A 72089-nucleotide genomic window follows, 5' to 3' on the forward strand; every position below is an offset into this window, starting at 1 on the left:
GCTGAGGATGGCCGAAGTAGAGCCACTTGGGGAACTCCAAGTGGCTCCCGCGGTGCCCACTGGGCCGAGTTCACCCAGAGAGGACTGAGATCTGAGAGAAACAGCCACACCAACACCAGGTCAGTGGAGATGGAAGGGGACGAGGTGTGCCGGAGCTGAGTTTCCCCTGCAACCAGTGGCAAGACGGCAGGCCGCCCCCCTGCAGCCAGGATGGTCTCGGTGGAGCAGAGACCCACTCGCAGCCCGTGGAGAACCCACATTGTAGAAGAGATGCCTGGGCCTGAGGATGGTCATGAAGCATGGGTACGACAAGGTAGAGATGCGTTTAGAGTCCGTGGGATGTCCCATGCCAGAGAGAGTGGCAACAACTCCCTAAGAATCCGAGACTGTTGTAAAGCCCACACTGGAACAATCTGTTGGGGAAGGATTGCATCCTGCAGGTAAGACTCACGCTGGAGAAGTTTGTGGATTTTCCTCGTGAGTAGGGGATCCACTGGAGCAAGGGACAATGGTGTAAGGACTCCTCCTCCTTTAAGAAAGGAGCGGCCGCAACAACATGGAATGAACTGACCTGCACTCCCCCATTCCCTGTCTACCAGAAAGTAGAGCCGGGAAGAAAAGGAAAGGGGGATGGGGAGGTGTTGTTTTATAAGATCTGGCCTTGTTGTCTTTTTAGCCTCTTAAGTAACTGGTTTTGCTTGTCTTTATTCTTTTAAGTAACTGTTAATAAATTGTTTTAAGAAATTTCTTTAAGAAAACTGAGTCTGTTTTGCCCGGGACCATGGTCGGTTGGTGCTCCCTCTGTTCTTGTCTCGACCATCAGTTCTTTATTATATTTTTTATCTCTCCACTTTACTGGAGTGAGAGAGTGTCTGTGTTGAGTTTAGTTGCTGGATCGGCCTAACCCATAACACGGGGTCTCGTCCCGGTGATGACACAGGGGCCAGAGCGTGTGCCAGCCTGGCATCCCTGGTCACTGCCTCACGGGGACTCGTCCTGGTGATGTCACAGACACCCGAGCACATCCCAGCCTGGCACCCCTGGTCACCGCTGTGCGGGAACTCGTCCCAGTCATGTCACGGGCGCCAGAGCGCGTCCCAGACTGGCGCCCCTTGTCACCACACCACTGGTACTCATCCCGCTGATGTCACAGATGCCAGAGTGCATCCCAGCCTAGCGCACCTTGTCTCTGCCCCACGGCGACTAGTTCTGGTGATGTCACAGGTGTCAGAGTGCGCCCCATCCTGGCACCTCTAATACGCTCCCCGTGGGGACTCATCCTTGTGATGTCACAGGCACCAGAGCACATCACAGACTGAAACACCTGATCACTGCCCTGCGGGTGCTTGTCCCAGTCATGTCACAGTCGCCAGAGTGCATTCCAGCCTGGCGCACCTGGTCACTGCCCCATGGGGAGTTGTCCTGGTTATGTCCCAGGCGCCAGAGTGCACCCCATCCTGGCACCCCAGATACCTGCCCCGCAGGGACTCATTCTGATGATGTCACAGAAGCCAGAGCGCATCACAGACTAGCACCTCTGGTGACCGTCCCACGGGGACTCCTCCCGGTGATGTCATAGGCACCAGAGCGTGTCCCAGACTGGCACCCTCCTTGGTCACCACACCAGAGAGACTCATCCTGGTGATGTCACAGACTCAACTACGCATCCCAACCTGGCATCCCTGGTCACCGTTCCACGGAGACATGTCCTAGTGATGTCACTGGTGCCAGAGCACGTCACAGCCTGGCGCCCCTGGTCATCATACCACAGGGAATCGTCCTGGTGATGTCACAGGTGCCAGAGCGCATACCAGCCTTGTGCTCCTGGTCAGCGCTCTGCAGGGACTCATCCCCATGATATCACAGGCGCCAGAGCACATCACAGCCTTGTGCCCCTGGTCAGCACCATAAGGGGACTTGTCCCGGTGATATCAAAGGTGCCAGAGTGCTTCCCAGCCTGGCACCCCTCGTCACCCCCCTGCAGAGACTAGTCCCAGTGATGTCACAGGTGCCAGAGCGTGTCAAATCCTGACGCCCCTGCAGGTGGTGAAGATGGAGCGGGAGGAGGTATGCCGAAGTTGAGTTCCCCTTGCAACCAGTGGCGAGACGGCAGGCGGCCCCCCTGCAGCCAGGAATGGACTCGGTGTAGCAGGGACCCGCTCAAAGCCAGTGGAGAAGCCCACGTTGGGGAAGATATGCCTGAGCCTGAGAGAGGTTGTGGAGCATAGGATGCACGACAAGCAACTGTTAATAATGGAGCACGGGATGCACGGCGAGGTAGTGAGGCATCTAGAGTCCATGGGACGACCCACGCCGAAGCGAGTGGCCACAACTCCCTAAGAATCCGAGACTGCAGTAAAGCCCGCACTGGAGCAATACGATGGGGAAGGTCAGTGCCCTACGGGGACTCGTCCCGGTGATGTCACAAGCACCAGAGCGCGTCACAGACTGGCACCCCAGGTCACTGTCCCACATGGACTCATCTCGGCTATGTCACAGGTGCCGGAGGGCATCACAGACTGGAACATCTGATCACCGCCCCATGGGAACTCATCCTGGTGATGACACAGGTGCCAGAGTGCGCCCCATCCTGGCATCCCTGATCGGTGCACTGTGGGGACTTGTCCTGGTGATGTCACAGTTGCCGGAGCACATACCAGCCTGTTGCCCTTGGTCTCTGCCCCGTGGGGACACGTCCCAGTGATGTTTCAGGTGCCAGAGTGCATCACAGCCTGGCACCCCTGGTCACTGCCCTGCGGGAACTAGTGCCGGTGATGTCACAGGTGCCAGAGCCATATCATGGTCTGTCACCTGTGGTCACCGTCTCATGGGCACTCGTCTCTGAGATGTCACAGGCTCTAGAACACATCCCAGCCTGGCGATCTTGGTCACCACCCCACGGGGAATCATCCCAGTGATGTCACAGGTGCCAGAGCGCATCCCAGCCTGGCACCCCTGTTCACTGCCCCACGGAGACTCGTCCCGGTGATGTCACAGATGCCAGAGCGCATCCCAGCCTGACACCACAATGCATCAACATTGATCTTAGAATCATGTCATGTTTATAAGGTTCCCTTGGATGCACTTGGGCCATCGGGACAGGGACTGAGTGCATTGCTGGTGGGAAGATCTAGTGTCACCACTCAAGGGATCTTTGTACACACGGGAGTTATTGATGCTGACTCTACAGGCCAGATTTGTGCCATGGTTTCCACACCCACCCCCCCTTGTCACTATTCCTGAAAAGACTCGAATTGCTCAACTTGTGCCTTTCAAGTCGTGTGTTCCCAGCACAGACCAACGAAGTCACGGAGATGGTGGCATTGTGTCTACAGGACTTCCGCAGGACTTCTGGACCGCAGACATCTCCAGCCAAAAGCCGCAGATGACGTCTACCCCTAATCCTGCCAAACGCCCAGCTGTCCAAGATTCAGCTCCAAGGTTTGATCAACACGGGCGCTGACGTGACAATCATCTCCTTCTCTGCGTGGCCTCCTACGTGGCCTTTAGCCCCTGTGGGGTCAGCCATTGAAGGGTTGGGAGGAACCACACAGAGCTCTTTAAGAGAACGACCTGTGGTGGTGAAAAATGCAGAGGGGCAAACAGCTACAGTTCGGCCCTATGTCACTGCAGCTTCACTTAACCTCTGGGGCGGAATGTATTGGCGGCTTGGGCGTTACAGATTGGGACAAATTTTTGATGGGGGTCACTGTGCTAAAGGGCACACAGTATCCTACGCTGCCTTTGCAGTGGCTAGTAAGCAAATCCATCTGGCAAACCCAGTGGTCCCTACCAAAAGAGAAACTAGTCGCCCTTCATCAGTTGGTTCAGGAACAATTACAACAGGGACACCTTGAGCCTTCTACTAGTCCCTGGAACACTCCTGTTTTTGTAATTAAGAAAAAATCAGGGAAATGGAGATTGTTGCAGGATCTCCGAAAAATCAATGCAGTGATGGAAAGTATGGGGGCATTGCAGCCTGGTATGCCCTCACCCACCATGATTCCAGCAGGGTGGGAAATCCTGATCATTGATTTGAAGGATTGTTTCACTATTTCTTTACATCCTGATGACAAGACAAAATTTGCTTTTACTGAGCCTGCAGTTAACAATGTCGAACCTGCGAAGAGGTATCAATGGAAGGTTCTACCTCAGGGCATGAAGAACAGTCCGACTATCTGCCAATGGTATGTCACTCAAGCTTTGTCCGGAGTCTGCGAGCAGTTTCCTGAGGCGTACTGCTACCATTACATGGATGATATCCTGGTGGCAGCATCTACCCAGGACAATCTGCTGAGGATACAGCCTCGGCTGCTCACTGCTCTGCATTCTTATGGATTGCACGTGGCTCCAGAGAAAGTTCAACAGCACCCTCTTTGGAAATATTTAGGAGTCAAAATTCTGGATCAAACGATACAGCACCAAGAGGTACAATTTTCAGGTTCTATTAAGACCTTGAATGATGCTCAGAAATTGCTGGGTATCATCAGTTGGTTACGTCCTTATCTAGTGATGTGCAGAAACAGACTCCACAACTTGGAAAGTTGTAAAGTAGGTATGTTTATGGCAGCACTGGGTGCACGGGGGATCGCGCCACCACAAACGTGCACACCCGCCATAGCAGTTTTTCTTGTATTTATACAGACATACTCATCACCCCCCCGCCAAAAGGGCAATCTCTTCCAAGAGATCATTTCCATAGCCCCCGCCTCAGGATCCGCCTCAGGCTCCTCCTTGACACGCCTCCTGGTGGTCGTGGGCAGGGGTCTTTGGGATGAAGGCCGTAGGTCTTCCTCGCTGTGTGTTTTCACTTCTTCCCTAAAATTCCTGTTTTGGCTGGACTTGCAGAGCGAAACCGTTTCCCAGCCTGGCCTGGCCTTGAGTGGACACCTGGTTGTCTCCTACTTGTTATTGTTTGAAGAAAAATGTTAGTTCTTGACAGTCCTCCTCTTGATATGGGGATAGGTATAGGAGTAGGCATAAGACTATATTAGCTATTATTTCTATGGATAGGTATAAGAATAGGCATAAGACTCTGGGAAATACATAGCTCTGTGAAATAGCTCTGTGAATTGCTAGAAGTTATCAAATACTAATCCCTGCTTTGAAACACTAACTACCCGAAAAGAAGGCCGGTAAGAGAGACAAAATAAATGATGGCAAGGTTGTAACTCATGACCCATAGGGAGAAAAACAGACAAAGAGGAGAGATAAGGACTAACGAGAACTAACATTTGCCTTCAAACAATAACAAGTAGGAGACAACCAGGTGTCCACTCAAGGCCAGGGAAACGGTTTGGCTCTACAGGCCCAGCCAAAACAAGAGTTTTAGAGAAGAAGTGAAAACACACAGCGAGGAAGACCTACGGCCTTCATCCCAAAGACCCCTGCCCACGACCACCAGGAGGCGTGTCAAGGAGGAGCCTGAGGCGGATCCTGAGGCGGGGGCTATGGAAATGATCTCCAGGGAGAGACTGCCCTTTTTGGGGGAGGGGGTGATGAGTATGTCTGTATAAATACAAGAAAAACTGCTATGGCGGGTGTGCACTTTTGTGGTGGAGCGATCCCCTGTGCACCCAGCGCTGCAATAAACACACCTACTGGGCAACTTTCCAAGTTGTGGAGTCTGTTTCAGCACTTCAGTTTTGCTCGACTGTGGAACCGACTGCGGAGCGGACGCCCCTAGGCGCGCCCCGAGAACTTTCCTCAGAGGAGCCTCCTCTCCTCAGTCGATTACCCAGAGGCAGACAAGGACTTCCTGAGCCGCGGACAAACGGTATGTTCGGGTAAGAATGGCCGGAGACGTCTGGCGTACGGGGCTGCTGGTGAATCACGCGGAGACGTCCGGCGTGCAGCATTGTCCACGGGCAGGGTGCCCTGCGGTAAGGAGGGCCCTGGGGAGTTTGCTGCCTTAGAGGATCAGAGACTGGTGAGCTGGAATGTGTGCCAGCAAGAACCAGAGACTGAAACCAGAGACTGGTGAGCTGGAATGTGTGCCAGCAAGAACCAGAGACTGAGACCAGGGACTGGTGAGCTGGAATCTGTGCCAGCAAGAACCAGGGACTGGCAGGCCACTAGCGATCTTGCGAGCAGATCGAGCAAACTCAGAGGCTGTCGCTACTTCCCTGAAGGGCGAGGCGCCGTTTTGGCATTTCACTTAGGCGCCCGAACACTGAGTCTGACACAGAGGGGTGGGAAAGTAGCGCAACCTCACAGTCATATGGCTTATGGAATATTAGCAGCTGCAGGAGGAGTAATAGCTGGATTGGTAATTGTCTGTTATCTGCTCTGTTATATGTTCTCTTGTGTGGAGGAATTCCTTTCCGAGACTGGCCATAATATTCTCTCGGGTATGGACAATCCCTGTTTGGGCCCCAGAGCACAAGGTTACCAACTAGATTACTTTTGTCCTTCAAGTTATCTCAATGGCCTTAAAAGGAAATGTAGACTGATAGCCTGCCAAGATGCACGCCTCCTGGATGCCTCTCCGATGACCGCAATGAGGAGACTGAAGGGATGAGCTTATTACCTGTGTTCTGCTAGCGCTGCCCTATCACTATAGCCCACGAGAGTGTGTTTACGCTAAGCAAGCCAATTGTAGAATGTAGTCGTGTCACATCACATTCCGCTATATAACCTGTGTGTTGTTTGTAATAAACGGAGCATGATTTTCTAACCACATTGCTGTATGGTCATGACTCTGGGCCGTCCACAGTAGGGCACTGCAACAAGTGGCGCCCGAACAGGGACCCTGAAATCGCTTAAATGCGGAAAAAGTCGCTTAAATGCGGAAAGATTGCTTAAATGCGGATAAACTCGCTTAACTGCGGAAGTCTCCATAGCTTCGTGAATACGGTATTGGGAGCCTGTGGACGTGCAGCAGGGAAGGGCACGGGACGAAGAGAATCGCCGGAGCCTGGAAAGTTTCGCAGCGGCCGAGCGAACCCCTGCAAGGTAAGACCGCGATGGAAACGGAGGCGGCAATCAAGCTGTTAACCAGTATACTCTCTAAGAGAGGAGAAACGGTTAGCCCTAAGGAGATAGAAAGCCTCATTAAGTGGGCGAAAGCAAATGGACATTGTAAAACCTCTCCGCTACTCTTTAATGTTGATGAATGGCGTGAAGTGGGGGAACATCTCTGGGAGACCACCTTAGCGGGAGGAAAAGAGGAAAAAACAGCAAAAGAAGTGGGACAGACGTGGCGTGTCGTAATTAACACCTTACGGGAGATCAAAGCTGAGCGAAAAGTTGCTGCTGCGGCCATAGAAGCCCTGCAGCCGGGTAACACCTCTGGCGAGCTGCACGAGCCGCCGCCGCCACCCTCCCGTATTGCGCAGTTCTTTGGGGTCGGACATTTACGCCCAACAAAAGGCATGCGAGCTCCCACCTGTTCTACTATCACTGAGGTGTGGAAACAAGCTGAGGGGCTGGGAGAAACTGTGTCAGAACAAAAAACTGAGTCTAAAGAGCCTACGGGGCCCCCAGCCTGCTCAGGGACAGCAGAGGAAGTGCCCGCCGCCCCTCCAGCACCAACTGGGCACAAAGCGGAAGTGCCAGCCCAAGGGAACTCGGGGGGTGGTGACTGTACGGCTTTGTCATCGCTGTCGTCGGGCCAAGGAAGAGCGTCCTGCCACCCAAAACTTAACCCTGCTTTGCCCTCCTCTGGCGTGTCGGTTCTTTTGCAGCTGATGGTCCTCGGCGGGAGGGGTCGGCAGCAGTTACGGAGCGCAAGCGGCCGGAGCCGCGACAACGACAACAACGACAGCAACAGCAACAACAAGCGGGGCGGCCGGCACAGGGCGGCTGGGTCGTCGTCCCCACCCCGCTCCCCCGCTCTCCCGCCCAGCTGAGGCTCCCCCCCCCCCCCCACCCCCGCCGCAGGCCGAGCCTGGAGGGCGGCCGCGTCGCCGCTGCCCGTGGCCCAGGTTTTACCACGAGACAGCACATCTTAACTTAGATCGTCTCGATCGGCATCGCGGGAAATAACTAATCCTCCTTTGTTCCAGCAATTTGAACAGTTAATATCAGTGTTGCAAAACCGTAAACATGCATATTCCATGGTACATCTGCGAGCGCACACCACGCTTCCAAGGCCTATAGCAGAAGGGAACAGGCGAGCTGAGCCTCTCACGAGTGCAGCTCTGGTACCAAACTCGTTAATGCAGGCAAAATCTTGCATGACTGCCACCATCAGAATGCTAATGCTATTAGGTGACAATTTGGTTTAACACGACAACAAGCCCGCTCAATCGTACAATTGTGTACTAGCTGTTAAAATATGATCATGCCACCAATGAATGGTGTTAATCCTCGTGGTTTACGCTTGCAGGAACTTTGGCATACACTTCTTATCAGACATATGTATTTTTGTCATCATGAGGTATTGAGCATGTTACTGGTATTCCGTACAATCCTACTGAGCAACCGATCATAGAACATGCACATGGTACTTTGGAGAATATGCCTCTAAAACAAAAAAGGGGAATGACAGGGAAATCTCCCAATGAAACAATAGCTAAAGTGTTATAGCTGTTAAATTTCTTAAATCGAGAGCTAAACATTTTGGGATGAATAAAATGTCACACATGTCAAAATCAGGCACAGGCAGGGTTACAGCAAGTGGCTTTCCAACAACTGACTAAATTGGCTATGAGAGCATTAAGACGTGTCCCTGATTTTTTGGGACAGGGGAGGCTTCCTTTGCTTCCATTCGGCAGGGAGCACAGGAACCTTATGAACATTTCCTTGATCGGCTGCAAGCAGCAGTTCAGAGACAAACAGAAAATCCAGCTGCTGCAGATGTCTTGCTATTCCAGTTAGTAATTGAAGATATCCTCTTAAGCACGTGCCAAGCCCATGTATACAGCAGTGTTGGTGACAATATTGGGGCAGCTGTAGCTATTGGCAGTGTTATAACAGGATGTTTTAAATGGCTGAAAAATCCTGAAGCGGAAGGTGACCATCTAAAGAGTGCTTTCCAGCATCTATGCTCTCCATCCTTTTCTACCTTTTTACAATTTCGTTTTATTTCGTTTTGCATCATGATGAACTGTCACCAGAGTTCTCTGCTCTGTAGTGACAGAGCATTCTGTGTATCACTGGTGGTTCGCAGCATCATGAGGCATTTCGAAGGTTTACGTTTTTGCATTTCACAGAGATCTTAAACTAAGACAATCACTTATCTTGAATAGCACACCCTACTCCTCGCAATCTATTTGCACATCCATTGTCCCATATTGACATGAATCAACTGAATACTTTTTGCACAGGCAAGCTCTTGATCCTATCAGAAATCGGGCAAAAACAATTGCAGATTTAATAAAGGGTGTCAGAATGTGGGCTCAAAAATTAGGCGATGAACAGCTCAAATTAGGACATATAATTCCCTCCACTACCCTATGGATTACTCCAATATTTGCTAACCCAAAGAAATCAGGAAAATGGAGATTTACGTTAAAAGTTTTAAGAGTAATTAATGCAATCAATTCACCAATGGGTGCATTACAACCGGGTGTATCAAATCCTACTATGATTTCAGAATGTTAGCATTTGATGGTGATTGATTTAAAGACTGGGTTTTTCTACCTTTTTACTCTTTTATTTATTTACACCCTAACGATTGTCCTAGATTTGCCTTTTCAGTTCCAGTACTTAACGATGAACAACCCACGCAACAATATCATTGGATTGTACTGCCTCAAGGAATGATGATTAGTCCTACAGTTTGTCAATTGCTGGTTGATGATACTTCCCATCAGGTCAGACAGTAGATCAAGCTCAGCAGATTGTACACGCCTGCTGTTGCGGCCGAAGACGGGGAAGCAAGACGCATCAATATGATGAGTAAAAAGGCTTCAGCTTTATTCTGTGATACTGCTCTTTTTATAGCATAGCTCGATTCTGTGCACGCTTTCATGCGCTGTACTTAGCAAGCTAATTGGTCTAGCACTACTGTTCACGCGACAAGCACGAGTATGATACACACTGTGATTGGATACAGATTTCTATATTTGTTACAATATTTTAATATTTTTGCAGTTAGTATGTTTTGCTCAGAATCTTGTTTTTCATAGTTTCATCCTTCTTGTTTTTTTCCCAGGGACAGTGTGTTTTTCACAGCTTCAACCTACCTTCTTATCTCAAGGACAGTGTTCTTTTTATATTCGCTGATACACATTCCTTACTGTTAACACTTGGGCTGCAACATCTCCCCCTCTTTTTTCAAAAACGGCGTGCGCTATAGCTGACAAGCGTTGGGTCATACATTGCATTAAGTATGGTCCAAAAAGCAAGAGAAAGCCTAACAACAAAAGAGGCCCCAAGCACGTTTTGATGAGATCTCTCACCCAACCATCTATTCCCCAGGAAGTCAACCATCCATCGATGCCATCTACCTCTTTCAAGGCATGTAGTTTGTCCTTTAGTTGTTTAAGTTTTCTATGCACTGACTCTCCTGGACCTGTTAAATTCATACAACACATTCCTTCGATCTCTTCATAACCATGCCCATGGGCTAAAAGCAAATAGTCAATCGCTGCTCTGTTTTGCAATACTGCATGATTGACACTTTCTACATCTTTCGTTAATTCATCTAGAATGCTGGATGTTAAGTTTATCTCGTCACGAGCCCAGCAACCTAGTTGTTTTGCTAAGGTAAGCGTTTTTGCTGCTGCTAACCCTGGGAAAAGTGTGGAGGCAGCTACTCGTCCAAATTCACTCCAAAACATGGGATTGCCTACACTGCTACAGTCTAGATCATGTAGGCTTCTTTTTCTCCTGGTGTGATTTTTCACTCCATTTTCTTAATAGGGATATATTGGGATGGAATAAGGCTAGCTGGCCTAAATAACAAGGACCTCCTTCTGGTTGTTTTGGAATGCCATTCCATGCCCTGTCTCTACAAATTAAGAAAATTCCTTCGGGCAACCTTCGAGGTTCAGTAATGTTGCTGCCATTGCAGCTCGAGTATAGAAAGCGAATTACCGATACGCTGTCAAGATTAGAATCTAAGGTTGCCCATAGTTTCCTGTTTTTATTCAAGTTGTTTGGGTCTAATGGCAAAAATGAAAACCATCCTCCTATTTTCCCAGCGGTAGTGTTTGCATGCATGCTACCAAGCAGGTCTAGTTCTTCTGGATCAGACTGGAGGGAAGCATTAAGTGCATGAATAAGCCGGCATTGTACTGCTCCGTCATACTGTTGAGGGGTTGCTCTATAGATCGTTGTGGTATTGAAGTTGCTATATGTTAGGTTGGTGGCGTTTACCAGCCCTCTAAAGGCTGCCACTTTCCATGTTGGTACTCCTATGAGACAGGTACGGAATGGGTTTCCAATACCACCCAGGGCTAGGCAGATTGATGACTGGTTTGTTTTGTTAGCAATGGTTACCCATATGTTGTCTCTCGGGCTGATGGAGTTGATTCCGTAGGTCATTTGGCACCACACTAAGATTCCTGTTACTATAGGTATTGTCTTACCAATAAACTCCTCCATCCTTGTCATGATGTCTACACTGCCTCTGATATCTGGTACCCATCACTTGTGTCTTTTGTGCTACTTCTACAACAGTCAGTAGTTTTTGTAACCTAAAGGCTGCGTATGCTAATATAGCTTCTTCTGCACTTTCAAACAACGCAGTTAACCTTTGTCGTGAAGCGTTCTCTATTTTAAGCCAAGCAGCGAGCGCCTGGTATGGGTTAATATCTAAAGCGCGTCTACAATCTGCACAGCCTTGCACTGCGTCACGTTGCGATTCATGACATATGCGACTACAACCTCCACACTCTATAGTTATAACCTGTAAATTTCTACATCTACACCTACAGTGCGTTAGCGGGTATAATTTTGCAGCTTTGCGCGTGCGTATCAGACTACGGATAAAGGCAAAATCTATCTCATCTGGATCAGAGTCGTCTAATATGTTCTTTGGAAGATTTAGCACTTCTTCTATTCTTCTGCAGAGAGGTCCGAGTCTTGGGAACTCCTGGATTGCCTCCGCCTTCGCCTTTCAGTTCGCGCGTTGGGGGACATCTCCCCCTCTTTTTTCAAAATGGCAGCGAGTCGCTTTACATCTTGATGGCACCGTTCAACAATAGCCTGACCCGTACTGTTGTACGGAACACCTTTTCTATGTTCAATTCCCCAATCCGCTACAAATGCAGCACATGTTGTTCCTGTGTATGCAGGAGCATTGTCTGTTTTGATGACTTGTGGTAAGCCAAGGGCAGCAAATGCTGAAAGCCAATGTTGTTTTACACATCGGTGACGTGGATATGGCGCAGTGGACCAAAGGTGGGAAACTCAGTTACATCAGTTTGCCACACTCCTCTTGGTTGCAATCCTCGAGGGTTGGTGCCTTGCAGCGACGATGGCACGGGCTTGTGCTCGCGACAGTGCAAACTCTTTCTGAAGAGGTCGAGCAGATTGGTGAAAACATTTGTGTGATCGATCAGTGACAGCGTTGCCCCTTTTTCTTTTCTCGCACGAATAAAACTCTGTGTAGGAGACTGGCAATTTCAGTTACTAGCATATTGTTTTGGTACAGCCTTGCAAAAGCAGTTTCTAGTATACTACTTCCCTTTCCGAGGGCCTTACTATTTCCACTATACCCAAGATTTCGCTGAGCAGGAGGGTGTCAATCGGCAGGGTCGTTGTGGAGAAGGGAGGCAGGCACGGCACCTTCAGGGCGTCCCCTGTTTATCTACACAGTGTGCTCTGCAGCCTCCCTCAGCTCCGCTCTGAGCCATCTCCTTTCACCCTTAGCAGAGTCTACGACAAAGGTACTGACACGGCGTTGCCGCACGCGTGGCCAGTGCGCGCAACAAGGCTGCCCAGTATGTGCTCTGCCGGCTAACAGCGGTTTTTGCGAATCGCAACATGTTGTTCAATAACAATCCTCCTAGCTTCTCTTTTCAAAGTTACGTGCTTACAACTAAGTCCAGTTAGTAATTCTTTGTCATTAATTTGGTACCAGTTAATTCTTTTCCTTCCAGTAGCTACGGGTGGAATCCATACACTTTCCGATCGGAGAAAAGACACAAAGCATATATACAAGCAACTTTCATACACATAATATACCTAACAATGAGAAACATAAGAACAGTTGATATATTAACATGAAATCTTCTATTACAAGTCTGTCCATTTGAACCATTCTCTTCATTCGGTGTTTCTGTGATCTCTGCTTGCTCTGCTAATTCTTGGATCTCCCCTTCTCTATTTGTAGTTTCAAAAGTCCTGGTTGGCTTTACGTTTCTTGCTGGTAACCAGTATGGACCTGTGGGAAGAACACAAACATACCCTCTTCCCCATGTAAGCAGAGGCGCAGGGCCATCCCATGAGTTGAGTCCAGCTTCTTATAACATGCTGTTGATTTTTCTGCAAAAATGGCACTGGGTTTAAAATTGTGATCCACAGCCATAGTATGTTGCCTAGAAGCAGACAAATTAAGAAAATTTAAAACATATGTGGCTTTGTCCAAGGATTCTTGCAGGGAAATATACGGAAGACTGCCCCTTTTTGTTTATCAAACATTTGTTTTAACGTTAAATGAGTTTGTTCAATAACAGCTTGTCCCATAGGTGAATGAGGGATACTGGTAGTGTGAGTCACTCTCCAATCCTGTAAAAGGCACCATACTGGATCACTGTTTGTCCCAATTTTCTTTGGTACTCCCATGGTTTTCTTCAGTGTGAGCAGTAGCAATAACAAGGGCAGAAAACATATCAACAGTTACATGCACATATTTAGATCGATTAGACAATTGAATATAAGTAATATCAGTTTGCCATAATTCATTGGCACATAAACCTGTTGGATTTACTCCTGCTGGAGTATTTGAAGGCACAATACATTGACGGTCAGGGTAGGCACGTACAATTTGCTAAGCTTGATTTACTGTCTGACCTGACAGAGAGCATCATCTACTACCAATTGACAAACTGTAGGCCTATTCATCATTCCTTGAAGCAGTACAATCCAATGATATTGTTGCGTGGGTCGTTCATTGTTAAGCACTGGAACTGAAAAGGCAAATCTAGGACAATCATTAGGGTGTAAATAAATAAAAAAGTAAAAAGGTGAAATAACCCAATCTTTTAAATCAATCGCCATCAAATGCTAACATTCTGGAATCATAGTAGGATTTGGTACACCCAGTTGTAATGCACACATTGGTGAAATGATTGTATTAATAGCTCTTAAATCTTCTAACATAAATCTCCATTTTCCTGATTTCTTTGGGGTAACAAATATTGGAGGGAATTATATGTCCTAATTTGAGCTGTTCATTGACTAATTTTTGAGTTCAGTTCAGTCGCTCACCTTTTAGTGGCCACTGATCAACTCAGACCGGCTTGCCAGCTTGAGTCAGGGCTGGACATCAGTGACGTGCTAAAAATTTGAGGTTAGCCTCACATTCCACTGATTCAACAAATCCCGACCTCATAATGTACATGGGACATCAAAAACATATGGTTTCAAAACAGCTTGTTTGTTACCTGGGCCTACTACTAACAAGGTCTGTGCACTCTGCTGTGGGATCCGTGTTCCACTTACTCCGATCACAGCTGCCAGGGCTTGTATCAGAGGCCGAGAGGGCGGCCAGTCAGGATTTTTCATTATAGATACATCAGCCCCTGTGTCAACTAGGCCAGAAAAGCCTTCCCATTAATGATTACTGTTAAAGGAGGCTGTGCAGCTGTGACTATCTGTGTCCAAAATTCTTTTGTGATAGCAGAGTGACCTTTATTGTTGTTATACAGGCAGCTTTTATAGATTATTACTCTGGCCATGATGTGTCCACGCGCCCCTTACCTAGCTGTGATTGGGTACAAACAATAGTGCACGCACCTATTTTAACTTTATTATTGGCTATGCCTAAAAGGAGCTATTTTTTACTTGCTAAACTAAACATCATTTTCTCACACACTCGATATCAACTTCCAAACTCCCATGTCAGCTTCTCACACTCCCTGCACCAGCTGTTCACACTCCCTTTTCTTTCTCATCCTCTTTATCGGTGTTTTCCAACGTCAGAAAAGAGCACAGGCTTAAATCATCAAGGTCAAACCTCAACTGTAGCTGTGTGTATGATGCCACAACAACTCCCCCCTTTTTTGTTTTTCTGTGATCATTACTTGATTAACCGTACTCTGTACCATCTGCTGGGAGCGTGACAATAGGCAGGGGGTGATTATTGCTATGCATAAAAGAACTACTAGCAATATAATGTCTGCTTTATTAAAGATTTTAACCATCCTGTCAATTAAGAGCATTGATAAAGCAGAAGCTGTAGCATTAATTTGTTTTGCAAGCCAACAACCCAACTTATTCAGTGTAGTTAACACCTGTGCCACTCCAACTCCTGGTGCAAATATTGAAGCTGCAATGATTTTAGCTGGTTCCCAAAATTCTGCTTTATAGTGTTTCGAGCCCACATTGTGACACGCCTTTACTAAATCTGCAATCGTTTTTGCCCGATTTCTGATAAGATCAAGAGCTTATTGACAGTCTGTGTTAGCATTTTCAATGGCTAGCTGGAATACCAACACATCTGCAGTAGCCGGATTTTCTGTTTATCTCTGAACTGCCATTTGTAGCTGATCAAAGAAATGCTCATAAGGTTCCTGTGCTCCCTGCCGAATGGAAGCAAAGGAAGCCTCCCCTGTCCCAAAAATCAGGGACACGTTTTAATGCTCTCATAGCCAATTCAGTCAGCTGTTGGAAAGCTACTTGCTGTAACCCTGCCTGTGCCTAATTTTGACATGAGTGACATTTTATTCATCCCAAAATATTTAGCTCTCGATTTAAGAGATTTAACACCCATAACACTTTAGCTATTGTTTCATTGGGAGATTTCCCCATCATTCCTCTTTCTTGTTTCAAGAGCATATTCTCCAAAGTACCATGTGCGTGTTCTATGATCGGTTGCCCAGTAGGATTGTAAGAAATACCAGCAACATGCTCAATACTTTATGATGACAAAAATACATATGTCTGATAAGAAGTGTATGCCAAAGTTCCTGCGAGCGTAAACCACGAAGATTAACACCATTCACTGGTGGCATGATCATATTTTAACAGCTAGTACAGAATTGTACGATTGAGCGGGCTTATTGTTGTGTTAAACCAAATTGTCACTTAATAGCATCAGTATCCTGATGGTAGAAGTCCTGCAAGATTTTGCCTGTATTAACGAGTTTGGTACCAGAGCTGCACTCGTGAGAGGCTCAGCTCACCTGTTCCCTTCTGCTATAGGCCCTGGAAGCGTGGTGTGCGCTCGCAGATGTACAATGGAATGTGCATGTTTACGGTTTTGCGACACTGATATTAACTGTTGAAATTGCTGGAACAAAAGAGGATTAGTTATTTCCCGCGATGCCGATCGAGACGATCCAAGTTACGATGTGCTCTCTCTCGGTACAACCTGGGCCACAGGCAGCGGCCGGGCGGGGGGGGGGGGTCAGCCCTCCCTCGCCTCAGCCGGGCGGGGTGGCGATGACGACCCAGCAGCCCTGTGCCGCCCCCCCCCCTTGTTGTTGTTGCTCTTGTTGTTGTTGCCGCAGCTCCGGCCGCTCGCGCTCCGTAACCGCCGCCGCCCCCTCCCGCCAAGGGGACCATCAGCCGCGAACGAACCGGCGCAGCGGGGCCCGCCGCGCGTCTCCATCCTTTCCAGCCGCGGTTCGTTCCCGCACACGAGCGGCAGCGCCGAGGCAAACGCCGCCCGCGGCCCCGGCAGCAGCAGCAGCGGCGTTCCCGGGGCGCCGCCGGGCGCGGTGGGCGGCGCGGCGCGGGGGTGCTGGTGTACCAACTTCGTTGGAAGAGGGGGAAAGAAATAAGTCTGTCTTTCGTTCGGGGTCCTGGATCAAAAGCATTCGATGATGACTTTTCCAGGCCAGCAGCATCCCCACAGGTGGCTGCACGCCAAAGTTTAACGTCTATAGTGTCCCAAGTCCTTGTCAGGTATATATTTGAAGAGCTTGCCTCCGGTACATGGGCTGATACCCAAACCAGGAGTACTGGGAGTTTTATCAAGTTAGAACTGTTCGTAGTGCTGGTTTCTCTAGCACTTTGTCCCAGTCGCTTACCTCCTCCTGTTGAGGCAGTTGTTGCTTTTTTGTGTTTTTTTGTGGGTTTTTTTTTTTTTTTTTTTTTTGCTTTTTTTTGTTTTTTTTTGTTTTTTTGTCGCTTACTTCTTTTGCATACCCCCCTGCAATCAGGGGCCAATATCTTTTTCCAAGTTTTAGTCCACGCTCCTCTAAGAAGCTTTTCAACAATGACAATGCAACGTCCCGTTCCATCATCTCGTTCCCAGGCTGTCATTGCAGCATTCCCATCCCGAACCAGACCTCGGTCTGCCTGACTCACCGGTCAGTCCGTAGCGCTACGATTCCGCCTCTCTCAGACGATCCGCCTCTCGGGCTATCCGCCTCTCTCGGGCTATCCGCCTCTCTCGGGCTATCCACCTCTCTCGGGCGCCGGGATGGCCGTCCTCTCTCTCGTCCGCGTTGTGGTCGTTGAAAACCCTCTTGATCACGTCGGGGTCACCAGATGTTGCGGCCGAAGACGGGGAAGCAAGACGCATCAATATGATGAGTAAAAAGGCTTCAGCTTTATTCTGTGATACTGCTCTTTTTATAGCATAGCTCGGTTCTGTGCACGCTTTCATGCGCTGTACTTAGCAAGCTAATTGGTCTAGCACTACTGTTCACGCGACAAGCACGAGTATGATACACACTGTGATTGGATACAGATTTCTATATTTGTTACAATATTTTAATATTTTTGCAGTTAGTATGTTTTGCTCAGAATCTTGTTTTTCATAGTTTCATCCTTCTTGTTTTTTTCCCAGGGACAGTGTGTTTTTCACAGCTTCAACCTACCTTCTTATCTCAAGGACAGTGTTCTTTTTATATTCGCTGATACACATTCCTTACTGTTAACACTTGGGCTGCAACAGCCTGCCCTGACCGTCAGCGTATTGTGCCTTCAAATAATCCAGCAGGAGTAAATCCAAAAGGTTTATGTGTCAATGAATTATGGCAAACTGATATTACTTATATTCAATCGTTTCTTCGATCTAAATATGTACATATACCTGTTGATATATTTTCTGCCTTTGTTCTTGCTACTGCTCACACTGGAGAAAACCATGGGAGTACCAAAGAAAATCGGGACAGACAGTGATCCAGTATGGTACCTTTTTACAGGATCAGGGAGTGACTCACACTACCGGTATCCCTCATTTGCCTACGGGACAAGCTGTTATTGAACGAACTCATTTAATGTTAAAACAAATGCTTGATAAACAAAAAAGGGGGAGTCTTCCGTATATTTCCCAGCAAAAATCCTTGGACAAAGCCACATATGTTTTAAATTTTCTTAATTTGTCTGCTTCTAGGCAACATACTACAGCTGTGGATCACAATTTTAAACCCAGTGCCATTTTTACAGAAAAATCAACAGCATGTTATAAGAAACTGGGCTCAACTCATGGGATGGCCCTGTGTCTCTGCTTGCATGGGGAAGAGGGTATGCTCGTGTTCTCTTTCCCACAGGTCCGTACTGGTTACCAGCAAGAAACGTAAAGCCAGCCAGGACTTTTGAAACTACAAATAGAGAAAGGAAGATCCAAGAATTAGCAGAGCAAGCAGAGATCACAGAAACACCGAATGAGGAGAATGGTTCAAATGGACAGACTCGTAATAGAAGATTTCATGTTAATATATCAACTGTTCTTATGTTTCTCATTGTTAGGTATAGTATGTGTGTGAAAGTTGCTTGTATATATGCTTTGTGTGTTTTCTCCGATCGGAAGGTGTATGGATTCCACCCGTAGCTACTGGAAGGAAAAGAATTAACTGGTACCAAATTAATGACAAAGAATTACTGACTGGACCTAATTGTGAGCACGTAACTTTGAAAAGAGAAGCTAGGAGGATTGTTATTGAACAACATGTTGCGATTCGCAAAAACCGCTGTTAGCCGGCAGAGCACATACTGGGCAGCCTTGTTGCACGCACTGGCCACGCGTGCGGCAACGCCGTGTCAGTACCTTTGTCATAGACTCTGTTGAGGGTGAAAAGAGATGGCTCAGAGCGGAGCTGAGGGAGGCTGCAGAGCATACTTTGTGGATAAACAGGGGACGCCCTGAAGGTGCTGTGCCTGCCTCTCTTCTCTGCGATGACCCTGCTGATTGTTACCCTCCTGCTGAGCAGAATCTTGGGCATAGTCGAGATGGTAAGACTCCCAGAAAGGGAAACAATATGCTAGTAACTGCTTCTGCAAGGCTGTACCGAAACAATATGCTAGTAACTGCTTCTGCAAGGCTGTACCGAAACAAAACGCTAGTAACTGCTTCTGTAGGGCTATAGTAGAGCTTAGGGTATTCCTTCGCATATAAGGGGAGATCTATGTACTATAGGAACTTTAGGAATGTATTTACCTCATACCACCATGATCCTAAGTCATAGACACACCTGGAATAGGCAAAGCACGCACGCTTATGATAGCTAGTGCAATTCCAGAGCAGAATTTGGGAAACCAGCTAAAATCATTGCAGCTTCAATATTTGCACCAGGAGTTGAAGTGGCACAAACGTTAACTACACTGAATAAGTTGGGTCACTTGGGCTAACAAAACCAACGTATCACAATTCTGTTTATCTATGCAAAGTGCCTCTGACCCATTTCGCACGTGCCTTATTGGTGTGCCAATACTTTTGGCCAAATAATAGCACTAACATTACAGAGTTTCAAAGATTCGTCAATGCCTCTGCCCTCTCATACCAACAACCCAGTGGCATGAGACGGATCTGCAGTGGGTGGGATTGGCCTTTCGATGTGGGATCGGAAGTCCAAGCCGCCTTGATTAGATCACTCAATGTGACCATCCCCGCAGGACTGCAAGAACTTGATCTTTTAGGTAGCTTGTTACCAGGGACATGGAAAAATGTTTCTGGTTTATGGAACCAGTTAATGAGTCATGACGCCATATGTAAAATCATTCGCCCTCCCATGCAACTTGTAACTGGCTCTGGAGTGGTTTGGTTCCAAACGCTGAAGCAAGCCTATTAGACTAAATTAGGACGCAGTTTCTTCTTCCAAGATAAACCGCGTTTCAATGTGTCCGGCACATCAATGTGGGAAAATGTAAAAACTGGAGCGCTCATTGGGAAAGTATTTACACATGATACGCTCCTGCCCCCCGGAATTTTTCTGATCTGTGAAGATCGTGCCTGGCCCGGAATTCCACAAGGACCTATCGGTGGTCCTGGCTATTTGGGTCGCCTAACTCTCTTTGCCCCTAGCATTCATGATTTTCAAGCTGAACGAACAACCCAAACAAGTCGGGGTAAGAGGAGCCTAAAAGAATTTGACGGCACTTGTAATGACAACGTGCAGCTGCTGAATCCAGCTGAAATAGCAGCACTATCTGTCTTCCTTCTAGGAGCCTCTGACGGCAATGCTAATAGTCAGTTGGCTAAGCTTGCTTGTTGGGCATTGAAACAATTTAATCTTACCTCTGATATTCTCACCTCTCTATTGCTTGATGTAGATGATATCCAGCATGCTGTATTGCAAAATTGCACTGCTATTGATTTTTTATTGTTAGCTCAAGGCCATGGTTGTACTGACTTTGAAGGCATGTGCTGTATGGACCTACCTGACCACTCTCAAAGCATTCATAAGCAACTTGCAAACCTTCAAAGTAACATGCATCATATCACGACACGAGATGACTGGTTCTCAAACTGGTTTGGTAGTTGGAACATACCAGGTTGGATAAAAGGATTAATCATACAAGGCATAACGATATTAGTTGCATTGCTGTTTATGATTCTCTTAGCAGGGTGTGTCCTGAAGTGCGCCTCTCGGGTCCTCCTTAAAGCAATGCCAGGACTATGGATTGTCCAAAAACAGAAAGGGGGAAGTGTGGAGGAATTCCTTTCCGAGACTGGCCATAATATTCTCTCGGGTATGGACAATCCCTGTTTGGGCCCCAGAGCACAAGGTTACCAACTAGATTACTTTTGTCCTTCAAGTTATCTCAATGGCCTTAAAAGGAAATGTAGACTGATAGCCTGCCAAGATGCACGCCTCCTGGATGCCTTTCCGATGACCGCAATGAGGAGACTGAAGGGATGAGCTTATTACCTGTGTTCTGCTAGCGCTGCCCTATCACTATAGCCCACGAGAGTGTGTTTACGCTAAGCAAGCCAATTGTAGAATGTAGTCGTGTCACATCACATTCCGCTATATAACCTGTGTGTTGTTTGTAATAAACGGAGCATGATTTTCTAACCATATTGCTGTATGGTCATGACTCTGGGCCGTCCACAGTAGGGCACTGCAACACTCTTGTTCCTGTTGTTCCGTGTTTTGTGTAAGTAACAAGAGAAGACATTTCGTTCCAGCCGCACCTGGCCCTATACCCTGAAAAGGGTGAGAGGTGTCAGAAAGCAATGGGGACAATTTGAAATCTCTATATACTGTTATCTATTGCAAAATCTGGTACCGTGTATTTCGTAAAGTTTATACCATCTAACATCAGCGCATGTAATAAGGCCTTTTAATGTTTGCATAAGTTTGCTGGGCTAGCCCTGAAATGTGTGATTAATCACTGAGTGAGTGTTTAAGCGAGTGAGATGCAGCCTGGCTGCGGAGCAAGTGTGGCGTTCTGATCCATGGTCCCGTGTTCTCTGCGAGGAGAGAGGCCGGAGACGAGTGAAGCGTGTGATACCGTAAAAGCGTACGTGTGAGTGGGCGAGACGTGCAATTGTGCACAAAGCCAGTGCAGTTCTCCCATGAGGGAAACAGCCAGAGACGGACAAAGCGAGTGACAAGCTAAAAATTGTATTATTATTCACACGAGCATCAGACAGAATATTAAGGTGCAGTTAAAAGGGAGGAATGGAGTAAAGGGAAAGTAAGTGAAATGGGGGGAGGAAAAAGTAAACCTTATGAAAAATCCCCTTTGGGGTATATATTAACACACTGGAAAGATATAGTGGGACAAGGAGGCATGGAGAATACGAAGAAACTAATCAAATATTGTAACCAATGGTGGCTGCTTTATAAGCTAGAAAATGAAGCTAAATGGCCCAGTGAGGGTGGAACACTAAATTATGACACGCTTTTACAATTAATGTGTTGTTCCTAAGAAAGGAAGAAAAATGGGATAAAGTTAAATATGCAGATATGCTCTTTGTTCTCCGAAATAACCCTGAATGACAGAGAGATTGCGGACTAATGCCTCCACGAGATCCTATTGTCCTCGCATTAGAAAAAGAAAACAAGAGGGAGAACAAAATTAAATTAAAAAGCTGCTGGTCAGCCTGCAGCGTTGGACAAAGGTGTACTAGAAAAAGTAAAACCCGCCAGGGCACAGAACAAGATCTAACTGATATTTTCAAGCCTCCCCCTCAGTCTCAGGAGCAAAATGAAGATTCAAACGAGACCCCTACTCCTCCAGACAGCCCGGTATCTTCCCGCACTAAGAAAAAATGGCCAGCGGCCGCAGAGCAGCCAACAGCAACAATTCTGCAGGCACCCCTTGGGGAAGTAGTAGGACCGGATAGTGGGACAATAAGAATTAAGATACCATTTTCCTATAATGATTTAAGGGAATGGAAGACAGCTGCTCAGGAATATTGCAGCGATCCAGTAAGCACCACCCAAAATCTTAGATTCATAAAGCAGCACAACCCTAATTGGAATGATATGCAATTATTGCTTGAATGTTAACTGAGACAAAGAAACAATTAGTCAGAAAAACTGCCGAGGATCTTGCAAAAGATCACTATGAGGCTAGGTGAGGAACAAAAGGAAATGGAATTTTTACTAGATACAGTGGCAACATACTCCGTTTTAAATCCTTAATGCCTTTAGGAAATTATTACATTGTAGTAAAAGGAGCAAATGGCCAGAGTGAAAAGGATTACTTTTTGAATTTTTAAAATATAAACTGGGTAAGCAAGCGGGCATTCATAAATTCTTGTATATGCCAAACTCCCCAAAAGCCCTGTTGGGAAGAGATCTATTATAAGAATTGGGAGCCACGATAAAATTCAAGAAAGGTGAAATTACTCTGGAGGTAAATGATCATCAGTATGTACAAATAATGAGCTTGCTTTTAGTTAATATTCCCACAGAAGGAAAAATCAACACGGAAATCACTGACAGGGTGTATCCAGGAGTTTGGGCAACTGATGTACCAGGATGTGCCACAAATGTCCAGCCAGTGGTAATAAATTTGAAAAGCGAACACAGAGTGGTAAGAATTAAACAATACCCACCAAAAAGAAGATAGGGAAGCGATTCGTCCAATCATAGAAACAAAATAGCAGAGGATCAATACCCTGTGGTTGCTAATCCATATAGCTTGTTAACCACTCTGACTCCTGATTTGACTTGGTTTACAGTTTTAGATTTAAAAGATGCCTTCTTTTGCCTCCCTCTCCATGAAGCCAGTCAGAAAATCTTTAGTTTTGAATGGGAAAATCCCAAGAGTGGTCGAAAGACCCAGCTCACCTGGACGGTGTTGCCACAAGGTTTTAAGAACAGCCCTACGATTTTCAGAAACCAGCCAGCAAAAGACCTAGAGTCACGGGAACCATCACAAGAAGAAAGAAAAGTATTACAATAAGTAGACGACCTCCTTACCGCAACCAAGACCAGAGAATCCTGTGTCATCTGGACTGTAATTTTACTAAATTTTCTTGGGCTCCAGGGGTACCAGGTTTCTCAGAGAAAGGCACAAATAACATTGCAACAAGTTACATATCTTGGGTATGAAATCAGTGCTGGTCATCGTTTTCTGGGTCAAGCCCGGAAAGAAGCCATATGCCAGACCCCCTAACCACAGACTGTGAAAGAGCTATGAACTTTCTTAGGAATGATGGGGTGGTGTCGGCTCTGGATATACAACTATGGCTTGCTTGTTAAACCGCTGTATTCTTTAGTAACATCCAGCCAAAATTACCTCCAATGGTATACGGAGCATTCCACCAGCTGAAAAAGGCCCTGATGTCAGTGCCAGCATTGGGACTTCCTGATGTAAGTAAACCATTTTTCTCAGAGAATAGCATTAGGGGTACTGGCATGGGACCTGGGACCATGCAGACGAGCTGTGACGTACTTTTCCAAACAACTGGATGTTGCCGCAAAAGGATGGCCCAGTTGCCTGAGGGCAGTGGCAGCAGTCATCCTGAATATTCAAGAGGTCCAGAAGTTTACCTTAGGCCAGAAAATGACTATTTTCGTGTCCCACACGGTGTCCACAGTCTTTGACGCAAAAGGGGACATTGGCTCTCCCGCAGAGGTTCCTGAGGTATCGAGCCATCATGACCGAACAGGACGATGTTGAAATTATAACTACTAACATTGTTAACCCAGCTTGATTTCTCAGTGGGAACACTGGAGAACGAGTGAATCGTGACTTTCTCGAAACAATTGAGGCGACGCACTCCAGCCACGCTGACTCCAAAGATGCCCCCATGAAGGGGTAGAACACTGGTTCACAGACGGAAGCAGTTATGTTATGAGTGGAATGCGACATTCGGGATACACCGTCACCACTTCTGAAAAGGTAATAGAATCGGGACCATTACCAACTGACACCTCGGCACAGAAAGCTGAAATCTTAACCCTGACTCGAGCTCTAGAAAGAGCTGAAGGAAAAGCTATCAAGCATGCAGAGAGACTTTAAAACTTTTAATGCAGTACAACTTCCTGAAAAAGTGGCAATTATATACATCGGCACACCAGAAGGTGAGCACAGAATTGGAAAGAGGGAATGAACTGGTGGATAGAGAGGCAAAACAGGCTGCTAGAAAAGAGATACAGGTAGAAGGGGCACTAATCCCCAATGGATGTATATCTTTAGAAGGTAAGCCAGAGTATACAAAAGATGACCATAAACTCATTACAGATCTAGAAGGATCATATAATGAGGATGGGTGGGCCATGGCACCACACGAAAAACTTATAGTTCCTTCTTATATGGTTTGGCCATTAGCCCGAGAAGAACACAAGAAAGGCCATTGTGGGGTGGAAGCATTATACAAATATCTTGTCAAAAGTATAGTGGCTCGAAATCTGTATACCGCTGTCAGACAAGTAACTCAGCAATGTGATCTCTGCCTCCAGACTAGTCCAAAGACCATTGCACAGCCAGAAATGGGCCAAATTGGGAAAGGGAATGCTCCAGGACAACATTGGCAAATTGATTTCTCGGAACTTCCTAGAAAAGGGGGGTATCAATATTTGCTTGTACTAACTGATACCTTTTCAGGCTGGCCAGAAGCCTTTCCGTGTAGAACAGCTAAAGCTCAAGAAATAACGAAAGCATTACTCCAAGAAATAATACCCAGGTTTGGAGTCCCAGCAGTAATATCCTGAGACAGAGGAACCACACTTCATCTCTAAGGTAGTGCAACAAATCAGTCACCATCTAGGAACAGATTGGCAATTACATACTCCATATCGGCCACAACTGAGTGGCCAAGCAGACAAAATGAATCATTTGATTAAACAACAAATTGTTAAATTGGGACAGGAAACTAATTTGGCTTGGCCCCAATCTCTGCCTCTGGCAATTTTATGAGTACGAACCAAACCCAGAGCAAAAGAAGGGCTGAGCCCATTTGAGATTTTATATGGGCGGCCTTATGGAGTACAAAAGGGAGTGTCTTCACAAATTAGTGAAGAAATTATGACTTCCTATATGGTGGCATTAAGCAAACAACTCAGAAAAACTGAAAAACATGTATTTGGAACTCGGAGCAGAGGTCTAGATGGACCTGTACATAATATACCACCTGGAGATTTGTATATGTCAAGTCTCTTTCAGGAAGAACTTTGGAACCACAGTGAGAAGGACCATTCCAAGTATTCCTCACCTCCTACACAGCAATCAAGATCAAGGAGTAGAATGCCTGAATTCATCACACCAGAGTAAAAAGTCCATAGATCTCCATGGAAGGTCACGCAAGTCCAACCAGGGAAATTACTTTTCTCACAGTCATAATTATAATTCAGGGGTGGGAAAGCACTTATAGCCAGAATGATACTGAGTGGCCTTGGTAGGTATATTGGATCCATGGGGAAATACTCTGCTCAAGAAGGTTTAAATCTATCTACCGTGATTATGTATGGAAATCAAGAATATTTAAAACAAGAATGGAGTAAGGATACAAAGGGAATTCACTAACTTGTAGGTTGGAAAAATGTAGGGAAAAAATCAAAGGGAAAAAAATGTAAGTAAAAAAATCAAAGTAGGATGCCAAATTATTAATTGTCCCACCCATAAAAAGGCATCCCAAATTACTAAAATTACTATCTCAATTACTCCCACAAATAATGTGCTTCTAAAGAATTAGATTGTTGGCATAGTTTCACACTAGTGCAAAACCACTGAAGTGGCTTGTCTCTGAGCCAATAGTGCTATTGGACTTTCATTTAAATTTAAAATAAACACTGGGCCAGTTACAACAATGCCCGCTGCGATAGTTACACATCGTAAAGAGATATGTCTACCACACGACCGATGCCAATACCTAAGCTAGAACCCAAAATTTATGAAATTGGTCCATGTGTAATAAGAAACACAGGACAGCAGCAAGTGTTATTCAACCCAGAATGGTCTTTCAAAAGGGTTGAGTTATCAATGCAGATTAATGTATCAGAAATCCAACCATTGTGTTCTCCTTTCTTACACACCTCTTATGAAGGATGGACTACTTGGCTAAGAAAGAGGAAAGGTATTTCTCAAAGACAAAAACCAAGAGACCTGACGAGGCTATTAGGAACAGGGTTGGGAGTTCTGAGTACCATAGACTCAGAAGTAATAATGAACAAGCTGGCCGCTGTCACTAGAGATCTGTCAAAACTGCAATGGCCCTTACAATCCTCGCTATTGACTTTAGGATCTTACCAGATTGGGAACAAACATAAGAGACCACAATATAATTGTAGATGTGATCGACAGGCTACAAGCCAATATCTCACTAGCTCTGAGTTGTGTTCAGGCCCAACTATGGATGCAATCAGATACTATGGTATCGCCTCTATTATAAGAGAAGGAGAAGAAGGGATATTTCCCACTGAAAACCAACAGGTAGTCTGAGATGGTGCCACAAGCAAAGAAAGAGAGCTTCAATCCTGGTGGAATATGGTAAATTTTACTGGTAACCCCACCACGCACACAGTTACAGCCTTTGGACTAACCATTTGTAATGTTCTAATAACTGTGATCCATCTAATTATAGCTTTAGGGATATACCATGACAGAACCCTGCTTTATCCTTTCGAACATAGAACATGGGCCCAAAAGGGTAAGAGACAGATGACAAACAGTAGCTCTAAAATCCTGCATTGTGCAAGAACAAGGATTTCTAAGTGAAAGTAATACCGTATGAGCACAAGATATCTGTCTTGATACTGATCAAAAGGTGTGTCATTTTGAAATTCGCCCTGATGTTGGCTCAAAGACAATCATAATATATGCAGGGAAAGGTTGTACATGTCTACGAACAAAATGTAGCTCCATATTTGTAGAAGAAACGGAAGTAGGCACTAAAAATCATTCAAACTTCTGCATCTGTAATTTCAATTGAATCACGGGATGTGACTTCCACTATTCTGCTCCCGTTACATCCCATCATATTTTAAAATCAGACTATACATTGATCTACGAGTTAATACCCACAGCTATAGGAACAAATCTAACTTCGATAAAGAAATTGCTACAGCATCCTGGTTTAATGCAAATACTGGGCAAATTAGAAAGACCGGACAGAAAAATCTGGTGACAGTTCATTATGATGCAAACAAGATAAAGAAAATTGTAAAAAGAGAGTAGAGAAGGATGGAGAACATAAATGGTGGGAAGCACTTTTTGGATGGTCAGGATTTTTCAATCATCTAATACATCCTGTTATAATACTGTTAATAGCTACAGCTGCCTTGATGCTGTTACTAACACTTCTGTACATATGGATTTGGTATGTGTTTCGAAGGGTATCTTCAATGCACAAATCGTTATATCAATCGGGAAACTTAAGCAAGTAAAAGAATTTACTTGATTTAATAGAAAAGGGGGTACTGATACGGGGATAGGTATAGGAGTAGGCATAAGACTACATAAGACTATATTAGCTATTATTTCTACGGATAGGTATAAGAATAGGCATAAGACTCTGGGAAATACATAGCTCTGTGAATTGCTAGAAGTTATTAAATACTAATCCCTGCTTTGAAACACTAACTACCCGAAAAGAAGGCCGGTAAGAGAGACAAAATAAATGATGGCAAGGTTGTAACTCGTGACCCATAGGGAGAAAAACAGACAAAGAGGAGAGATAAGGACTAACGAGAACTAGCGTTTGCCTTCAAACAATAACAAGTAGGAGACAACCAGGTGTCCACTCAAGGCCAGGGAAATGGTTTGGCTCTACAGGCCCAGCCAAAACAAGAGTTTTAGAGAAGGAGTGAAAACACACAGCGAGGAAGACCTACGGCCTTCATCCCAAAGACCCCTGCCCACGACCACCAGGAGGCATGTCAAGGAGGAGCCTGAGGCGGGGGCTATGGAAATGAGCTCCAGGGAGAGACTGCCCTTTTGGGGGGAGGGGGTGATGAGTATGTCTGTATAAATACAAGAAAAACTGCTACGGCGGGTGTGCACGTCTGTGGTGGAGCGATCCCCTGTGCACCCAGCGCTGCAATAAACACACCTACTGGGCAACTTTCCAAGTTGTGGAGTCTGTTTCCGCACTTCACTCTTTGTCTGTTTTTCTCCCTACAGGTCATGAGTTACGACCTTGCCATCATTTATTTTGTCTCTCTTACCAGCCTTCTTTTCGGGTAGTTAGTGTTTCAAAGCAGGGATTACAATTTGATAACTTCTAACATCTCACAGAGCTATTTCACAGAGCTATGTATTTCCCAGAGTCTTATGCCGTCTTATGCCTATTCTTATACCTATCCATAGAAATAATAGCTAATATAGTCTTATGTAGTCTTATGCCTACTCCTATATCTATCCCCGGTATCACTAGGGCTAACCACGGCGCAACTTTCCCCGCTTTTTATATTTTAAATTGGGACCCTGAGTTGAATTCACCTCAGAAATCGACTCCTGAAGCGCGACGAGTGCTGGAGGAGGCTCAACAGGCTGTTTCTGCTCGTCAGGTTTATTGAGTGGATCCCTCCTCCATTGATATCACTGTTTTCATTACCACTCCAGTTTTTCACCCTACAGGTATCATTGGCCAGTGGCCTGACCCTTTGCATATTCTGGAATGGGTCTTTTTGCAACATCAGCCAAAAAAGACAGCACCCACATTGTTTTAATTGATCGCTTGTCTGATAATCAAATGCCGCCAACGCAGTTTGCAATTAATGGTAGCGGATCCTGCAACAATTGTTCTTCCAGGACAGCAGGAACACTTTGAGTGGAGCCTTACTAACAGTGCTACTCTGCAAAGCACGCTGCAAAACTTTTCGGGACAGATTGCTAATCATCTGCCCAGCCACAAATTACTGCAATAGGCATTATCGACAAGCTTTACCTTGCTGCCAAAAAATAGTCGGGTGCCAGGGCAAGGACCCACTGAGGTGCGGAAACAGACTCCACAACTTGGAAAGTTGTAAAGTAGGTATGTTTATTGCAGCGCTGGGTGCATGGGGGATCGCTCCACCACAAACGTGCACACCCGCCGTAGCAGTTTTCTTGTATTTATACAGACACACTCATCACCCCCTCCCCGAAAAGGGCAGTCTCTCCCTGGAGATCATTTCCATAGCCCCCGCCTCAGGATCCGCCTCAGGCTCCTCCTTGACATGCCTCCTGGTGGTCGTGGGCAGGGGTCTTTGGGATGAAGGCCGTAGGTCTTCCTCGCTGTGTGTTTTCACTTCTTCCCTAAAACTCTATAACTCTTGTTTTGGCTGGGCCTGTAGAGCCAAACCGTTTCCCTGGCCTTGAGTGGACATCTGGTTGTCTCCTACTTGTTATTGCTTGAAGACAAATGTTAGTTCTCGTTAGTCCTTATCTCTCCTCTTTGTCTGTTTTTCTCCCTATGGGTCATGAGTTACAACCTTGCCATCATTTATTTTGTCTGGGTATATGGATTAGCAACCACAGTGTATTGATCCTCTGCTATTTTGTTTCTATGATTTCTTTTACCACTGGCTGGACATTTGTGGCACATCCTGGTACATCAGTTGCCCAAACTTCTGGATACACCCGGTCAGTGATTTCCGTGTCGATTTTTCCTTCTGTGGGAATATTAACTAAAAGCAAGCTCATTATTTGTACATACTGATGATCATTTATCTCCAGAGTAATTTCACCTTTCTTGAATTTTATCGTGGCTCCCAATTGTTCTAATAGATCTCTTCCCAACAGGGCTTTTGGGGAGTTTGGCATATACAAGAATTTATGAATGCCCACTTGCTTACCCAGTTTATATTTTAAAAATTCAAAAAGTAAGCCTTTTCACTCTGGCCAGTTGCTCCTTTACTACAATGTAATAATTTCCTAAAGGCATTAAGGCTTGATTTAAAACGGAGTATGTTGCCACTGTATCTAGTAAAAATTCTATTTCCTTTTGTTCCTCCCCTAGCCTCATAGTGATCTTTTGCAAGATCCTCGGCAGTTTTTATGACTAATTGTTTCTTTGTCTCAGTTAACATTCTAGCAATAATTGCATATCATTCCAATCAGGGTTGCGCTGCTTTATTATGAATCTAAGATTTTGGGTGGTGCTTACTGTATCGCTGCGATATTCCTGAGCAGCTGTCTTCCATTCCCTTAAATCATTATAGGAAAATGGTACCTTAATTCTTATTGTCCCACTATCCGGTCCTACTACTTCCCGGAGGGGTGCCTGCAGAATTGTTGCTGTTGGCTGCTCTGCGGCCGCCAGCCGTTTTTTCTTAGTGCGGGAGGATATCGGGCTGTCTGGAGGAGTAGGGGTCTCGTTTGAGTCCTCATTTTGCTCCTGAGACTGAGGGGGAGGCTTGAAAATATCAGTTAGATCTTGTTCTGTGCCCTGGCGGGTTTTACTTTTTCTAGTACACCTTTGTCCAATGCTGCAGACTGAGCAGCAGCTTTTTAATTTATTTTTGTTCTCCCTCTTGTTTTCCTTTTCTAATGCAAGGACTATGGGATCCCGTGGAGGCATTAGTCTGCAATCTCTCTGTCATTCAGGGTTATTTCGGAGAACAAAGAGCATATCTGCGTATTTAACTTTATCCCATTTTTCTTCCCTTCTTAGGAACAACACATTAATTGTAAAAGCGTGTCATAGTTTAGTGTTCCACCCTCACTGGGCCATTTAGCTTCATTTTCTAGCTTATAAAGCAGCCACCATTGGTTACAATATTTGATTAGTTTCTTCGTATTCTCCATGCCTCCTTGTCCCACTATATCTTTCCAGTGTGTTAATATACATCCCAAAGGGGATTTTTCATAAGGTTTACTTTTTCCTCCCCCCATTTCACTTACTTTCCCTTTACTCCATTTCTCCCTTTTAACTGCACCTTAATATTCTGTCTGATGCTCATGTGAATAATAATAATACAATTTTTAGTTTGTCACTCGCTTTGTCTGTCTCTGGCTGTTTCCCTCGTGGGAGAACTGAACCACGGATTCAGACTCTGCACTCGCTTTGTGCACAACTACACGTCTCACCCACTCACACGTACGCTTTTACGGTATCACACGCTTCACTCGTCTCCGGCCACTCTCCTCACGGAGAACACGGGACCATGGATCAGAATGGCACACTTGCTCCGCAGCCAGGCTGCGTCTCACTCGCTTAAACACTCACTCAGTGATTAATCACAAAATCACACATTTCAGGGCTAGCCTGGCAAACTTGTACAAACATTAAAAGGCCTTATTACATGCGCTGATGTTAGACGATATAAACTTTGAATGGTATAAACTTTACGAAATACACAGTACCAGATTTTGCAATAGATAACAGTATATAGAGATTTCAAATCGTCCCCATTGCTTTCTGACACCTCTCACCCTTTTCAGGGTATAGGGCCAGGTGCGGCTGGAACGAAATGTCTTCTCTTGTTACTTACACAAAACACAGAACAACAGGAACAAGAGAACGTATAACAGAGCAGATAACAGACAATTACCGATCCAGCTATTACCCCTTCTGCAGCTGCTAATATTCCATAAGCCATATGACTGTGAGGTTGCGCTACTTACCCACCCCTCTGTGTCAGACTCAGTGTTCGGGCGCCCAAGTGAAATGCCAAAACGGCGCCTCGCCATTCAGGGAAGTAGCGAAAACCTCTGAGTTTGCTCGATCTGCTCGCAAGATCGCTAGCGGCCTGCCAGTCCCTGGTTCTTGCTGGCCCAGTCTCCGGATCTGGATTCCAGCTCACCAGTCCCTGGTCTCAGTCTCTGGTTCTTGCTGGCACAGATTCCAGCTCACCAGTCTCTGGTTTCAGTCTCTGGATCTTGCTGGCACAGATTCCAGCTCACCAGTCTCTGATCCTCTAAGGCAGCAAACTCCCCAGGGCCCTCCTTACCGCAGGGCACCCTGCCCTGCCCGGGGACAATGCTGCACGCCGGACGTCTCCGCGCGATTTACCAGCAGCCCCATACGCCGGACGTCTCCGGCCATTCTTACCCAAACATACCGTTTGTCCGCGGCTCAGGAAGTCCTTGTCTGCCTCTGCGTAATCGGCTGAGGAGAGGAGGCTCCTCCGAGGAAAGTTCTCGGGGCGCGCCTAGGGGCGTCCGCTCTGCAGTCGGTTCCACAGTCGAGCAGAGAGTCTCCTGCCTGGCTCGCCAAAACTGAGGTGCGGAAACAGACTCCACAACTTGGAAAGTTGTAAAGTAGGTATGTTTATTGCAGCGCTGGGTGCATGGGGGATCGCTCCACCACAAACGTGCACACCCGCCGTTGCAGTTTTCTTGTATTTATACAGACACACTCATCACCCCCTCCCCGAAAAGGGCAGTCTCTCCCTGGAGATCATTTCCATAGCCCCTGCCTCAAGATTCGCCTCAGGCTCCTCCTTGACATGCCTCCTGGTGGTCGTGGGCAGGGGTCTTTGGGATGAAGGCCGTAGGTCTTCCTCGCTGTGTGTTTTCACTTCTTCCCTAAAACTCTATAACTCTTGTTTTGGCTGGGCCTGTAGAGCCAAACCGTTTCCCTGGCCTTGAGTGGACATCTGGTTGTCTCCTACTTGTTATTGCTTGAAGACAAATGTTAGTTCTCGTTAGTCCTTATCTCTCCTCTTTGTCTGTTTTTCTCCCTATGGGTCATGAGTTACAACCTTGCCATCATTTATTTTGTCTCTCTTACAGGCCTTCTTTTCGAGTAGTTAGTGTTTCAAAGCAGGGATTAGTATTTGATAACTTCTAGCAATTCACAGAGCTATTTCACAGAGCTCTGTATTTCCCAGAGTCTTATGCCTATTCTTATCCCTATCCATAGAAATAATAGCTAATATAGTCTTATGTAGTCTTATGCCTACTCCTATACCTAACCCCGTATCACCACTTTCTTCAATGAAGGGTCTGGGAAAACCGGGAAAGCTATTGTTACCTGGAAGGAGGAATCTGAGTGGCAGGTGCTGGAAGGCCACGAGTCAGGCTCAGCCCAGTTGGGTGAACTGAGGGCTGTTGCCATGGCTTTTCAGCGCTTCTCTCAGTACCTTTGAATTTGGTCACTGATTCTGCTTACGTAGCGGACATAACCCAATGCTTAGATTGTTCACTTCTGAAGGAAGTGAATAATGCGGCTCTGTTTTCACTATTGAAAACTTTGTGGTGTGCAATTCAAGCTCAAGTTCACCCATATTACATTTTGCATATTCAAAGCCACACCAATTTGCCAGGTTTCATAACAGAAGGCAATGCCAGGGCTGACATGCTAGCTAACCCCGCATGGGTAGCGCCCCAGCCTGACAAAATTGCACAAGGCAAGGCATTGCATAGTTTCTTCCATCAAAGTGCGCACACCCTGCAGAAGCAGTTCCACTTAACGCCCACTGAGGCTCGGGACAGTGTCAGCGCTTGTGCTGGCTGCCACGCACTCGCTGCACCTCTGTCATTGGGAGTAAACCCCAGAGGCCTAAAGGCCCTGCAGCTTTGGCAGACGGATGTAACGCATGTTCCTGAGTTTGGCAGTTTTAAGTATGTGCACGTGTCTATTGACACTTTCTCCTCAGCTATGTGGGCAACTGCTCATCCTGGGGAAAAAGGTCGTGATGACATTGCCCATTGGAAACTCGCCTTCGCCACCTTGGGCGTGCCTTTTTCTGTGAAAACCAATAATGGCCCGGCATACATCTCGCAGAAGACGCAGCAGTTTTTACAGCTTTGGGGTGTAAGTCATGCTTTGGGTATTCCGCATTCTCCTACTGGCCAAGCCATTGTTGAACGCGCTCATGGCACTTTGAAGCATGTTTTAGAGAAACAAAAAGGGGGAATGCATGAAGAAACCCCACAGAGTCGACTAGAAAAAGCGTTATATACAATTAACCATCTTACAGTGCCATCAAATTCAAATAATCCCGTTATTCTGAATCATTTTCTTTCGTTGCAGTCTTCAGGCGAGACGCACCTGCCCCGAGCGAAAGTCTGGGTATGGGACCTACTCATTAAGAAGTGGGAAGGCCTGTGTGAGCTTATTGCTTGGGGTCGTGGGTATGCTTGCGTTTCCACAGATACTGGGGTACGATGGCTGCCTGCAAGGTGCATTCACCCTGACCTGCGGCACCAGAAGCAGAACAGACAACCTCCAAGGCAATCTTCAAATGATGGCCAGAATGCGGATCATCAATCGAATGATCCTTCTGATGATGACCAAGACATTGACCATCAGCCTAGTCCTTCTACAAGCAGAGACTGAACTTTAAGTGTCTTATGTTATGGAGTCAGAATCTAGAGCCCTTAAGGCTATCCAGAATTGGTAACTGATGTAGAGCCCTAAGGCTATTACGAGTTAGTGACTGGGTTTGCTAGATTTATCTCCTATGGCATTGCTGGAGAATCTCTCTGCCCACTTTAAATTAGTCTCTGATTTGGATTCAGTTTGGTAACAGCCATTACCAAACGGATCCCTTATGCTTTGTTTGTTCTCCTTGCTGCAAGGTATCCCGCAGAGGATTACAAACGCTACCTTTTTGGTCTTAAACAAAAAGGGGGAATTGTGGATACTAAAAAGCTAGAAGCAGAGAAATTTTCCAGGTGCTGCAGTGTCCTGGGAAAGTTCCTTTTCCCACACAGACTGGCTGAGAAACAGTTTGAGGTTTTTTGTAAACTAAGACCTTATCTTGCACCTGTAGCTCGTTATGCAGCCTTGTTTATGGCACACTGGGAAAGTTGTTTTGAAATGGGTGTCGTAGCATTCAGCCAGTCACTCTGGGAGGTGGGTGGTCAAGCAATCAATAGTCTTGGCTCTTCTTTGGCCCTTCTTACGAATCATGTTATATATACAGATTTGTAATTAATGGGCATTTTGGCATTTTCTCCTGGACCTGAATTCTGTGTCGTTCTTCTCTCCGTCCCCGACACAACTTGGCCCTTTTTTTTTCCTTTTTTTACTAGTTTATTGAAATTAGAAAAAAGACTTATAAAACTTAAGAGGAACATTTGAGAGAACTTTACACAAAGCAACAAATTGCTAACAAAAAGATCACACTCCCACAAACTCGCCAAGGCAAGTGCCATGTGCTCACAAAGGTGGAAGCAACAACTGGATGGCTGGAAATCTACACCATGCCCCGTGCCACTGCCCAGAACACTATCCTGGGCCTTGAGAAACAAGTCCTGTGGTGACATGGAACCCAGAAAGAATTGAGTCAGACAATGGGACTCACTTCCACAATAATCTCATAGACACTTGGGCCAAAGAACGTGGCATCGAGTGGGTGTGTCACATCCCCCATCCAACACCAGCCTCTGGGAAAGTTGAGTGGGACATCAGGCTGCTAAAAACCACACTAAAAGCAATGGGTGGTGGAACCGTCAAACACCGGGATGCTCATTTAGCAAAGACTACTAGATGTTTTGCCAGTCGACCCGGCCCTGCCCAGTCGAAACTCCCACATGTTGTAGAGGGGGATAAGGTCCCCGTAGTGCGTGTAAAGAACATGTTGGGGAAGGTGGTCTGGGTTAGTCCTGCCTCGGGCAACGGCAAGTCCATTCGTGGGATTGCTTGTGCCCAAAGACCTGGGTACACGTGGTGGGTGATTGTGGAAGAATGGTTAACTGAGAGAGGTCACGCAGACATCGGCCACCTAGCTAGACAAGACCTTGGGAAACAAAGCACTCAGCTAGTTTAATTGCCGAAGTGATAAGAACGTCCTGTTTTCCAGATGCCTACAAACAAACAGGATGCTTGCGGACAGATAAGGCACAGCAGAAGGGAGGAAGAAGGTAACCGCAGATAGGAGCCAGGGGAGAGATTGATTTTAAATATATCAACCAATCATGAGCTTTCCTTTTGCAATATGCATGAGCTAATTAAAGCGATTATAAAGGTAGTATTGTTTGGCAATAAAGACGAAGCCTGCTGATCACTCATATTGAGCGTCCTGGTCTTCCCTCCGTCGCTACAAATGGCGCCCGAACAGGGACCCTAGAATGGCAATCACGGAACAGGAACACTAAAATGAGACTTTAACTACGAGCCACGGTACGACGGAGTCCGGGAACCGGTCCTGCTACAGCAGCTCAGGAGGCGAAAGAGGCGACAGCAAAAGCCCCGCGCCCGGGAGGAACTAAAGAGGGTCCCGCCGGCCACGCACCGCCGAGGTCTTGCAAAGGCTGCAACAGCGCTGACGTCAGGTATGGATAGACAAGCGGTGTACGATTTGCTTAAATGCTTTTTAGAAAAGCGAAGCACACAGGGTATAGATTATAAGAAGGAATTGCCAAGTCTATTAGCATATGGAGTCGCGAGAGGCTATTTCTTAAATCCAGATACAGTTTTCGACCAATTAGAGTGGCGCAATTTCGGTGATAAATTGTTTGAGGAAGTTATAAAAGATAACAAAACAGCGAAAAAACTTATGAAACCTTGGCACGCGGTTTTTAATGCTCTCTTACAACATCGGGCAGAGCAAAAAGCTGCCGCAGCAGCCTCGGCGAGGCTGAATGATCCCACTGGGTCTGGTTCTGCCATTGCTTCCCCAGGAGAAAATATTGGTAATCAGGCGAGTGAATGCCCTTTACCCCCCTCAGTGCGGTCGTTAGTAATCCCCAAGGGTTCCACGGAGACCTGGAGTCAACCTCCACCGTCTCTTGACTCTGATCCATCAGCCCCCCCATCGGGGGAGAAAGGGAAATCTGAGGAGGGACAGGACAAACACCCGCCAAGCAAAGACAGCGCCAACCCCTCTCCGGATGGAGAGAAAATAGCTAATGAACGGCAGCAACTGTGGCAGCAGATCGCAGAGAATGCCCTTCTTGACGGCGAGCGAGAAGTTGCCACAGGCATTGTTCAAGAAGCCTTTCCCGCGCTGTATTCACCACCGGATGCCCAGGGCAACATTAACGTAGCTCTCACTAATCTAGATTGGAAATTATTGACTCAATTGCCGGCCACGGTGAATGAATCAGGCATAAAAGGGGAACCCACTCGACAAATGTTAGATTATATTTGGGGAACCAATGTTTTACTCCCAAGCGATATTCGTAGCATAATGAAGCTGATTCTGACTCAACACCAGCAACTCCTGTTTAATGCCCATTGGCAGGCTGCCTGTCAGGAGTCAGTGGCAGTAGTTAGACAACCAGGAGACCCGTTACATGGAGTTACTCTCCACGAACTGCTGGGTCTGGGACTTTATTTCCGAGCCGAAGCTCAGGCATTGCTGGGGCCAGATAAAGCAAAAGAATCAATGCGACTGGCCAGGCTCGCTCTTGATCGTATTAGGGAGCCGGGAGGAATTCCCTCTTATATGGGTATTAAACAAGGAAGGGAAGAACCTTTCGGAACCTTTATCGATCGTGTCGCAAATGCAATACAAGCAGCAGGAGTGCCCGATTATCTTAAGGGTACTATATTGAAACAGTGTGCCATACAGAATTGTAATCCAACCACACGTAACATCTTAGCCACATTACCAGGGACATGGACCATTGAAGAGGGATTAGAAAGAATGGCTCAGGTACCAGTAGGGCCACAAGCTATGTTAGCTGAGGCAATTAAAGAGCTCGGAGTCAGCTTACGCGAACAAGCGAAGGCTACTCAGAGCCAAGTTCTTGCAGCCCTTGCTCCTTTGCAAACCTCAGCGCAGCGATTAAACAACCGCGCCCCCTCCCGTCTTCGATGCTTCCGTTGCGGAGTTGCCGGACACATGAGGAAAGATTGCGGAATTAACCCTGTATGGTACAGGAATTGTCGATCGGATACTCACAATGATGCTGCTTGTCGTCACTCCAACTCGGGAAACGGACGATCCAGCGGGAGGTACCGCCCCGCGACGACACAAAAAGCGGCCGCCTATCCAGCAACCTGCAATCCTTTTCTCTCCGACCCGCAACCAGCGGCAGCCTCGGACTGGACCTTGCAACAGCAATAGACTGCACATTGATGGACTCTAAACCGGTCAAGATTGCTACCGGCACCCAGGGACCTATCTATATCCACGGACAACCCACCGGAGCGTTACTTATAGGGCGATCTTCTGCCACCATGAAGGGACTTAATGTATTAGTGGGACTTATTGACAAAGACTTTCATGGAGAAATTCAAATCATGGCTCAAACTCTGTTTCCACCGCTCTATGTCCCGAAAGGCTCGAGAGTGGCGCAGTTAATTCCTTTACCACAACTTGCTGAGACTCTGACACCGCTGCAAGAACAACCTCGAGGACAAAGTGGGTTCGGATCAACGGGCCAAGCAGCCCTGCTGACTGTGGATCTGCAACAGCGACCACGGCAATCAGTTACAGTGCACTATGACAATCGGACCTTGTCACTCATGGCACTGTTAGACACCGGCGCTGACGTCTCAATCATCAACTCCTGCAAATGGCCATCTGAATGGCCCACCTATGCCTCTGATACCACAGTGGCGGGTGTCGGGGGTTTGACTCTCGCTCGTAGATCACCCCTCCTACAATGGAAAATAGGGGACAAAATCATCGCCTGCTGCGTCTCAATTATACCCCTCCCAGAGGGAGTCCACGCACTAGTGGGCCGGGACATTCTGGCACAAATGGGGATGGTCCTGACCTCGGATTTTTAGGAGTGGCCATTGTTTGGACTTTCCCGATCCCACTCCGATGGAAAACAGGACTACCAGCGTGGATAGAACAATGGCCACTGAAAAGGGAAAGTCTAGAGCAAGCCCACAAATTGGTGCAAGAACAATTTGATCAAGGACACCTTCGGCTGTCAACAAGTCCTTGGAACACCCCCATATTTGTTATAAAAAAGAAGTCTGGAAAGTATCGGCTGCTCCATGACCTACGAGCAGTTAACAAACAAATGCATGACATGGGAGCGCTACAACCAGGCCTACCTAATCCTGCAATGATACCTGAAAAATGGCACCTGCTCATTGTGGACTTAAAGGACTGCTTCTTCACCATTGCCCTTCATGAGGACGACAGACAGAGATTTGCTTTCACCTTACCAACAATTAATCGCGAAGGGCCAGATCAACGTTTTGAATGGACAGTCCTTCCTCAAGGAATGCGTAACTCACCCAAGCTTTGCCAGCTCTACGTGGATGCAGCTCTCCAACCTTTGCGAAAGTCATGGTCTCAAACGTTGATCTATCATTATATGGACGACATATTGTTAGCTCAATCAACTCCCTTTCTACCCCAACAGAAACAAGAGCTGACCGAACAACTTGGGAAGATGGGCTTAATAATAGCTCCAGAAAAACTACAAGAAAGCAGCCCATGGAAGTACTTAGGCTGGGAAATCACTGATACTACGATTCAACCGCAGAAGCTGTCAATACACATGGACATTCAAACACTTAATGATGCCCAACGGTTACTGGGCGACCTGCAATGGCTAAGACCAGTAGTTGGTATTCCTAATGAGTTGCTAAACCAGCTACGTCCACTGTTAAAAGGAACTGATCCTGCGACACCTGTTCAACTCACTGCACAGCAAAAAATGGTCCTACAACAGATAGCAACTCTGATTACCACCCGCGCTACCCACCGACGCCTTGAAGACCTGCCTATTGATTTAACCATTCTCTGTGGGGACCAATATTTAATGGCAGCCTTAACCCAGCAAAAAATAAAAACGGGGGAGAAAGGAGGGACCACCGTGGTGTTGGAGTGGGTCGCTCCTCCGTTGCAGCCAAGGCGTACGATACAAGAGAAGGTAGCTACGCTAGCGGAATTAATCAAAAGAGGCCGGCGCCGTATCTTGCAAGTGGAAGGCGCCCCACCAAAAACGATCTGGGTACCCATAAAGCAGACAGACTTAGAGTGGTATCTGCAGAACTCTGAAGATCTTCAAACAGCCCTACTTTGTGACGGAGCTGAAATAGTGACAAAACCACTGCCGTCACCCATCCTCTCATGGATGGAAAATGTGGGTTGGATAACTAAGCCGAAACGGTCTAAACATCCTATTGCCAATGCCCTCACAGCCTTCACTGACGCTGGTCGTCGGTCTCGGACGGCTGCGATCACTTGGAAAGAAAATCAAGAATGGAAACATCAAATTTTGCAAGCTCAACCAGAGGACTCTTTACAAACCTTGGAGCTTTTCGCAGTGGTATGGGCATTTATCAGTAGGAGGGACACACCATTGAATATCGTCTCAGACTCTCTTTATGTCGTCGGCGTAGCCCTCCGCATAGAAGATGCCGCGCTGCGAGAATCGAAAAATCGACGCCTAACGGAACTGCTAGTCAGCATGCAGCTAGCGATCGCACACAGAACTGCTCCTTATGCCGTTATACATATACGGAGTCACCAGTGGGAAGAGGGCCTCGGGGAAGGCAACACTAGAGCGGATCGCCTCGTAACAAACGTTATTGAGGCTCCTCTGTCCCCGCATTCTCGGGCTCGAGAAGCACACTCTATTTTCCACCAAAATGCAAAGGGCCTAGCCCGAGCCTATAAATTATCTATAGAAGCAGCTCGAGCCATTGTTAAAGCTTGTCCTACCTGTAGCTATCACAATTCCGGCCTAGGACTCGGATGCGGAGTTAACCCCAAAGGTTTGAAATCTAATGAAATTTGGCAGATGGATGTTACCCATGTTTCTGAATTAGGCCGGCTAAAGTATTTGCACGTGACAGTAGACACATACAGTCACATGATTTGGGCTACTCCGCAGCCGGGAGAAAAGGTGCGGGATGTCAAGCGACACCTAACCAGCTGCTTTGCAGTGTTGGGGGTACCAGAAGTAGTTAAGACGGATAATGGTCCCGCGTATAGCAGTAAGTCTTTGAAAGACTTTATGCAAATGTGGAACATTACCCATACTACCGGCATCCCCCACTCCCCTACAGGGCAAGCAATTGTAGAAAAAGCAAATGGGACGATCAAGCGGTATCTGACAAAGTTCAAGGATGTTGCAGATGTTAGAGAACGGGTACAGAAGGCACTCTTTGTCTTAAATCATTTATGCATATTTGGGGAAAGTAATGACCCCCCTGTGGTCAAACACTATTCTGAAGACAAACCACCCAAACCGTTAGACATGAAGGTCTTTTATAAAGACGCACTCACAGGTCAATGGTTAGGCCCCGTAAAAGTGATATATCTAGGACGTGGTTATGTATGTTTCTACCACTACAGGTAACATCTGGGTTCCGAGTCGCTGGGTAAAGCCTGCGGTGGGAGCTGCTGGAAGCCTCGGAAGTCAACAGTCTGGGACCCCCGTAGATGACCTTACCCCTTGAGACGCCAAAAGCACAAATCAAATGCCACGTCTGCGCCACCTGTGACCCTTGGGTTCTGTGCGTATGCTACACCTGTGAACGGAAGTGGTGGTGTTGGCTGTTTCGAGCCCAACGTTGGTGTGAACAGTGTTTAGTAGAGGAAGAAAGAGCAAGTAGAATTTTGTTGGTTACAGGACACGAATTACCAGATACCCGCAATTATTGGGTTAGTTGCCATAATTGGTACCACATAGTACGTAACCAAGCTCGGGAATTGCTACTCTTGCAAAAAGAGTGTAGCAGAGAGTGCTTGGTGCCCGCCTCTTGGTCAGTTGAGAAAGAGGAGTGGGAACAGACAAAGTTAAAGTGTGCGAAACGGTTTAAGTGGAAACGAAAGAAATGGCGTCATTAGTAAGCCAATTATATCTTATTTGCCTAATAACATGCAACATTTATACGCTTCAAAATAGTATCTTTGATCCAAGAGAAAATCTCTGGGTCACCTTAGCCCGCTCACTTAATACGACTAGTTTTTGCGCAAGCTTAGCAAGCCCCTCTTCTCCTTTTGTAACTTGCCTGATAGGTGTACCACTGAATGGGAGCCTTGAGCCCTTTAACCATTCCATGTCGGAACTAAGAAAACAATATAATATAAAAAATTCCACGAAGTTTAGTTCTTTCAACCAGAATCTTAAAAGCATATTTGAAAAGTATGATGATTGGGTTTGGAGACTCCCGGTAGGCCCAGAACCCCAAGAGATTGATCTGGTAGACTCGCTCAATGCTGGCTTCTGCATATATATTGGGAGAGGTGCAGATTCAAACAATAAAACTGCACCAACCATTCTGTCTCCTATTGGTAGTGAGACACAATGGCAAACCACCTGGTGCCAAACAGTGGTTCTTAACAAAACCCACCCTGCCTTTGGCACATTCTCACCCCGACGCCTTCCACAAGGGTATTTTTTAATATGTGGCAATCGCGCCTGGTCAGGCATCCCCACATACCCGCGAGGGGGACCGTGCACATTTGGGCAACTCAGTCTGGGAGCTCCACTGCGGCACCCTAACGCAACACACAGGTACCGCTATAAGAGGGCCGTCACTGAAACTTTATCTTCCGACTGTAATGATGGAGTCGAATTGTGGAATGCATGGGAAACCATATTTGCCTCGATTTTCGCCCCAGGTATAGCTGCCGCCAGAGCACATAATAATATAAACAAATTGACGTGCTGGGTAGTTAAGCAAGCAAATGCGACCAGCAGAGTCCTTTCACTCCTTGCTCAAGATCTCTCTGAAGTGCAACATGCAGTGCTGCAAAACAGAGCTGCAGTAGATTTCTTATTACTAGCCCATGGGCATGGGTGTCAGGACTTTGATGGTATGTGTTGCATGGATCTGAACGATCATTCTAAATCTATTCACAAAGAAATTCAGGACCTCGTACAACACTTCCAAAAAATCAAACAGGACACCGGACTTTTTGGATTAGACGCGTTAGGAAATTGGATGGGGTTAAGCGGATGGATCAAAGGCCTTTTACAAACAGGAATAATGATCCTTGTTATAATAATAATAGTACTCCTTTGTGTAAGTTGCACCCTTTCTTGTATTAAGGCTCTCTTTCTAAAAACAACCCCTCGAGCATATGTTGTGCGAAATAAAAACGGGGGAATTGTGGAAGAATGGTTAACTGAGAGAGGTCACGCAGACATCGGCCACCTAGCTAGACAAGACCTTGGGAAACAAAGCACTCAGCTAGTTTAATTGCCGAAGTGATAAGAACGTCCTGTTTTCCAGATGCCTACAAACAAACAGGATGCTTGCGGACAGATAAGGCACAGCAGAAGGGAGGAAGAAGGTAACCGCAGATAGGAGCCAGGGGAGAGATTGATTTTAAATATATCAACCAATCATGAGCTTTCCTTTTGCAATATGCATGAGCTAATTAAAGCGATTATAAAGGTAGTATTGTTTGGCAATAAAGACGAAGCCTGTCGATCACTCATATTGAGCGTCCTGGTCTTCCCTCCGTCGCAACAGGTGATGCAGAAGGATGGGGAAGTCCGATGTTTACCCCAGGTGGATTTGATTTTGGGATAGCCAACGAATTAAATTGTATTACGCTAGTGTCATGCGCCGGTCATAGACCAGCGCGTGGGGGTTTTTTGGTTCACGTTCCCAGGAACAGAATTAAGACTCAAACAAAGTCAAGCACCAAACAACTTTATTGGAAAGAGAGAGAAGAAAACGTAGAGAAGGGAAAAGCTGGACGAGAGCTGCCACCATGAAGTTGCAGCGCGTAACACGAAGAGCTAACAATAAATTTAAACACTGGAACAGAGACTTAAAACAATTTAACAATTCAACACTTTTAACATTTAATAAACATTGACTAGCAACTACGTGTGCTGGCTCTGATGCATCCGAAGCAGGCTGCGGGGATGGCCTGCATGGACGACGACAACAACAAAAATAGTCCCGAGGAAATAACCACATAATTAAAATAACAACAATTAAAATAAGGTCACGCAATAAATTGGGAAAAACACATGTACATATTTCAGCGTTTTCTCACGATTTTGAAGATAACACAACACTGCCTTCACGATCCACGCAGCCTGCTGCCCTGGTCTGTTGGAGCCTGGTTCAGCGTGCACAGCCAAAAATTGATCTCCACGCCCCTGTCCAGAGCGCACGAGTGGTTTGGAGCTAGAACGGGCTTCAGCAACTGACATCCAGCATCTTTCCCGGGATTGACATCCCCGACCCACAGACATGGATCATGCCGGACACACCAGCCACGAGCTCCAGATGCAGCATACAACAACCTGACACCGCACACCACCTCTCCTGACCTAAAAGACCGTTGGGACAAATGGGCCCCAAAATCGTGGACTAAATGAACTCAACGGACGCGTTAGAGGGACGGCCCATAAATTAAGGGGATTAATTGGAACATGTATGTTCTGAGCATGATGCAGATGGTATAGAATAAGGGGTGGATAATGTCCTGGGCTGGGAAAGAGTTAACTTTTTTCCATGGGAAGCTGAAAGGGACACCGTGCAGGCAGCTGACCCAGCCTGGCCAGTAGCTATGCAATACCATATGGCATCATGCTCAGAGTATATATTGGGGGGAGCAGCCGGGGGAGGGGGGGGTTCATTTCAGGGGTCGGAAGAGGGCTGTGCATCGGGTTCCATGTGGTGGTTGGTTCGTTTTGTTCTGGCATTTGTGCATTCATGGTTGATTACCCTGTTCTCTCCTTTTTCCTGATACTGTTCTATTACATTGCCCTTATCTCAACCTACTGGTTTCACCCCTCTCGTTCCCATTTTCTCCTCCATCCCGCCGGGGAGGAGTGAGCAAGCAGCAGTGCGGTAGCTCAGCTGCCAGCTGGGCTCAACCACGACATGACAACACAGGAAGAACAGACGGCAGGTTTAAGAGGAAAGGATTCTCATAATAGCTCAACTTGAGTCCCACAAACAGCTGAGACAATATCCCTGAAAAGAACTACCTCTTCTATGAGTAATAATTTAGAGACTGACATAACCAGTCTGCGTTTCTTGTAAGTATAAACACCTGCATGATGAATCAACATACCGATCTCTGGATACTCTGATGGAGAAGCCAGGTCTTCATCTTCACAATTGACACACAAGGACAGATCGGTACTCTTGTGATTCTTCAAATACAACTTTTTGATGCTCTTCCTGAAAAAAAGCTCCGCCACCAAAGAGAAATTACATCTATCTACTGCATCAATATATTGCAGCCTTACAGTACTTAAGGGGGCCTACAGGAAAGCTGGAGAGGGACTTTTTACAAGGGCATGTAGTGACAGGACAAGGGGCAATGGCTTTAAATGGAAAGAAGGGAGATTTAGATTGGATATAAGGCAGAAATTCTTCCCTCTGCGGGTGCTGAGGCACTGGACCATGTTGCTGAGAGAATTTGTGGCTGCTCCATCCCTGGAAGTGTTCAAGGCCAGGTTGGATGGGGCTCTGAGCAACCTGGCGTAGTGGAGGATGTCCCTGCCCATGGCAGGGAGGTTGGAGCTGGATGATCTTTGAGGTCCCTTCTGACCCAAACCATTCTATGATTCTATCATAGCGCAACATGACTGGCCTTATACCTGACCTTTAGTGTTGAATATGGGAGTAATGGGTCTTGGGGGGGTTGCTAAGAGTTTTATGGCTGCCAAGTCTGTCCCTATTAGTAACCCTGAGGGACAGAAGGCCACTATTAGACCATATGTGACCACAGCACCCTTGAATTTGTGGGGGAGGGACTGTCTTGGAAAATGGGGAGTGAAAATTACAACGGATTTTTAGTGGGGGGTCACTGTGCTGCAGGGTGTAACACAGCCCACACTGGCATTAACATGGTTGGCAGAAAAGCCTGTTTGGGTGGACCAGTGGCCCCGCCATCAAGAAAAACTCACAGCCCTGCACCTTCTGGTTAAAGAGCAATTGGCTGCAGGACATATAGAAGCCTCTCACAGTCCTTGGAACACACCTGTGTTCGTCATCAAAAAGAAATCAGGAAAATGGCGTTTGTTGCATGATTTAAGAAAGATCAATGACGTGATGGCAACAATGGGGGCCTTGCAACCGGGGCTGCCCTCACCAACTATGATTCCAATACAATGGGAAATTGTAGTAACAGATTTAAAGGATTGGGTTTTTCACTATTCCTCTTGCTAACCAGGACATGGAGAAATTTGCATTCACAGTGCCTTCAGTGAGTAACAGTGAAACAGACAAAAGGTCTCATTGGAAAGTTTTACCACAAGGTACGAAAAATTCACCCACTATTTGTCAGTGGTTTGTAGTGAAAGCCTTGAGCTGTGTGGGAGCTGCGTTTCCATCTGGGTATTTTTATCACTATACAGACGACATCTTGCTAGCTGCACCTTCGCAGGTAATGCTGGCTGAAATGGAGGCTGAAGCACTAAAATTGTTACAATACCATGGATCGGTGATTGCCCCAGAGAAAGTGCAACCAGCAGCCATGGTTATACCTGGTATGAAGGTGTTAGATCAAATGGTAATGCCACAACCAATTCAGTTGCAAATAGACGTAAAAACCCTGAATGATGTGCAAAAACTAGCAGGGATGATTAACTGCATCCAACCTTATTTGGGGTTGACGTCTTCCAAATTACAACCGCTTTTGGAGTTGTTAAAAGGAACTCAGACATTTCTGCACCACGAGTTCTAACTCCAGAAGCAAAACAAGTAATTGAAGAGGTGGAACAGGCAATCGTGCAAAAACATGTATGGAGAACTGATTTAACTGTATCAGCACAAGTGTTTGTTTTGACAGATGATCTGACACATTTGCAATGCTTGCACCACGGAATTCTGATTGGCAAGATCCCTTGCATGTTTCGGAATGGGCCTTTCTGCCCTTTAAAAGTAAGAAAACTGCTCCTGGCCTTTTTGAACTTTTAGCTCAAATTATTATGAAAAGTAGAGCTCGTTGTGTGGAGTTGTTGGCAAGAGATCCCGAGAACATTGTGATACCGGTACAAAGTGGGTATTTTGAATGGTGCTTTGTCAACAGTTCAGCACTTCAAGTAGCAATGACAAATTATACAGGTCAAATTAGTTATCACCTGCCCTCACAGCCATTAATAATAATGGATGGCCAGATTCGATTGGCACAAAAGCAATTAAGCCAATCTGACCCCGTGCCTGGTCCCACGGTGTTCACTGATGGTTCAGGAAAAACAGGGAAGGCTGCTATTGCCTGGTATGATGGACATCAATGGCAGAACCGAGTGGAATACCAAGAAGGCTCTCCTCAGATTGCTGAACTGAGGGTCATGACTATGGTATTTCAGCAATTTTCTGGTCCTGTTAACGTTGTTACTGATTCGGCCTATGTGGCTGGGAAAGTGCAACGGTTAGACAGAGCCATCCTTGGCCATGTTACTCAGGAAAAACTTTTCAGAATTTTAAAACTATTATGGACTGAAATTCAAAAGCGACACTCTCCTTATTATGTATTACATACTAAGAGTCATACGACCCTTCCTGGTTTTTTGGTGGAAGGAAAGCAAGAGCAGATGCACTAGTATCAGGCGTAGCAATGGGACCTTCTCCAAATATTAAACAACAAGCTATTGCTTCTCATCAATCCTTTCATCAGGGCTGTCGTGCCCTGAGATGATAATTTCGCTTGCCCAATGCTGAGGCTCGTGCTATTGTTGCTGCATGTCCTGACTGCCAAGGCCAACATGTCCTTCACTACTATGGGACCAACCCTAGAGGGTTGCGAGCCCTCCGGATCTGGCAAACAGATGTTACTCATATTGCTGAATTTGGCAGATTAAGATTTGTCCATGTGTCTATTGACTCGTTTTCCTCGGTCATCATGGCTACTGGTCACATGGGAGAAATTGCCAAAGATGCCATTCGCCATTGGCAACAGGCTTTTTCTACTGCTGGAGTCCCGCATCAGATAAGAATGGATAATGGTCCAGCCTATTTGTCTGAAAAAGTTAATTCATTTTTACAGCTGTGGGGTGTGACTCATGTTACTCGTATCCCCTGTTCTCCCACTGCACAAGGTATTGTCGAAGGTGCTCATGGCGCATTAAAACGGCTTCTGCAAAAACGAAAAGGGGGAATGGCATGGGATCCTCCAGAGGCTCGAGGATAGCATACAAAGCTATGTATGTCTTGAATAAAAAATCTGACAGGTTTCTGATGATTCTCAGGAACCCCTGACAATACGTCATTTTGGTTCATTAACCACCACCTGTGGGATATCCCCAGGAGTCAACGTTAGGGTTCGGGATCTACAGACAGGTCAGTGGTCTGATCCCTGTGATCTGATAACCTGGGCACGAGGGTATGCTTGTGTCTCGATAGATTGTGGCCCCCTGTGGGTTCCTGCTTGTTGTGTCAGGCCTGTGGTGGAAAGTTTACCTCGTTGAAGGATGGATGATCCAGCAACCAAAGCAGAATGTATGGGTAACCTTGGCAAATGTAATGCAGCAAGAAACTCTATGCCTTTCTGTTGCGAACCCTGAAAACCCTTTCTCTACCTGTTTGGTGGGGCTGCCCTTGGACGTGTGGCCATGTCCGATTACACCAGGACCCTGTAATAGGTCTGCGCCCTCGGGAATGTTGATAACTGGGATGTGGTGCATGCACATTTGCCTCAAGTGACACAGGAACCGGAGCTATTGGGATCTGTTGTTACGGATGCTTGTGTAATGTTTAATTATACATATAATACCGCAAGGACGGGACAAAATGTGAATGCCACATTACCTGTCCATAGAAACGCTACTGCTTGGTTTAACTAACACTTCTACTAATGTTTCAAGGTCCTTTAACATGCCAGTTGCTTTGCCTGAAGGAATATTTTTGATTTGTGGGGATAGAGCATGGGGTGGGCTTCCGCCGAAACTCAGTGGTGGACTGTGCAGCCTTGGAAGGCTTACGTTGTTAATGCCCAACCTCACGATGATTCACAATAAAAAGGAGCAAGTAAAACGAAATACTCATCAATTTGAATCCGGTTGTGATGACCAGGTGTCCTAGTTTTAGCTGGGACAGAGGTTTTTTTTTAACAGCTAGAAAAGCTCCATGTTTTGGTTTTACTCAGAGGCTCACTCTGAGAAGAACGCTGATAACAAGCTGCCAAGGACTTTTCAGTGTGCCGGAGTGCAGAAGCACGGCGGGATAAGGGGGGAGCATAGCTGGGACAAGGGGGACACGATTCCCCTTGTGATTTGTGTGGAACCTAAGACTGAGGGCCAAACTGGCCAATTAGTATTCCATATCATGCAGCGGCATGCCCAGTATAAAAGCGAGGGTCAGACGGGAAGAAGGGCTTTTGCGCTTTGGCTTTTGCCGCTTTTGCTCTTTTGCGCTTGCTGTGTTTTTTGCTCTATTGCTTTTCTTTTTTTTTTTTCTTTCCTCTCTCTCCCAGTACTCCCACTCTCGGAGTACTATCTCTCCCTCTCTGCCTCTCTCTATTTCGGGGCCTCGCGTTCGTCTGGGATTTGCAGTTTTCGGGACGAGACGGGCTTCGCATACAAGGGGGTGGTGAGCACCTACATTGTATTAAATCATCTGTATTAAATCACTCTTATCTCAACCCACGGGTTTCACGTTTATCCTTTAATTCTCTCCCTCATTCCTGGGGGTGGGGGAGGTGGAGTGACCGGCTGTGTGTGTGGGGGGCGGTTCAACCTAACCCACGACAGTCTTAATTGGCGCCCAACGTGGGGCTGAGGAATTCGAGATAAGAATAGTGATTGGGAGAGGTAACAGGCAAAACATGGACTTCACAGTGCTGAAAAACAGAAGGACCTTGGGAAACTTCGATTGTTGTGACTGGTGAAGGGACAAGGGGTGGATTGTTTGTAAAATGTGTGTTCTTCTTCTTCTTCAATGTTCTTGTGATACTGTGTTCTCTTTCTGTAACTAAAGTTGTGCCTAAATATGGAATTCGCAGAGGCGAGGGGTGGAATGTCATGGTTTGATGTGGAGGGGGGGTGGCTCTGGTGGCAGGAGAGGGGTTTTGCTCCCTGCGACCTCCCCGGTTTTGCAACCAGGTTAGGCTTAGTTCTGGCCACCAGATCAGACTGCCATCCCCCTCGGGGTTGAGCCAATAGGGCGCCTCTGCGAATTGCCCTATTTAAGTCAGGACAAGGGAACCGGAAAAGGTGCTTCGCCCAGGATCAAGCAGAGAAGGGAGGAGGGCACTGCCCCCGCTCCCTGGCTCCCGGCCAGGCAGCTGCCTGTGTCGGGCCGGCGCCGCCCACAGAGAATGGCGGCGGCAGAGCCAGCTGGGGAACTCGGGGGCACCCCACTCCCGGGGTGCCCACTGGGCTGAGTTCACCTGGAGAGGACTGAGATCTGAGAGAAACAGCCGCACCGACAGCAGGTCAGTGAGGATGGAGCAGGAGGAGGTGTGCCGGAGCCGAGTTTCCCCTGCGGCTGATGGTGAGATAGCAGGCGGCCCCCTGCAACCAGGACGGCCTCGATGGAGCAGAGACCCACTCGCAGCCCGTGGGGAGAAGATGCCTGAGCCTGAGGATGGTCGTGTTGGGGTGCACGACAAGGCAGAGAGGCAACTGGAGTCTGCGTGACGACCCACGCCGGAGCGAGTGGCTACAGCTCCCTAAGTACCCGAGACTGTGGTAAAGCCCACACCGGAGCAATCTGTGGGGAAGGATTGTTTCCAGTGGGCTGGACTCACGCTGGAGAAGTTTGTGGATTTTTCCTCGTGGGTAGGGGATCCATTGGAGCAGGGGAAAAGGGTGTAAGGACTCCTTCTCCTTTAAGAAAGAAGCAGCAGTAACAGCACGGAATGAACTGACCTGCACTCCCCCAGTCCCTGCCCCCTGTGCTGCTGGGGGGAGGAGGTAGAGCCGGGAGGAAAAGGAAAGGGGGGGGAAGGTGTCAGTTTTAAGATCTGGTTTTGTTTCTTTCTGTCCTCTCAAGTAATCGGTTTTTGTTTCCCTTTGTCCTTCTAAGTAATCATTAATAAACTGTTTTGCTTTGAGAAAAGCTCTGCCTGTTTCGCCCAGGACCATGGTTGGTGGGTGCTCGCTCTGTTCTTGTCTCAACCCTCAGTCCCTTTGGTTTTTTTTTTCCTCTCCTCTCTACTTTACTGGAGAAGGAGAGACTGTGTGAGTTTTAGTTGCTGGATCAGCCTAAAACCACGACACCAGGTCACTTTTTGGGGGCCTGGAGAAATTACAGCAGCATCAGCATTAGCACCTGAGGTTGCAGCAGCAGCGGCCTTAAGGAAGTTAACAAATCCGGGATGTTGGCTGACTGAGCAAACCAATGCTACACCAATAGCACTGAGCGATTATTAACTGATGTTGGAAGTGTTGGGCATGCTACACTGCAAAATAGAGCTGCGATTGATTTTTTATTGTTGGCGCAGGGACATGGGCTGATTTTGAAGGAATGTGCTGTATGAATACACAGGAGCATACAGCTCCTGAAAGATGGAGTTAAGAAATTGCAAGCGGATGACGGATGGGACTGGCTGAATAAATTGTTCAGGGGATGGGGACTGTCCGGCTGGTTGTTATCATTGCTAAAAACAGGGCTGTTAATTCTGATTATTGCTGTAGTTGTGTTATTAATGTGGCCCTGTCTGGTCAGTTTGTTGCAAAGGGCCCTGCAGCGAACTGTCAGAGCAATTTTTTTTAGCACAAATACAAAAAGGGGGAATTGTGGGAAACTACGGCAGGTCCGTGGATCCCAGGACAGAAGATGAAGAAATTGACCTTGGAGAGATTGCTGTGTACCCCTGAAGAGCTGGAAACTCCCTGAGCAGGAGAAATGGAAACAACTTGCAGGCGCTGGGAGAGTCAGGGAACCGTAAGATGAGGAGGAACTGTAAGATAAGAAACTGGACTGTGTTTTTTCACTAATTGCATGATGTAACGATTTTGGCTTGGATTACATAGAGCACGTGATCACCAATGATGTATTAGGCGACGGCGCGTGCACAGCTGTAGGTAACCGATCACCTAATTGCTTATGTCGCGTGCACTGTCAGAATTAGTATAAAAGTGCTGGGACCTGCAATAAACACACACACACAGATGAACACTGCTTGGACTTGTGTATGTCGTGTCCATCTCAACAGCGACATACAGTGACACCCACATACTATCAGACCCCTCCTAGAGTGCCCAGACCCCTCCTAGAGGCTCGAGATTCATCGTAGATACCCCGAGATCCCCCCAGACCCATTCTAGACGCCCGCAGGTCCCTCCTAGATGCCCCAGGATCCGCCCAGACCAATTATACAACCCCCCAGGACTGTCCTAGAACCCCCAGACCACTTCTAAACACCACCAGATCTTGCAAGACTCAATCTACACCCCTCGAGACCCCTCCTAGAACTCTCAGACCCCTCCTAGAGCCCCCAGACCTATTCTAGAGACTTCCACATCCCCCGACCCATTCTACACACTTCCAGACCCAACCTAGAGAACCCCAGACCCATTCTACACTCCCTCAGGCCTATCGCAGAGACCCCAGACCACTCTTAAAGCCCCCAGACTTATCCTAGACACATCCACATCCCCGCAGACTCCTCCTACATGCCTGCAGACCCCTCCTAGAGACTCTGAGGTCCCTCCAGACCCATCCTACACCCCCCAAACTATCCTAGAGCCCCCAGACCACTCTTAAAGTCCCTAGACTTATCCTACAGACATCCACATCCCCGCAGACCCCTCCTACACCCCCCCCGCAGACCCGTCCTACACCGCCCTTCAGACTCGTCCTACATCCCCCAAGACCCCTTCTAGAGACTCTGAGATCCCCCCAGACCCATTCTACACTCGTCCAGGCCTATCGTAGAGACCCCAGACCACTCTTAAAGCTCCCAGAATTATCCTAGAGACATCCACATCCCCGCAGACCCCTCATACACCCTCGCAGACCCCACCTAGAACCCTCAGACCCCTCCTAGAGCTCCCCAGATCAACCCAGACTTATTCTACACCCCTCCAGACCTACCCTAGAGCCTACAGAGCCCTCTTACAGCTCTCAGATCCCCTCCTAGAGACCCCAGATCCATCCTAGGGACCCCAGACCTATCCTAGAGAACCCCAGATCCCCCCAGACCCATTCTACAACCCCCAGGCCCATGCTACAGACCCCTCCTAGAGTCCCACACTGATCTTAGGGACTCCCAGATCCTCCAAGACCCATTCTACACCTATCCAGGCTTGTCCTGGAAACCCTAGATCTCTCCTAGAGCCCCCAGACCTAGCCTCGAGAACCCGAGATCTCCCCAGACCCATTCTACACATATCTAGACACTTCCTATAGTCCCCAGACCCATCCTGGAGCCCCTGAACCTTTCCTAGAGACACCCAGATCCCCCCTTGACTGATTCTGCACCTCCCAGGCCTATTCTAGAGCCCCTAGACCCCTCCTAGAAACTGCAGATCTATTCTATAGAGCCCCAGATCCCCCCAGATCAATTATACATCCCCCAGACCTATCCTAGAGTCCCCACACCCATCCTAGAGCTCCTAGAGATCACCAGATCCTGCAAGACCCATTCTACACTCCTCAAGACCCCTTCTAGAGGCCCTACACTCATCCTAGAGATGCCCACATCCTCCCTGACCCATTCTACACCCTCCTGGACCCATCCTAGAGCCCCAGACCCATCCTAGAACTCCCAGACCCATCCTAGAGACCTCCAGATACCTCCACACCAATTCCACACCCCTCTAGGCCTATCCTAGAGCTTCCAGAACCCTTCCACAGCTGCCAGACCCATCCTAGAGACCCCTAGATCCCCCAGACCCATTCTACACATATCTAGACACCTCCTATAGCCCCCAGACCCATCCTGGAGCCCCCAGACCCCTCCTAGAGACTCCCAGATCCCCCCTTGACTGATTCTGCACCCCCCAAGCCCATCCTAGAGCCCCTAGACCACTCTTAAGCCCCCAGACTTATCCTACAGACATCCACATCCCCGCAGACTCCTCCTACACCTCCCGCAGACCTGTCCTACACCCTCTGCAGACCATCCTACACCCCCATTCAGACCCGTCCTACCCGCCCCCCCCCCCCCCGGACCCCTTCTAGAGGCTCCGAGATCCCCCCAGACCCATTCTACACTCCTCCAGGCCTATCCTAGTGCCCCCAGACCACTCTCAAAGCCCCCAGACTTATCCCACAGACATCCACATCCCCACAAACCCCTCCTAGAGCCTTCCAGATCAATCCAGACATATTCTACACCCCTCCAGACCTATCCTAGCACCTACAGAGCCCTCTTACAGCTCCCAGATCCCTCCTAGAGACCCCGGATCCATCTTAGAGACCCCAGACCCATTCTAGATACCCCCAGCTCCCCCCCAACCCATTCTACAACACACCCAGCCTACCCTAGAGCTTCCAGAATCATCCTACAGCTGCCAGACCCATCCTAGAGACCCCTCCTAGAGCCCCCAGACCCCTCCTGGAGACCCCTAGATCTCCCCCAGACCCATACTACACACCCCCAGGCCTATCCTAGAGACCACTCTTAAAGTACCCAGATGCATCCTAGAAACTCCCAGATCCCCCCAGGGTCTACAATCTTTCAGATCCCTCCTAGAGCTTCCAGACCCCTCCTAGAGCTTCCAGACCCCTCCTAGAAATCGCAGACCTATTCTAGAGACCCTCAGAACCCCCCACACCCATTCTACACACTCCCAGACCCTTCCTACAGCCTCCAGACCCCTCTTACTGCCCTCAGACACATCCTAGACAACCCTAGATCTTCCCAGACCCATTCTACACCCTCCCAGGCCTATTCTAGAGCCCCAAGACACCTCATAGAGCCCCCTGACCCATGCTAGGGATACACAGTTTTTGCCAGACCCATTCTACACCCAGCCCAGGCTATCCTAGAGCCCCCAGACCACTCTGAAAGCTCCCAGATACATTCTAGAGACCCCCAGATCTCCCCAGATCAATTATACAACCCCCCAGGCCTATCCTAGAGTCCCCACACCCATCCTAGAGCTCCTAGAGATCACCAGATCCTGCAAAACCCATTCTACACTCCTCAAGACCCCTTCTAGAGGCCCTACACTCATCCTAGAGATGCCCACATCCTCCCTGACCCATTCTACACCCTCCTGGACCCATCCTAGAGCCCCAGACCCATCCTAGAACACCCAGACCCATTCTAGAGACCTCCAGATACCTCCACACCAATTCCACACCCCTCTAGGCCTATCCTAGAACTTCCAGAACCCTCCCACAGCTGCCAGACCCATCCTAGAGACCCCTAGATCCCCCCAGACCCATTCTACACACATCTAGACACCTCCTATAGCCCCCAGACCCATCCTGGAGCCCCCAGACCCCTCCTAGAGACTCCCAGATTCCCCTTTGACTGATTCTGCGCTCCCCAAGCCCATCCTAGAGCCCCAAGACCACTCTTAAAGCCCCCAGATTTATCCTACAGACATCCACATCCCTGCAGACCCTCCTACACCCCCCCACAGACCTGTCCTACAACCCCCTTCAGACCCGTCCTACACCCCCCCCAAGACCCCTTCTAGAGACTCCGAGATCCCCCCAGACCCATTCTACACTCCTCCAGGCCTATCATAGAGACCCCAGATCACTCTTAAAGCCCCCAGACTTTTCCTAGACACATCGACATCCCCGCAGACCCCTCCTACATCCCTGCAGACCCCTCCTAGAGACTCTGAGATCCCCCCAGACCCATCCTACGCCCCCCAAGCCTATCCTAGAGCCCCCAGACCACTCTTAAAGCTCCCAGAATTATCCTACAGACATCCACATCCCCGCAGACCCCTCCTACACCCTCGCAGACCCCACCTAGAACCCTCAGACCCCTCCTAGAGCTCCCCAGATCAACCCAGACTTATTCTACACCCCTCCAGACCTACCCTAGAGCCTACAGAGCCCTCTTACAGCTCTCAGACCTCCTCCTAGAGACCCCAGATCCATCCTAGGAACCCCAGACCCATCCTAGAGAACCCCAGATCCCCCAGACCCATTCTACAACCCCCCAGGCCCATGCTACAGACCCCTCCTAGAGTCCCACACTGATCTTAGAGACTCCCAGATCCTCCAAGACCCATTCTACACCTATCCAGGCCTGTCCTGGAAACCCTAGATCTCTCCTAGAGCCCCCAGACGTAGCCTAGAGACCCCCAGATCCCCACGGACCCATTCTACACATATCTAGACACCTCCTATAGCCCCCAGACCCATCCTGGAGCCCCCAAACCTTTCCTAGAGACTCCCAGGTCCCCCCTTGACTGACTCTGCACCCTCCAGGCCTATTCTAGACCCCCGGACCCCTCCTACAGCCCTGAGATCCATCCTAGACACTCCCAGATCCCCCCTGACCCATTCTACAATATTCCAGGCCTACCCTAGAGCTTCCAGAACCCTCCCACAGCTGCCAGACCCATCCTAGAGACCCCAAGATCCCCTCAGACCCATTTGACACACTCCCAGACCCCTTCTACAGCTCCCAGATCCCTCCAAGAGACCCCTAGAGGTCCCCAGAGCCATTCTACTCCCTCCCAGGCCTATTCTACAGTCTCCAGACCCATCCTAGAGACCCTCAGTTCTCCCCACTTATTCAATACCCATCCAGACCCCTGCTAGAGCCCCCAGCCCTCTCTAGAGAACCTAGACCCCTCCTAGAGCCCCCAGATCCCTCCTAGAGCCCCCAGACCCCTCCTAGAGACCCCTAGATCCCCCCAGACCCATACTACACACCCTCAGGCCTATCCTAGAGACCCAACATTCCTCTTAAAGCTCCCGGATGCATCCTAGAGACCCCCAGATCTCCCCAGACTTATTCTACACCCCCCTAGACTTATCCTAGATCTCCAATACCACTCTTAAAGCCCCCAGATCCATCCTAGAGACCCACAGATCCTCCCAGACCCTTTCTACAACCCCCAGGCATACCCAAGAGCCACCAGACCCCTCCTACAGACCCCAGTCCCTTCCTAGAGTTCCCAGACCCATTCTAGAGATCCCCAGAACCTCCCACAACCAGTCTACACCCCCCTCAGGCCTAGCAGACCCCTACTACAGCTCCCAGATCCATTCTAGAGCTTCCAGACCCATCTTAGAGTCCTATGACCATCCTAGAGACTCCCACATCCTCCCAGACCCCTCTTACATCTCCCAAACCCATCCTAGAGACTCCCAGATCCCCCCAGATCCATTCTACACCCCCCAAGCCTAATCCTAGAGCCCCCAAACCACTCTTAAAGCCCCCAGACTTATTCTAGAGACATTCATATCCCCACAGACCCCACCTAGAGCCCCCAGATCTCTCTTAGAGCCCCCCAGATCACCCCAGACTTATTCTACATCCCTCCAGGACTATACTTGAGCCTGCAGGGCCCTCTTACAGCTCTCAGACCCCTCCTAGAGTCCACAGACCCATCCTAGAGATCCCTAGATCCCCCCAGGCCCATCCTACAGACCTCACATCCCTCTTAAAACCTCCAGATGCACCCTAGAGACCCCCAGATCACCCAGACCCATTCTATAGCCATCCTGACCCCTCCTAGAGCCCCCGACCCCGCCTATGTGGAATCATATACACAGTTACAGTTGGGGTTTGACCTTGATGATTTCAGCCTGTGTTCTTGATGAAGCTGGGAAACACCGATAAAGAGGAAGAATGCTGATAAAAAGGAAAAGGGAGTGTGAGAAGCTGGCATTTAGTTTAGCAGATAGAAAATAATGCCTTTTTAGGCACAGCCAATAGCAAACTAAAACAGGCACGTGCACTACTGGTTGTAACCCATCATAACTAAGCAAAGGGCGCGTGGACACATCGTGGCTGGAAAAATGATCTATAAAAGCTGCTTGTAAATTGTAATAATTGTTACCTTCAGAAAAAGAGGACAAGGAGGGAAAATAACCTGCCTCAGTTGAAGGCAGAGCATGACCGGGGTTACTCGGTCCAGAGAGGACAACAAAGACACCCCAGGATTAGGGTGAATTTTACTTCTGACGAAACAGCACCAGGACCCTGGCAGCGGGAAGGCTACAGAAGACTACTGAGAAGACTGCAGTCGCAGGCTTTTTGTGGGACCCTTATCCTGCAAGGGGCTTTGCCTTGGCAAAGCAACGGCAAACCAAACGTGGCTCCTTGAGCACTCCAACTACAACGTCACCATCCCAAGGGGCTCCAGCCTGTACGACTCGGACAGGTGTAGCTGAGAAAATAACAAGTCCAAATGAAACATATCTCCAGGAGAAAGATCTCCATGGTCTGAGCACAGCACTACGCTGGCAGCTTCACTGACTGCACCTCTACTTTTCCACTCAAACACCATTGATCTCCGCAGAGAGAGAGCTGGTTTAGCCAGTTCTCCTCCAAAGCCCTTATGCTCCTAAAGCCAAACAAACAGGAGGGCCCTTCTGCAGAGAGCCACGGCAAGCAGAAAGGCAATCCTTTGTAAAGCCCATCTGGAAACCCACTCCAGCAGAAAACGGAATCTTGACCCAACTGTTGGCAAAACGCCCCACATCTCCGGGCCAGGGGAACATCAGCAATGTAGCTGCACCTCTGACGTTTGGCATCCACAACAAGCATGGTTTCCATTCTGCCACATCCTCTCCGCTTAAACTGTCCACAGGAGACTTACCCGGGATTTGAGAGTTTGAAAGATTAGTGGCAACTGAGCATGGCCAGGAAAGCAGCTCTGTGTCAGCTTCCAGACCCTGAGGATATGCAGCAATTACGGACGTTCCTGGGAATGGTCGGGTGGCATCATCTGTGGATTGCAAATTAAAGACTATTAGTAAATCTTTACATGAACTATTAAAGATTTCACCTAAAAATCCTTTGGAGACGAGTGAGGCCCAGAAGCTCCCTTTGGGACAGAAAACGACAGTATTTGTTCCACATATGGTCGTCACAGTAGTGAAACAAAAAGGAGGACACCGGCTGCCTCCCAGCAGGATGTTAAAATATCAGGCAGTCCTGATGGAACAAAACGATGTCACATTCCAAACAACTGCTGTTGTTAACCCGGCAATCTTCCTCTCCACTAGGCAGGTTAAAGGAGCACCACAGCATGACTGTCTGCAACCCACTGAGGAAACATGTTCCAGCAGACCAGATCTGAAAGACATGCCTTTGGAAAATCCAGACTGGGAATTGTATACTGATGGTAACAGCTTCATGTGAAATGGAACGCGCCTGTCAGGATATGCGGTAACCACACTGAAAAAAGTAGTGGAGGCAAGGGTTCTCCCTCCAAAAACATCTGCCCAGAAGGATGAATTAACAGCCCTGACACGAGCCCTGGAGCGAGGTACTGGAAAAGCTGGAAATATCTGGACTGATATCTCGCTCACGCCGGATGTGAGTTCTGGCAGTGCTACATGCAAGTGCTGTGGAAGGCAGCGCCTTCTTTCTGGCGATCTGTAGAGCAGGTTGTGGCAGCACCTTTTTTGTGCATATGGGGGGTGTGTGTCTCTTGCGTTTATGTGCAAGTACAAACCAGCAAGGAGAAATCTCTTTCCTAATAACTGTTCCTGCTTTATTTACCTTCTCTTTCCCAAGAGCTACTCATGCTTTACTCGCACAACTGACCGCAGTTGGGATGGATGGATCCCTCCGTACGCTCGGAGACAGCGCCGCGCTCCCGGCGGTGCCCCCCGGCCCCCGCTGCCGCCCAGGGCAGCCCCTGGTCCGGGGGCCGCTCTCCGGCTGCCGCTGGGCGGCCACTCGCGCCCCGTACGGACGGAGACCCCGGGAAGCAGCACGGCAGCACGGCGGGGTGGGCACCTGCGGGACCACGCACGGCGGGGCGGCGGCAGCAGCACCCGGCCCCTCCATCCCCCGGGCGGCGCTGACCGCTGCCCCCACCCGGAGCCCGGCTCCCTCCTCCCCCCGAACGGCCATCCCGCCCTCCCACCCCCGCCGCAGTCCCGCGAGCCCCCTCAGCTCCGCCCCCTCCCGCCCCGCTCTCCCCGGCGCGGTGCGGTGCTCGTGCCCCCGGTGCGCGCCCCCCCCGCGGGTCCTGCTTTCTGCCCGGCGGGCCGCTGCGCCCCACTCCGGGGCTGGGAGCGCCGGGGCGTGCGGCGACTTATTTCCGCGGGACTGGGATGCCCTGGGAGCATGCCGGCACCCCAGGTGACTTCCAAACGGATGGATTTATGGCGAGCCGCGCGTGACGGCCCGGCTCGGTACAAAGGCAGCGTGTGCCCCGGGGGTGCAGGAATGGCACCCGGCTGCTTTTGCTCCAGTCGTACCAGCACAGACTGCCTTAGGCTGGAACACGTGCCCGGAGGGTGCCCAGCCCAACATGCTGTCTGTAGGCCAGCACGAGCGCTCAGCAAAACACAGGCAGGGGGTGAAGGAGCAGGACAGGTCCAGCAGAACTTAGAAACTGGTCGTTTAGTTCAAGTGCAATCGTTTGTTTTGACTTTTTTTCTTAAAGGACAGAACTAACTGTTCCCATATTTTTTCATGTATCAACGCTGGTCTCTTTCAGAAGTGCGTTGCGGAGGATCCATGCTCATCATAAACTCACTGACCCCCTCAGAGCAGTTATTTGTGAGTGGGTGAGATGACAGAGTCCTGTCCGTTACGATCAAGTGTTCCAGCATGATTCAAGCGCTCTTTAAAACATGTAATGCTGAAGAGCCAGATCTGGCTGCGATGAAGCAGTCAGGTTGTGCTGCCTCTTTGGCAGTGCCAATGCTGGGTTTATAACCTCATTGCCAATGCTGGGTGTGTAACCTCAGTGCCAATGCTGGGGTTGTAACAGCAGTGCCAATGCTGGGTTGTAACCTCAGTGCCAATGCTGGGTGTGTAACCTCAGTGCCAATGCTGGGTGTGTAACCTCAGTGCCAATGCTGGGGTTGTAACCTCAGTGCCAATGCGGGGTGTGTAACCACAGTGCCAATGCCAGGATTGTAACCTGTCGTGGGTTAAGTTGAAAACTTCCTCCCCCACACAGCCGGTCACTCCCCCTCCCCCACCCCCAGGAATGAGGGAGAGAATTAAAGGATAAACGGAAAACCCGTGGGTTGAGATAATGATTTTAATACAGATGATTTAATACACAAGATAGGTGCTCACCACCCCCTCGTATGCAAAGCCCGTCTCGTCCCGAAAACTGCAAATCCCGGACGAACGCGAGGACCCGAAATAGAGAGGGGCAGAGAGAGAGAGAAAGAGAGAGAGAGAGAAAGAAAAAAAACAGCAGAGCAATAGCGCAGCAAGCGCAAAAGAGCAAAAGAGCAAAAGAGCAAAAGCGCAAAAGCCCTTCTTCCCGGCTGCCCCTCACTTTTATACTGGGCATGACGCTGCATGATGTGGAATACTGATTGGCCAGTTTGGCCCTCAATCTTAAGTTCCACCACAAATGACAAGGGGAATCGTGTCCCCCTTGTCCCAGCTATGCTCCCCCCTTATCCCGCCGTGTTTCTGTACTCCGCACACTGAAAAGTCCTTGGAGTTTCACTTCCAACCACAAACATCAGCTTGCTATCAACATTCTTCTCAGAGTGAGCCTCTGAGTAAAACCAAAAGAGGAAGCTCTTCTGGCTGTTAAAAAAAACTCTGTCCCAGCTAAAACTGGGACAGTATCCACCCCTTATTCCATACCATGCACGTCATGCTCAAACCTTACATATATACTATTCCCTTAGCCATGGGTCATCCCTCCAAAATGTGTCTTCATCTGTTACAGCAGTCTCTCAGGGCAGGAAAGATGACGTGGAATTAGCTCAGTCGGTAGAACGGATGACATGTAGTCTTCGTTGCGTGTGGCGCCTGGAGCTCGTAGTTGGTGTATCCGGCCGCTGTCTGCAGGTTGAAGATGTTGATCTTGAAGAAGTTGCTGGGTGTTTGGAATCGGTTCTGATTCTGACGAAGTTCATTCTTCATTAACCTGGATGATTCTTAATACAATGACATTAGTACAATGTGACAACCATAGCGATGATGGTATGCAGGGACAGGATTATTCAGCAATTAATATCATACAATTCAATTCATTTTATCATCTATTTTCACCCAACATCAAATCCCCTTGAGGCACACATCAGACTTCCCCGTCCTTTTGCATCACCCACCAAGTGCACCCAGGTCCCTGAGCAAAAGCAATCCCATGAATGGGTTTACCTTTACCCGAGGCAGGAATAACCCAAACTGTCTTCCCGAGTATATTCCTCATGTGCACTACAGGGACTTTATCTCCTTCTACAGTACGTAGAAGTTCTGATTGGGCAGGACCAGCTCGATTGGCAGATCCTCTAGTGTTAACTAACCAGGTGGCTTTTGCTAAATGTGTATCCCAATGTTTGAAGGTTCCACCACCCATTGCTTTCAGTGTGGTTTTTAGCAATCCATTATATCGTTCAATCTTCCCAGAAGCTGGTGCATGATAGGGGATGTGATATACCCAGTCGATGCCATGCTCTTTGGCCCAGGTGTCTATAAGATTGTTACGGAAATGAGTCCCGTTGTCTGACTCAATTCTTTCTGGGGTGCCATGTCGCCACAAGACTTGCTTTTCAAGGCCCAAGATAGTGTTCCGGGCGGTGGCATGGGGCACAGCATAGGTTTCCAGCCATCCAGTGGTCGCTTCCACCATTGTAAGCACGTAACGCTTGCCACTGCGAGTTTGTGGAAGTGTGACATAATCAATTTGCCAAGCCTCTCCATATTGATATTTCAACCAACGCACTCCATACCAAAGGGGTTTTAACTGCTTGGCTTGCTTGATTGCAGCACACGTTTCACATTCATGGATCACCTCTGCAATAGTGTCCATATCGAGGGTCCACCCCTCGATCGCGAGCCCATTTGTATGTGGCGTCCCTTCCTTGATGGCCTGAGGCATCATGGGCCCAACGAGCTAGAAATTTTTCACCTTTATGTTGCCAGTCCAGATCCACTTGAGCCACTTTAATCTTGGCAGCCTGATCCACCTGTTGATTGTTTTCATGTTCTTCTGTGGCCCGACTCTTGGGTACATGGGCATCTACATGTCGTACTTTCACAATCAGCTTCTCTACTCGAGCAGCAATGTCTTTCCATAACGGGGCAGCCCAGATGGGTTTACCTCTGCGTTGCCAGCTGCTCTGCTTCCATTGCCGTAGCCATCCCCACAGGGCATTTGCTACCATCCATGAGTCGGTGTAGAGATAGAGCATTGGCCACTTTTCTTGTTCAGCGATGTCTAAAGCCAGTTGGATGGCTTTCACCTCTGCAAACTGACTTGATTCGCCTTCTCCTTCGGTAGCTTCTGCGACCCATCGAGTAGGACTCCATACAGCAGCTTTCCATTTTCGATGTTTTCCTACAAGGCGACAGGATCCGTCAGTAAACAGAGCGTATTTCTTCTCATTGTCTGATAGTTCATTATAAGGTGGAGCCTCCTCAGCACGTGTCACCTCCTCCTCCTCTGGTGACATTCCAAAGTCTTTACCTTCAGCCCAGTTAGTGATCACTTCCAAAATTCCTGGGCGATTGAGGTTTCCTATCCGAGCTCTTTGTGTGATCAGTGCAATCCACTTGCTCCATGTGGCATCAGTTGCGTGGTGTGTAGACGGGACGCTCCCTTTGAACATCCAGCCGAGCACTGGCAATCGGGGTGCCAGGAGCAACTGTGCTTCCGTACCAATCACTTCAGAAGCAGCTCGGACTCCTTCATATGCTGCCAATATCTCTTTTTCAGTTGGAGTATAGTTGGTTTCGGATCCTTTGTATCCTCGACTCCAAAACCCAAGAGGTCGACCTCACGTCTCCCCTGGCGCTTTTTGCCAGAGACTCCAGGTAGCACCGTTCTCCCCGGCTGCAGTGTAGAGCACGTTTTTGACATTTTGTCCTGTCCGGACCGGTCCCAGGGCTACTGCATGGACTATTTCTTGTTTAATTTGTTCAAAGGCTTGTTTTTGCTCTGGGCCCCATTCAAAATTGTTCTTCTTCCGGGTTATTTAATAGAGGGGTTTTACAATCTGGCTGTAGTCGGGAATATGCATTCGCCAGAAACCCACAATGCCTAAGAAAGCTTGTGCTTCCTTTTTGTTGGTTGGTGGGGACATAGCTGTTATTTTATTAATCACGTCCGTCGGAATCTGACGACGCCCATCTTGCCATTTTATTCCCAAAAACTGAATCTCCTGGGCAGGTCCCTTGACTTTACTCTGTTTTATGGCAAAGCCTGCTTTCAGAAGGATTTGGATTATCTTTTCACCTTTCTCAAAAACTTCTTCTGCTATGTTGCCCCATACAATGATGTCATCAATGTATTGCAAATGTTCTGGGGCATCACCCTGTTCCAGTGTGGTCTGGATCAGTCCATGGCAAATAGTGGGGCTGTGTTTCCGCCCCTGGGGCAGTCGATTCCAGGTATACTGGATGCCCCTCCAAGTGAAAGCAAACTGTGGCCTGCATTCCGGTGCCAAAGGAATTGAGAAAAACGCATTAGCGATATCAATTGTAGCGTACCACCTGGCTGCCTTTGACTCCAGTTCGTACTGAAGTTCCAGCATATCTGGCACGGCAGCACTCAATGGTGGTGTAACTTCATTCAAGCCACGATAGTCTACCGTCAGCCTCCACTCGCCATTGGACTTACGTACAGGCCATATAGGGCTGTTAAAAGGTGAGCGGGTCTTTGTGATGACTCCTTGACTCTCCAGTTGACGAATCAACTTATGGATAGGAATTAGAGAGTCTCGGTTGGTACGATATTGCCGTCGGTGCACTGTTGTATTAGCAATTGGCACCTGTTGTTCTTCGACCCTCAGTAACCCCACAGCAGAAGGGTCCGTTGAGAGACCAGGCAAAGTAGACAGCTGTCTGCCTTCTTCTGCCTCTACTGCAGCTATGCCGAAAGCCCACCGATACCCTTTTGGGTCTTTGAAATACCCTCTCTTAAGATAATCTATGCCAAGGATGCACGGGGCTTCTGGGCCAGTTACAATAGGGTGTTTTTGCCACCGCTCTCCAGTTAGACTCACTTCAGCCTCTAACACAGTCAGTTGTTGAGACTCCCCCTGTCACTCCAGAAATACAGATGGATTCTGCTCCTCTAAAGTTTGACGGTATCAAGGTGCATTGGGCACCAGTATCCACTAGAGCCTTATACTTTCTAGGGTATGATGTGCCAGGCCACCGAATCCACACAGTCCAGTAAACTCGATTATCCCTCTCCTCCACCTGGCTGGAGGCAGGGCCCCTCTAATGTCTGTTATCATATTCATCAGAGGAATCAGCAGGATTGGAGTCAGGGTGGCTAGGAGGATCAGCCCTCCCATTTTGACTAGTGGACTGCTCACTGTAGACTGGGGCAACAGCTGTCTTGGAGGAATTGGAGAAAGTTCTATTCCTGTTGGTTCTTCCTCCCAACTGGCGTACCCTGGCCTCTAAAGCGGAAGTGGGTTTTCCATCCCACCTTCTCATGTCTTCTCCATGATCATGGAGGTAGAACCACAGCTCACCCCGTGATCTGTACCGTCTCTCTCGAGGAGGGTAACGCCTGGTTCTGACAGCTGAAATTCTAGAACGTTCAGGTGGTGGGAAATCTACTTTTTCTCTTAATTCTCGGACCTCTTTAGACAGCTTTTCCACAGCCGCAACACAGGTTCGTATAGAAGTGTTATCATCATATCGTCGGAGGTAGGTGACCAGATTACCTACGGATAGTGGTGCTTCATCGTCCCCGAAGTCCATTATTGCCAATGAGGTGGAATATGCTGCTGGCGCACTCCGTATAATCTTCTGCCACATTGGTCGTGTGCACCGGACGTCATCTGGATCTTCGAGTCTTGGTCCGCTTCTCGAGTCAAGATAAATCAACTCTCGCACAGCCGGTTCTCTCAGATACTGAATAGCTTTTTCTATGTTGGTCCACTTGCTTACATTACATGGCACCTCGTCCTTGTAGGGGTACCTTTCCTTTATGGCTGCCAGGAGTCATCTCCAGAGGCTGCGGACTTGTGTCTGCCTTCCAATTGCTTTATCAATGCCTCCATCCATGGCAAGGGCTCCCAGCTGCCTGGCTTCACTACCGTCTAACTCCAGACTATTGGCTCCCATGTCCCAGCATCTGAGCAACCAAGAGACAATGGGCTCACCTTTAAGACGGCCATAATCTTCTCGAATATCTCGCAGCTCGCTCATTTTTAGAGATCTGGTGGTTATCCTCTCATCTATGATGTCACTCCTCCTCCATTGAGATTTTCTCTGGGGCGAAACAGAACGCTCCCGCTTCATTTCTCGTGATGGCCCTGGTCGCTCTTCATCATCATCATCCTCTCCTCTGCGTTCTGACTTTCGCACACATTTCCTCGGTTGCTCTTCCTCCAATCGTTGTGATGGCCCTGGTTGCTCTTCTTTGTCTGGTTGCTCTGATGGCCCTGGTTGCTCTTCCTCATTTGGTTGTTGTGATGGCCCTGATTCCTCTTCTTCATCTTCTAACTTTTGTATACATTTTCTTTTCCTTACGGGGGCAACGAATACCGTTGTAGTCTGAGTAGCTATAGTGCTTTTCATGGGAGTTGAGATGGCAAGCACAAAAACCCGAGAAATAAATTGATATATACCCCTAAATGGCCGATTAACTTTGAATATATAGATAATTAAACATATATTCAGGAGACCTTGCAGGACAATCAAACTGGTTAAATTATTCCAATGATGTTCGGCATTATCAAAATCAACGTAAGCTTTTGTGAATGAAAGTCACCGGTATAATTGGCGATGATATCCGCCAGGTGACACTCAAAATTAATAAACGAGCTCCACATCACCATCCCCCTCTGCACCGCCGAATACAAAGACTGAGCCGGTCCCAGCACCGATGACCTTATCAGAGTTACACCGTACAGTATAGCAAGACCCTTAATTACCGATAACGTACTTTTCATGCCGGTCCAACACCCAGAGCCAGAAAACCGCATAAACATTCCGCCTAACATCATATAGGTTAAATAAGGCAATAAATTATGAATGTCCGGTAACATGTATGCAAGCATAACAAACAGCATTCCAGCCAGCAACATCGTTATCTCAACCCCTTCGAGCCCCACGTTGGGCGCCAATTAAGACTGTCGTGGGTTAAGTTGAAAACTTCCTCCCCCACACAGCCGGTCACTCCCCCTCCCCCACCCCCAGGAATGAGGGAGAGAATTAAAAGATAAATGGAAAACCCGTGGGTTGAGATAAGAATGATTTTAATACAGATGATTTAATACACAAGATAGGTGCTCACCACCCCCTCGTATGCAAAGCCCGTCTCGTCCCAAAAACTGCAAATCCCGGATGAACGCGAGGCCCCGAAATAGGGGCAGAGAGACAGAGAGAAAGAGAGAGAGAGAAAGAAAAAAAACAGCAGAGCAACAGCGCAGCAAGCGCAAAAGAGCAAAAGAGCAAAAGAGCAAAAGCGCAAAAGCCCTTCTTCCAGGCTGCCCCTCACTTTTATACTGGGCATGACGCTGCATGATGTGGAATACTGATTGGCCAGTTTGGCCGTCAATCTTAAGTTCCACCACAAATGACAAGGGGAATCGTGTCCCCTTGTCCCAGCTATGCTCCCCCCTTATCCCGCCGTGTTTCTGTACTCCGCACACTGAAAATGCTTGGAGTTTCACTTCCAACCACAAACATCAGCTTGCTATCAACATTCTTCTCAGAGTGAGCCTCTGAGTAAAACCAAAAGAGGAAGCTCTTCTGGCTGTTAAAAAGAACCTCTGTCCCAGCTAAAACTGGAACATAACCTCAGTGCCAATGCTGCGTGTGTAACCTCAGTGCCAATGCTGGGGCCGTAACCTCAGTGCCAATGCTGCGTTGTAACAGCAGTGCCAATGCCAGGATTGTAACCTCAGTGCCAATGCTGGGTTTATAACATCAGTGGCAATGCTGGTTGTAAACTCAGTGCCAATGCTGGGGTTGTAACCTCAGTGCCAATGCTGGGTTGTAACCTCAATAACAATGCTGGGTTTATAACCTCTGTGGCAATGCTGGGTTGTAACCTCAGTGCCAATGTTGGGGTTGTAACATCAGTGCCAATGCTGGGTTGTAACCTCAGTGCCAATGCTGGGTTATAACCTCAGTGCCAATGCTGGGTGTGAAACCTCAGTGCCAATGCTGGGTGTGAAACATCAGTGCCAATGCTTGGGTTGTAACCGCAGTGCCGATGCTGGGCGTGTAACCTCAGTGATAATCCTGGGGTTGTAACCTCAGTGCCAATGCTGCGTTGTAAACTCAGTGCCAATGCTGGGGTTGTAACCTCAGTGCCAATGCTGGGTGTGTAACCACAGTGCCAAAATTTGGGTTGTAACCTCAGTGCCAATGTTGGGGTTGTAACCTCAGTGCCAATGCTGGGTGTGTAACCTCAGTGCCAATGTTGGGGTTGTAACATCAGTGCCAATGCTGGGTTGTAACCTCAGTGCCAATGCTGGGTTATAACCTCAGTGCCAATGCTGGGTGTGAAACCTCAGTGCCAGTGCTGGGTGTGAAACCTCAGTGCCAATGCTGGGTGTGAAACATCAGTGCCAATGCTTGGGTTGTAAACGCAGTGCCAATGCTGGGTGTGTAACCTCAGTGATAATCCTGGGGTTGTAACCCCAGTGCCAATGCTGCGTTGTAACAGCAGTGCCAATGCTGGGTGTGTAACCTCAGTGCCAATGCCGGGGTCATAAACTCAGTGCCAATGCTGGGTTGTAACCTCAGTGCCAATGCTCTGTGTGTGACCGCAGTGCCAATCCTGGGTTGTAACCTGTCTCGGTTTGAAAAAAAAACAGAGGTCTGCTAAGGAAGGCAGGAGCCTCCCTCCAAATGGAAAATGTAAACCCCCCCTCCCTCCGAATTACTAAAATTTTGAAATTAAGGGGCTCTCAGGCAAAGATACGGGAGTAGGAATAACAGTTCTTTACTAGGAAGATTAAAGAGAAGGGAAAACAACAATAACAACAACAACCACCACCCAAATGCAATAGTACACAAAAAGAAAAAAAAACCAACAAATCAACCACCGACAGCGTCAGAATACGACCTGGCACCCTGCTGGTCAGGGTGCTGGCAGCAGTCTGATCAAACGGTGGCTGCGGTCCTCCTGCAACGGCAGCCGTGGCTCCGCAGAAGCAGTGATCCTGCCCAAGGGCGCGGGCCCCTTCCGAAGGGCCGGCGGTGCTGCAGATGGCCCGGTCCTCCTCCGGGAACCCGGCGGAGAAGAAGGAAAAAAAAAACCACCGCTCCTCTGGGGTGTCAACGCCGGCTGGCCCAGGCCTCCCAGGTCTGGGAGGAAGGCACGCAGCAAACCTCGAGTGGCTGCTCTGTCCCAACTAGTCCAGCAGCAGCCAGAAGTGCCCGTCTGTCTCCCCCGGTGACTGCAAGAGCCCGACCCCCGCCGCCGCTTTCCCGCGCGCGGGTGCCGTCGTGAGGCGCCCCTCCCCTCCCAGCTGGAGCATCTCCCATGGGGCCGATGTTGTTCTGGGAGCCTGGCAGATCCTTGATTGCCCATCAAACAGAGATGGCTCCTGGAGAGAGTGATCCATGAGTCCTGGGCAAGGCATTGATGGCCCATTAACAGAAAACAGTCTGGGAGGAGGAGGCAAGGGAAACATTGCCCCACCTGGTCTCAACAGCTCATGAAGATGGTGATAGAATACATACTTTTGGGCACATCTTACATCGTAACCTAGGACATAATCCACCCCTTAGTCTATTACCGTCTACATCATACTCAAATCAATATCCTCTTACAGATATATATATAGAAAGAGAGATATACAGAATGAAAAAAAACCAAAACCAAAACACCTTACATACAGTTCTCACTTAAAATCAGGTCTCCCTGTGGTACACAACGTGTTTCCCCACCTTTCTGCATTACCCACCAAGTGTAACCAGGTCCTTGTGCAAAAACAATCCCACGGATGGGTTTGTCTTTGCCTGAGGTGGGATTAATCCAAACAGTCTTTCCTAACATACCTCTCGTGCACCACAGGGACTTTATCTCCATCCACTGTGTGCAAAGGTTCAGATTGGGCGGGACCAGCTCGATTGACAGACCCTCGGGTATTGACCATCCAGGTGGCTTTCGCTAAGTTCATTTCCCAATTTCTGAAGGTTCCCCCACCAAGTGCCTTCAGGGTAGTCTTAAGCAGTCCATTACACCGTTCAACCTTCCCAGCAGCTGGTGCATGGTAAGGGATATGATATATCCATTCAATACCGTGTTCTCTGGCCCAGGTGTTTATAAGACCATTTTTGAAATGGGTCCCGTTGTCTGATTCGATTCTCTCAGGGGTGCCATGTCTCCACAGGATTTGTTTTTCCAGACCCGAGATGGTGTTACGGGCAGTAGTGTGAGGCACAGGGTAGGTCTCCAACCATCCTGTGGTGGCTTCTACCATGGTGAGCACATAATGCTTGCCTTGGCGGGTTTGAGGCAGTGTGATGTGTAATCAATCTGCCAGGCCTCCCCATACTTGTATTTGGACCACCGCCCACCATACCAGAGGGGTTTCACTCGCTTGGCCTGCTTAATTGCAGCGCATGTCTCACAGTCATGAATAACCTGGCAGATACTGTCCATGGTTAAATCCACCCCTCGGTCTCGTGCCCACTGCCCTGATGGCCTGAGGCATCATGGGCCCATCGAGCTAAGAACAACTCGCCTTTATGTTGCCAATCCAAGTCTATCTGGGACACCTCTATTTTCGCAGCCTGATCTACCTGCTTGTTGTTACGATGTTCTTCATTAGCCCGACTCTTAGGGACATGGGCATCTACATGGCGGACTTCCACAGCTAGCTTCACTACCCGAGTGGCAATGTCTTTCCACTCAGCAGCAGCCCAGACTGGTTTTCCCTTACGCTGCCAGTTTGCCCTTTTCCACCTTTCCAGCCAGCCCCACAGAGCATTGGCTACCATCCATGAATCAGTGTAGAGGTAGAGCTTTGGCCATTTCTCTCTTTCAGCAATATCCAGGGCTAATTGGACGGCTTTGAGTTCAGCTAATTGGCTCGATCCACCTTCTCCCTCAGTAGCTTGTGCAACTTGTCGTGCGGGGCTCCATACAGCAGCTTTCCATTTCCGGCTAGCACCTACAATTCGGCAGGAGCCATCAGTGAAGAGGGCATATCGTCGTCGTTCACTCTCCGGTAGCTCATTATATGGGGGCGCTTCCTTGGCACGTGTCACTTGCTCCTCCTCTTCTTCAGAAGATAATCCAAAAGTCTCACCTTCCGGCCAGTTCGTAATTATTTCCAAGATCCCAGGGCGATTTGGGCTTCCAATACGGGCACGCTGCGTGATGAGGGCAATCCATTTGCTCCAAGTAGCGTCAGTGGCATGATGCGTGGAAGGAACCTTTCCCTTAAACAGCCACCCCAGCACCGGTAGTCGGGGTGCCAGGAGGAGTTGTGCCTCTGGGCCAATTACCTCTGAGGCAGCTTGGACTCCTTCATAGACAGCCAAGATTTCTTTCTCTGTTGGGGTGTAGTTGGCTTCGGACCCTTTGTAGCTTCGGCTCCAGCATCCCAGTGGTCGGCCCCGAGTCTCACCAGGCCCCTTCTGCCAAAGGCTCCAGGACAGACCCTTGTTCCCGGATGCAGAGTAGAGCACATTCTTCACCTCTGGTCCCATCCTGACTGGGCCAAGGGCTACCGCATGAGCGATTTCCTGCTTGATCTGGATGAAAGCTTGCTGCTGTTCAGGGCCCCAGTGGAAATCGTT

General features: G+C 48.2%; 3 protein-coding genes across 3 annotated transcripts in view; 2 read left to right on the forward strand and 1 right to left on the reverse strand.

Annotated features, from left to right (window-relative positions):
- LOC147525884 (uncharacterized) overlaps positions 1-585 on the reverse strand; it is a 2169-nt gene extending 1584 nt beyond the window's left edge. The window contains exons 1-2 of the mRNA XM_086630843.1: positions 572-585; positions 1-59 (exon numbers count right to left, since the gene is read on the reverse strand). The exon at positions 1-59 is cut by the window's left edge and continues 2 nt beyond it. Coding sequence (XP_086486969.1) covers positions 1-59; positions 572-585 — 73 coding nt within the window. The remainder of the gene's footprint in view (positions 60-571) is intronic.
- Positions 586-20138: 19553 nt separating this feature from the next.
- LOC147525885 (uncharacterized) lies at positions 20139-28813 on the forward strand. Its single transcript, XM_086630844.1, has 2 exons — positions 20139-20851; positions 28807-28813. The coding sequence occupies exons 1-2, from the start codon at positions 20139-20141 to the stop codon at positions 28811-28813; spliced, it is 720 nt and encodes a 239-aa protein (XP_086486970.1).
- A 7863-nt stretch (positions 28814-36676) lies between these two features.
- LOC147525886 (uncharacterized) lies at positions 36677-38570 on the forward strand. Its single transcript, XM_086630845.1, has one exon. It carries the CDS (start codon positions 36834-36836, stop codon positions 38568-38570), a length of 1737 nt encoding a protein of 578 aa, XP_086486971.1. The 5' UTR covers positions 36677-36833.
- Positions 38571-72089: the final 33519 nt, after the last annotated feature.

Source organism: Tauraco erythrolophus, unplaced genomic scaffold, assembly GCF_009769465.1.
Source record: "Tauraco erythrolophus isolate bTauEry1 unplaced genomic scaffold, bTauEry1.pri scaffold_53_arrow_ctg1, whole genome shotgun sequence".
In the NCBI taxonomy this organism is placed as follows: domain Eukaryota; kingdom Metazoa; phylum Chordata; class Aves; order Musophagiformes; family Musophagidae; genus Tauraco; species Tauraco erythrolophus.

Bases quoted from the DNA above. Each gene is read 5' to 3' on its own strand.
- LOC147525886 (XM_086630845.1), top strand. From the start codon at position 36,834: ATGGATAGACAAGCGGTGTACGATTTGCTTAAATGCTTTTTAGAAAAG.
- LOC147525885 (XM_086630844.1), top strand. From the start codon at position 20,139: ATGTGGGAAAATGTAAAAACTGGAGCGCTCATTGGGAAAGTATTTACA.